The following is a 72,089-nucleotide window of genomic DNA, read 5'->3' as shown; positions in this document are numbered from 1 at the left end:
ATGATAAACATCACATGCAATCAAATAGTGACATGATATGGCCAATATCATATATCTCCTTTGATCTCCATCTTCGGGGCTCCATGATCATCTTCGTCACCGGCATGACACCATGATCTCCATCATCATGATCTCCATCATCGTGTCTCCATGAAGTTGCTCGCCAACTATTACTTCTACTACTATGGCTAACGGTTTAGCAATAAAGTAAAGCAATTACATGCCGTTAAATCATTGGCACACATGTCATACAATAATTAAGACAACTCCTATGGCTCCTACTGGTTGTCATACTCATCGACATGCAAGTCCTGATTCCTATTACAATAACATGATCTCATACATCACATATATATCATTCATCATTCATCACAACTTTTGGCCATATCACATCACAAATCATATGCTGCAAAAACAAGTTAGATGTCCTCTAATTGTTGTTGCATGTTTTACGTGGCTGCAATAGGGTTCTAGAAAAAAACATTTTCTTACCTACGTAAAAGCCACAACGTGATTTGCCAACTTCTATTTACCCTTCATAAGGACCCTTTTCATCGAATCCGCTCCAACTAAAGTGGGAGAGACAGACACCCGCTAGCCACCTTATGAAACTAGTGCATGTCAGTCGGTGGAACCTGTCTCACGTAAGCGTACGTGTAAGGTCGGTCCGGGCCGCTTCATCCCACGATACCGCTGAAGCAAAATAAGACTAGTAGTGGCAAGAAAGTTGATAACATCTACGCCCACAACAAATTTGTGTTCTACTCGTGCAAAGAGAACTACGCATAGACCTAGCTCATGATGCCACTGTTGGGTAACGTTGCAGAAAATAAAAATATTCTATGCTTCACCAAGTTCAATCTATGAGTTCATCTAGCAACGAGAGAGAGGAGTGCATCTACATACCCTTGTAGATCACGCGCGGAAGCGTTCAAGAGAACGGGGTTGAGGGAGTCGTACTCGTCGTGATCCAAATCACCGATGATCCTAGTGCTGAACGGACAGCACCTCCGCGTTCAACACACGTATGGTTGAGGAAGACCTATCCTCCTTCTTGATACAGCAAGGGGGAAGGAGAGGTTCATGAAGATCCAGCAGCACAACAGTGTGGTGGTGGATGCAGCAGCGATCTCGGCAGGGCTTCGCCAAGCTTCTACGAGAGGGAGAGGTGTAGCAGGGGAAGAGGGAGGCGCCAAGAGCATGGGTGCGGCTGCCCTCCATCCCCCCCTCTTTATATAGGGCCCCTAGGGGGGCGCCGGCCCTAGGAGATCCAATCTCCAAGGGAGGCGGCGGCCAAGGGGGGTGGCTTGCCCCCCAAGCCAAGTGGAGGCGCCCCCACCCCTAGGGTTTCCAACCCTAGGCGCAGGGGGGCAAGGGGGGGTGCACCAGCCCACCAGTCGTTGGTTCCCCCTCCCACTTCAGCCCATGGGGCCCTCCGGGATAGGTGGCCCCACCCGATGGACCCCCGGGACCCTTCCGGTGGTCCCGGTACAATACCGGTGACCCTCGAAATTTTCCCGATGGCCAAAACTTGACTTCCTATATGTAATTCTTTACCTCCAGACCATTCTGGAACTCCTCGTGACGTCCGGGATCTCATCCGGGACTCCGAACAACTTTCGGGTTACAACATACTCATATCTCTACAACCCTAGCGTCACCGAACCTTAAGTGTGTAGACCCTACGGGTTCGGGAGACATGCAGACATGACCGAGACGCCTCTCCGGTCAATAACCAATAGAGGGATCTAGATACCCATGTTGGCTCCCACATGCTCCTCGATGATCTCATCGGATGAACCATGATATCGAGGATTCAATCAATCCCGTATACAATTCCCTTTTTCAATCGGTATGTTACTTGCGTGAGATTTGATCATCGGTATCCCAATACCTCGTTTAATCTCGTTACCAGCAAGTCACTTTACTCGTACCGTAATGCATGATCCCGTGACCAGACACTTGGTCACATTGAGCTCATTATGATGATGCATTACCGAGTGGGTCCCGAGATACCTCTCCGTCATACGGAGTGACAAATCCCAGTCTCGATTCGTGCCAACCCAACAGACACTTTCGGAGATACCCATAGTGCACCTTTATAGTCACCCAGTTACGTTGTGACGTTTGGCACACCCAAAGCACTCCTACGGTATCCAGGAGTTGCACAATATCATGGTCTAAGGAAATGATACTTGACATTTGGAAAAGCTCTAGCTAAACGAACTACACGATCTTTGAGCTATGCTTAGGATTGGGTCGTGTCCATTACATCATTCTCCTAATGATGTGATCCCGTTATCAACGGCATCCAATGTCCATGGTCAGGAAACTGTAACCATCTATTGATCAACGAGCTAGTCGACTAGAGGCTTACTAGGGACATGGTGTTGTCTATGTACCCACACATGTATCTAAGTTTCCTATCAATACAATTATAGCATGGATAATAAACGATTATCATGAAGAAGAAAATATAATAATAATAATAACTAATTTATCATCGCCTCTAGGGCATATTTCCAACAAGTTCTTTCTTCTAGTGTTTACCCTACACATGTTAGGATCTACCTCATATATGCATCTTGATATACTGTCTGCTCGAGAGATGATCAGTTCTAGCTCATATATGCAGATATTATTTACCTTCACTTTGTCAAATCACATGACTTGTTTTATCACTGCTATACTAGTCATGTTTTATCTACTATTTCTGTTAATAAAATCATTCGGTAAATTGCTCATATTTCTAACAATCCAAAAACCTTATTATAGGCAATTTACCTCGAATGGTTTTGCTGCTTCCATGAGACCTCCTATGTTTGAGGGTATCCACTATAAGAGATGGCGCGTGAGAGCAGTCTTATGGTTTCAAACCATGAGTTGCTATGACGCCACTCCTGGTAGACCCGAAGGAGAACTTGATGCTCAACAAGCACAAGCTTTTCACAAAATAGATACTTTGTTTAAGGCTACTCTCTTGAGTGTTCTCGGTGAGAACATAGCTGATGCTTATGCGTCAATTGATAATGGAAAAGATATGTGGGATGCACTCGAGGCCAAGTTTGGGGTCTCGGATGCTGGCACTGAGCTGTACATCATGGAGCAATTCTATGACTACAGGATGACTGAAGGGTGCTCCGTGGTTGAGCAAGCTCATGAGATACAGTCATTTGCTAGAGAACTTGAGCACTTCAATTGTATCCTACCGGACAAGTTTGTTGCCGGGGGTATCATCACTAAGCTTCCTCCTTCGTGGAGGAACTTTGCTACCTTACTGAAGCATAAAAGACAGGAGTTTTCTGTCCCGGATCTCATTGGTACTCTTGATGTGGAAGAAAAGGCGAGAGCCAAGGACACACGTGCTCGAGGTATTGAGGGAGGATCTAGTGCCAATCTGGTACAGACGAAAAACTTCCAGTCCCAAAAGTTCAAGAACAAGGGCAAGCTTGATCGTAAAGCAAAGTTTGATGGGAAGAACAAGGCTGTACAACACACGAATTTCAAGAAGAAGAGTGACAAGAAGAAAGGTGCTTGTCATGTGTGTGGATATCCTGATCATTGGGCTCCTAGTTATCCTAATCGCTATGACAAGCATCATCCTGGGAAAGGCGGCAAGACCGCTAATGTTGTCATCGGAGACATTGACATGAAGGATGCTGGGTATGGTATATTTCCCACTATTCTTTAGTATGTCATTCTCCTGATTGGTTGATTGACACGGGTGCTAATATGCATCTATTCGGTGATATTTCCATGTTTTCGTCTTATCAGACCGCAGGGACTTCAACCGTGCTAACGGGCAACGGTTCAAGTGCTTCTGTTTGTGGTGTTGGCACGGTTGATCTGAAGTTTACTTCGGGGAAGATCGTGCGGCTGAAGAACGTGCATTATGTCCCCTCCGTCAATAAAAATCTTGTTAGCGGATCTCTTCTGTGTAGAGATGGCTACAAGCTTGTCTTTGAGTCAAATAAATTTGTAATATCCAAGTATGGAACCTTTGTTGGTAAAGGCTATGAGTCAGGAGGCCTGTTTCGTTTATCCTTATCAGACGTTTGCAATAAATTTGTTAATCATATTTGCAACAATAGTGAATCAAATGTGTGGCATTCACGTCTTTGTCATGTTAACTTTGGTTGCATGTCGTGACTAGCAAAGTTGAACTTAATCCCTAGTTTCACCACTGTCAAGGGATCTAAGTGTCAAGTGTGTGTGCAAGCTAAGCAACCTCGTAAGTCTCACGTGACTGCGGAGACAAGAAATCTTGCACCAATAGAACTTATACATTCAGATCTATGTGAAATGAATGGTGTTTTGACAAAAGGTGGAAAGAAATATTTCATGACGTTAATTGACGACTCCACTAGATACTGCCATGTGTATCTTCTGAAATCTAAGGATGAGGCTTTGAACTTTTTCAAGATCTATAAAGCTGAAGTGGAAAACCAACTTGATCGAAAAATCAAGAGGCTTAGTTCCAACCGTGGTGGAGAGTATTTTTCCAATGAATTTGATGCTTTTTGTGCGGAACATGGTATAATCCATGAGAGGACGCCTCCCTACTCACCTCAGTCAAATGGGGTGGCCGAAAGAAAGAACCGTACTCTAACTGATTTGGTTAACGCCATGTTAGACACATCGGGTCTCTCCAAGGCATGGTGCGGGGAGGCGATATTGACAGCATGTCATGTCCTAAACTGAGTTCCCACAAAGAACAAAGAGATAACTCCATTAGAGGAATGGGAGAAGAAAAGGTTAAAGCTCTCTTATCTACGAACATGGGGTTGTTTGGCTAAAGTCAATGTGCCAATTCCAAAGAAGCAGAAGCTGGGACCAAAAACTGTGGATTGTGTTTTCCTGGGATATGCTTTTCATAGCATTGGCTATAGATTCTTGGTTGTAAAATCTGAGGTACCTGACATGCATGTCGGTATGATCATGGAGTCGAATGATGCGACTTTCTTTGAAGATATCTTTCCCATGAAGGATATGGCTACCTCATCTAATCAGGAGATGCCTAGTTCATCGAATCAGGAACCAGTTACAATTACCGAACCGGCCATTTCGATGGAACACTTTGAAAGTCATGTGGAGGAAAACAGTGAAGTTTCTACTAGGAGCAAGAGACAGAGGACTGCAAAGTCATTTGGTGATGATTTTCTTGTGTATCTCATAGATGACACTCCCAGTTCTATTTCGGAGGCCTATGCATCGGAAGATGCTGACTACTGGAAGGAAGCGGTTCGTACCGAGATGGATTCCATCTTGGCGAATGAAACTTGGGAGATAACTGACCATCCTTATGGGTGCAAACCTATAGGATGCAAATTGTTATTCATGAAGAAGCTTAGGCCTGATGGTACTATTGAAAAGTACAAGACTCGGCTCGTGGCAAAGGGTTATACCCAAAAGGAAGGTGAAGACTTCTTTGATACTTACTCACCAGTGGCTCGACTGACCACTATTCGAGTTCTACTTTCACTAGCTGCCTCACATGGTCTTCTCGTTCATCAAATGGATGTTAAGACTACTTTCCTAAATTGATACTTGGATGAGGAAATTTATATGGAACAACCATATGGGTTTGTAATAGATGGTCAGGAAGGGAAAGTGTGCAAGTTGTTGAAGTCTTTGTATGGACTCAAGCAAGCACCCAAACAGTGGCATGAGAAGTTCGAAAGAACTTTAACAGCTGCAGGCTTTGTTGTGAACGAAGCTGACAAATGTGTGTACTATCACCATGGTGGGGGCAAGGGAGTTATGCTTTGATTGTATGTTGATGACATACTGATTTTTGGAACAAATCTGAATGTTATTAAGGAGGTCAAGGAATTCTTATCTCGTTGTTTTGAGATGAAGGATTTAGGAGTGGCTGATGTCATTCTGAACATCAAGTTGTTGAGAGATGATGATGGTGGGATTACATTGCTTCAATCTCACTATGTGGAAAAGATCTTGAGTCGCTTTGGCTATAGTGACTGCAAGCCCTCTCCAACACCATATGATGCTAGCGTCCTGCTTCGAAAGAACCGAAGAATTGCTAGAGATCAATTGAAGTATTCTCAGATTATTGGCTCGCTTATATACTTAGCCAGTGCTACAAGACCTGACATCTCTTTTGCTGTTAGCAAACTCATTCGGTTTGTTTCAAAACTAGGAGATGTGCATTGGAAAGCTCTAGAGAGAGTTTTGCATTATTTCAAAGGCACTGCGAATTATGGAATTCACTACGCTGCACACCCAAAGGTGCTTGAAGGGTATAGTGACTCAAACTGGATCTCAGATGCTGATGAGATAAAGGCCACGAGCGGATATGTATTCACTCATGGAGGTGGCGCTATTTCTTGGAAATCTTGCAAGCAGACCATCTTAACGAGGTCAACAATGGAAGCAGAACTCGCAGCACTAGATACAGCCACGGTCGAAGTAGATTGGCTTCGCCGGCTCTTGAATGACTTGCCCGTTGTTGAGAAACCTGTACCGGGTATCCTTATGAACTGCGACAATCAAACCGTGATCACGAAAGTGAATAGTTCAAAGGATAACATGAAGTCATCAAGACACGTTTAGAGAAGGTTAAAGTCTGTCAGAAAAATGAGAAACTCCGGAGTTATTGCATTGGATTATATCCAAACGTCTAAAAATCTGGCAGATCCTTTTACTGAGGGTCTATCACGTAATGTGATAGATAATGCATCGAGGGAGATGGGTATGAGACCCACAATATGAGTTGTTCACAGTGGTAACCTATTCTTTGTGATCGGTGATCCCGTGAATTAGATGTGGAAGACAAGTTGTTGGTCAACTGGGAGGAGAGTATCCTTACTGTTAAAAATACCACTCCATGAAGATGCAATACTCTCCTAATCTTCATGGCAGGTTGATGTATATCTTAATGTGTTCTAAGTGGCTCTTTGAAGCAGAGATGTTGTCCTGCAGAACATCTTTTGAAGAACGCACCTATATGAGTCTGATTGTTAAACGTCGCAATCTATGAGAGTAGAGTTCTCTCTAGTAAACTCATGAAAGGTCTCGGAGTATGACGCATAAGCTCCACATAGCCACGTATCAGTCAAGGCTTTATGTGAAGCTAGATTCGTAGAAAACTTGCAGTTCAAGGCATAGTCCACTGTTCAAGTTGCTTACTAGTGTAATATAGAGTTCTTGGTGGAAGTTCAACTTAACAGTCTCCACCTCAGTACCGGTATATAAACAGTGTTTTGGAACCAAAGGCAAATTTTGTGTGCCTCTGGGATCTGGTGGGGCATTGCTGGAATTTTGTCTATTTTGGGCCTAGCCCAATAGTAGTTTCAGAAATTCTTATAAGAGGTGGAACTAAAGTTTAGTCCCACATTGCTAGTTTAGAGGGAGTTGGATTTATAAGTGAGGTTTTTTCCCCACATGTATGAGCATGAGAACAAGAGGGACATCCACGCGTGCTCCTCCTCCGCCGCCCGCCTCGCCACGCCACGCCTCGTCACGACGCGCCGCGGGTTGTGGGAACGAGCCGATGTCTAAATTTTTGCCATGCATGACGGGTATACGAATGGTCACACGGGAGCTGAAACGTTTTGCTGTAGTGGAGCCTGAATACGAACGGTGCACCTCTTCGCGTGCTGCCTGTTCGTTTCGTCTCCCTCCATTGCTTCACCTCTCGCCGCAGCCTGTTCGCATCCTTCTCCTGTGCCTATATAAGAGAGGTCGCTCCTCTCCATAGAGACACACCAGAACTACTTCCTCTTCTCGCCACCGGTTCCTGAGCATTGCGTTGCTGCTACGATCTGCCCCATCACTAATGCAGAACCGGGCTTTAGTGCTGGTTCGTGACGGCCTTTAGTGCCGGTTGGCGAACCGGCACTAAAGAGTGGGGACTAAAGCCCCCCCCCCCTTTAGTACCGGTTCGTCAGGAACCAGCGCTAAAGTGCAAACACGTGGCACGATCCAGGCCCGTGTGCGTGTAGGACATTAGTACCGGTTGGTAACACCAACCGGTACTAAACGTTTGGGTGTCTTTTTTAATTTTTGCTTTAATTTTGTGTTTTCAATTTGGCTTTATTTTCCATTTAATTCTTTTTTGTTTGCTGGTATTTCACGATACTACAAATTGTACACGTTATGCATATATATTAAATAGATTTTCTCGTACGTAGAACCGCATATATATATATATATATATATATATATATATATATATATATATATATATAATATCATCGAATGTCTCACAGCCAACACCATTAACTATTCACACATACACATGTATATACATATACAATTTCTCCTACATGTTGCCTTGGTGCCTTCGGAGCACGATGACAAGTGGTTCATGGGGGCGGTAGCGGGTAATAGTATTCTCCTTGCGGATCTATGACCTGGTCGAGCAAAAATCCGGCTATTTCCTCTTGAAGTGCTTGTATGCGGTCCGATGGTAGGAGCTTATCCCGCACCGATCTGAACTGTTAAGAAGGAGATCAATATGCATGTGTGTTAGTTGTGTGACTAGATATCGATAATGGTGTGAATAGTGTTCTGACAAAAACGTACCCAGTACTGTCTATCAGATCTGCTCCTTTCGCACGTCATCATGCGAATGTTCTTGCAAACGTAGTATGCACACAGATTATTCCCTTTCGCCTGCCTCAGGGCCTTTACGAGAATGGAATTGAATCAGATAATGATTAATCAAGCATAATAATTAATTAATGATATTGAAACAAGAATTAAAGAGATGGTAGCTAGCTAGTACTACTTAATTACTTACCTTGGGTCGACGCCAAAACAACTTTTTTGGCCACGTGCCTGGAGTCACCTTGATGAACTTTGCCCATGCCCTGCCCGCCGGCAAAGAAAATTAATAAAGGGGTTATTAAATAGTTCATATCAGGAACTAATAGTTAACTATGATTGAAATTACCTATTGACTATCCCCTTCACGATGGTGTAGTCTTTATCTTCTTTAGTTAGTGAGTCCAGTAATTCAACTTTTCCTTCCTCAACTTTAATGTCTATCAAGACCCAGTGCCAACTGCATACGCACACGTTTGCATGTCTTAATTAAGCGGGCATGTGCATAAAATTAATCAACTACCGTAAACCGTATACACTTAATTATTAACATCTAGCTAGCTAGTAAGCAAAAACAGAATTTGTAGTACAAGACAGTGTGACTCGCAGGAAGTTGTAAAGAAGTAGTATATCTTCATTGGTATTGAGGCGCTTCAAGAACTCTATCATGCTTTCCTCTACAGCAGCTTGACAATGTTCAATCTCCCATATGTCCTGATTAATGGTATTTGGGTCAATGAACCCAACGCCATAGCGTCCAGCTTTTTTCATTTCATACATCTTCATCCTGCATATAATACCATAGAAAAAGAATATAGTGAGGATAATTACATGTAATGATTGATCAAAATTATCACTACATAACTAGCTTGGGACTTAAATTACAGAAAGAAATCACTTACAGACAATAGCAACTGACGATAGACTTGTCGAGTGCGTCTTGATTAAATAACTGAAATAGTTCTGGATACTCAATGGTCAGAGCTTTCTCATGGTAATAATGCTCATGCTTGACATTCACCATGAGGGACTCTCGATTGGAAATCTTGGTAATGTTCATGTACCATTGACGCAATAGATACATTCTCGTTGGGAGGTCCTTAACCTTGTCTGGATGGACCAAAGGTTTGCCCCGGACATATTGCCATGCTATTTCCCATTCTTTAAGCGTAGGCATGGGCTCGATTTCGAGGAGTTGTCCAACAGGGATATTGAGCATTTGAGCCTGCATTATATGATCCTCTGTTATTACCACATCGCCATGCTGGGGAACGCTAACGGTTTGCCCACAATAATATTTGGCGCGCGTACTACTCCTCTCATGTGTTGTTGGCACAACAAGCGGGGGGATCGCTTGCGCCGCCTGTTCTCCCAGCTGGGGAACGATTTTCCCGCATTTTTTGCCAGCTGCTTGTTGGCTCGAGCTTGAGCTCGCTTCCTTCTATAGTCGTGCTCGATGTGCCTTCCTGATTTGGCGCTCATAGTCTGAGTCAACAGGCTTGGGAGCTGGTTCTCTAGCCATACGAATGAAGTGGTCAATTACTTTCTTAGGCACTTTCTCCTTTGGCGGCGGTGCCGGTTTCGGTCCAAAATGGGCGTCCACTTGGGCTTGCACTATGGCTGTGTTTTGCTCCTTAGTCATGTCGTAAGGCCTCTGAGGAAGAGGAGCGAGGCTTGGACCATATTTATATCGCTTGCCTTCGCCTGTACTTCCTGAACTACCTTGACTCGTACCGCTACACACCAAAGCTGCGGGATGTCTCTTCTGCAATTGCTGAGACGGCGAAGACGGCTGACGTGGAGTTGGACCAGGAGAAGTGGCCTGACGATGTGCCAGACTTGAAGCAGGAGGTGTGGCCTGACACGGTGCCGGACTTGCAACCGGAGAAGTGGCATGACGTTGTGCCGGGCTTGAAACCGGAGGAGTCAGCTCACGCGTTCGGGGACTTGGAGGAGGTGGCGGACTTCGAGGAGGAGTCGTCTCACGCGTTCGTGGACTTGGAGGAGCGGGAGTCTGCTGACTCGGTGGCAGACTTTGAGGAGTCGGCAGATGACGCGGTGTCGGTGGACTTCGAAAGATTATGCAATCCTTTCTCCATAGGATGATACGATGTATGGCCTCTCCGAGTGTGCGCTCGTCTTCACCTCCAGGAATGTCAAGCGTTAGCCCCGAATATGGGTCCACCACTTCATCAACCATGACACGAGCATAGCCCTCTGGAATCGGGATGCAATGGTAGGTTGCTTCGGGGGTAACTGGAAAAGCAACGCCGTCCGCCACCTTCATGGATATGTTCTTCATTTTGGAGTGTAGCTCGCAGTTAGTGTTCTCTATGATGTCATCCACAGGGTATTTATCCAGCAGTGTGTCGCTCGGGGCAGAACCAACGCTGCTTCTCGGCATGGATGGGACGGTGCTATCCAATGCTGGACGATCATCTGCTTGCTGCTGCCGCTGCTGAGACCCCCTTTCCTGGCTAAGTGAGTCGATCTGCTGTTGCTGCTGCTGGAATTTGAGTGCCAGGTCCGCGTGCCTTGCTTCTAGGCCTTGAAGGCGTTCCGCGTCCTGCTTCCTCTGCTCCTCCTCCAGCTTCCTTTTCTTCTCCTCCTCCATCTTCCTTCTTGCACGGCTCCTGTAGTCCTCGTTCCATTCTGAAAAGCCCTCATACCAGGGAATAACGCCCATGCCTCGTGTTCTTTCCGGGTGTTCAGGATTTCCCAGGGCGCGCGTAAGCTCGTCGTTCTCTCTATTGAGCGTGAACACCCCCCTTCGAGCTTCATCTATTGCGTCAATTATCTTTTGTTCGGCTCCTTTTAGACTTGCCTTCCGCGAAACTCCACCTGTCTTCGGGTCCAACGCTCCCCCATGCGCATAGAACCAAGTTCTGCACCTGGGGGGCCAGAGCCGGGTAACCGGAGTGACCCCTGCATCCTCCATCTCTTGCTCAGACTTATCCCACTTAGGCAATGCCACCGCGTAGCCACCTGGACCCAGCCTATGGAACTGCATCTTTCTTGCGGCATTTGCCTTGTTTTTCGTCGACCGTTCCTTAGATAATTCTGAATCCTTGAAGGTGCCCTTGAAATCTGGAGTCTTCCTTTCATTAGCGAGGTAGTTGGCCCATACAGTTTTCTTGTGGGTGTTGAATGCAATTGCCATCTTCTTAAGAGCAGCGGCCTTGACTTTGTCCACATCTGCTTTAGTGAAATGATCTGGTAGGGTGAAATGTTCCATCAGAGATTTCACCAGGTCTTCTTTGGCTCTGCCATCGACCCAAGTAACACCTGGACGTTTAGTCTTTAGCTCTTTCCATTCTTGAATGGAGATCGGGAGTTTGTCCTTCACAAGAACTCTGCACTGACGAGTCCACTTGTTCGCAATGTTCTTAGGCGTGAGGGGTTCGCCACTAGGTTTGATGGATTCGATGTGGTACTTTACACCATCCTTCAACAATCTGCCCGGGCCTCGCTTTGTCTTGCTGTCTGTAGAAGCAGATTTGCTCGATCCGGAGGGCTGAAAGAAGAAAGATCGATTCGTTAATATATCTTCAATAAAAAAACATGTGATGATCACCATGATGCATGCTTATATAAATATACCTCGCCGGTAGTGTTCGTTATTTGAAGATCAGCATTGTCTGTGTCATCACAAACATTGTTTGTGTCATAATCATAATCATAGTTCATGACTTCATCAGCCCGGTCGTCGAGATCGAATATCTTTTCATCACCCTCTCTGGTATTGTTAAGATATTGGGAGCCGTCATCTGCTTCATTCAGATCATCTAGCCTGTGAGGGTTGTGTATGATGTCGAACAATTCCTCTTCTCTCTCTCTGCCGGTATTGTCCGCCATAGCTTTTACTTTACTAATAATACAGAAGAAATATAAAACAATTTAGTATTCAAATTACAATGCATGGATGCAATTAATCAATAAGGAAAATCTGAATCTCGAATACATCCTCTCGAATATATAATCTCGAATACATCATCATCTTAATATATATAATCTCGAATACATCGTCTCGAATACTATGTACCGAATACATCACTGGCTGGGTACCTAATAAAGATCGAGTACGACAGAAGAATCTAGGGCGCCACTCGCGGTTCCTGCGGCGCGGGCGGTGCACACCCAAAGAGAAGGAACCATCACAGGATCATATCTCCGGTCATCTGCCCAAAGAACCCGCCAAGTAGTGGAGAACCTGACATCGTCCATAGCAGCCATGTAGCGATGGACGTGCTCATCTTCCTCCCTGACACGACGACGCACCACCTCCGGCGGGGCCGGCTGCCTCTGCACCGAATGTGGCCCACGCGAACGCCACCAAAGAAGATCAGGGTCGACGACGGGACCCGAGGTCGGGTTCCTCACCAAGCGGCGCGCCCCTCCAGGTAGATCCTCCCAGTGCCAGCCCGGCGGAGCCCAGTCCCGGACATGGGTCCCCTGAAGCATGACGTCGTCGCGAACGGGTCGACGGAGAGGATGTGGGCCGGGCATATCGTCGAGAACAAATACTATATGCCCGCAAAAAGTAACATTTTTTAAATGATTGGATTATGATAACTAAAATTCTATATATATGCAAATTCTAACAATTTGACATTAATCTAATTCATCTAACTAAAACTAATTCTAAAATTTCCTGATTATATAACTAACATTTCCATAACAATTCTAATATTTATATAACTAAAAAACAGAAAAATTGGTAACATTTCTATAAATATTTCTATAACTAAAAAACAGAAAACATTTATAACATTTCTATAAAACTAACATTTCTAATGTTTATATAACTAAAAAACAGAATAATTTCTAACATTTCTATAACTAAAAAATAGAAAAATTTATAACAAACAAACTAATGTGTGTAGTATGTGTGTGTGTAGTGTGTGTGTGTGTGTGTGTGTGTGTGTGTGTGTAGTACTGTGTGTGTGTTTGTGGACATTGGCGGCCGGGGCAAGCTCACCGGCGAGGCGACGACGGGGCGGCGACGAAGGGGCGACGGGACGGGGCGGCGACGACAGGGCGATGGGACGGGGCGGCGACAACGGGGCGGGGCGGCCGGGGCGACGGGACGGGGCGGCGATCACGGGGCGGGGCGGGGCGCGGTGACGGGGACGACGGGGACGATGGGGACGGGGACGGCCGGGGCGGCGACGTCGATGGGGGCGGCGACGAGGGGCGGGGACGGCCGGGGTCGGCGACGAGGGGCGGGGGCGGCGAGGATCGGGGCAGGGCGGCGCGACGGAGGGAGGAAACAGAGAGAAGAACAGAGGGAAACTGAATTTTTTTCAAGTGTTGTATATATAGGATGGACCTTTAGTACCGGTTGGAGCCACCAATCGGTACTAAAGGTCTGTTTTGGCCAGGCCAAGCGGCGGGAAGCGCACCCCCTTTAGTACCGGGTGGTGGCTCCAACCGGTACTAAAGGGGAGGGTCTTTAGTACCGGTTGGAGCCACGACCCGGTACTAAAGGTGTGCGCTGGCTCAAGGCGGTGCGCAAGTTTAGTCCCACCTCGCTAGTCGAAGGGCTACCGAACTGGTTTATAAGCCCCAGTGCGGTAGCTCTCTCGAGCTTCTCTCCTAAGCAGGCCTACTGGGCCTACGAATTCATTGCTGCCATGTGGGCCTACTGGGCCTTTGCGGGCCTGCATCCTGGCCCAACAAAAGGTTGAGTTTCTAGTCGTATGCAGGCCGCTTTGGCCCAGTAGGCGGGCTTTTTTATTTTCCTAATTTTTTTTCTTTTTTATTTGTTTTATTTATTTTTGATTTGTTTTTTGCTGTATTTAGAGTTTCGTTGTGAATATTTTTGCTTTAGGTACAAAAATTTACAAACTTTGATCTGTTAGTGCCGGTAGTTTTCAAATTTGAATAGTTTAAATTTTGAATTATTTAAAATTTGTGTGAATCACTAGTTTGTGAATAACTTAACTTTGAAAAAAGATTTTTCAGTGATTCTTTTTTCTTATGTTTAATATTAGTGTGTTTTATCATTATATTCAATTTGGTAATGCTTAGGTTATTTAAAAAATGAAATGCCTTTGTAACATTTCAGTTTTCATTGGAAACCCTGATACTTCGAAAAAGATTGTCCATTTTGTACACGAAGTGTATCCAGTTTTTGCCGTAACCCTCTCTACTTTTTTGCACATGCTATTTGTATGAAATTATGATACCATGCCAACTTTCAACCTTTTCTGAGTTTATTTCAAATGCTTTTCAATTTCAGGGTCATTTAGCTGGAAAAAAATCAGTAAATGCATGAAAAAGAATTTGTTTGCACATAAAATTTCTTCGCGTTTCAAATGCCAAAACACATAATTAACTACCCTAACTATTACAGACATTCCCTCCTGGGTGTGAAACACAGAAGAAAGTGATGATAGTGAAGCCGATCACATCCCAGATCTTTGGGTGTGAAACTTTTTCTTCTCGTGTGTCCCTTTGCGTCGTAGCCAGGGAAAATCTTCATCATTTAACTGGATGCTCGGGTCAATATTCACTGTGAATGGAGCAATTTCATCAAACTTTTCATAATCTTCTAACATGTCTGTCTTGTCATCCACTCCCATGATGATTCTTTTTCCTGAAAAAACTATGTGGCGCTTTGGCTCGTTGTATGATCCATTCGCTTCCTTATCTTTTCTTTTTCTCGGCCTGGTAGACATGTCTTTCACATAAAAAACCTGCGCCACATCATTGGCTAGGACGAATGGTTCATCTGCATACGCAAGATTGTTGAGATCCACTATTGTCATTCCGTACTGCGGGTCTTCCGTTACCCCGCCTCGTGTCATATTGACCCATTTGCACCGAAACAAAGGGACCTTCAAATCACCTGATCCATAGTTAAGTTCCTATATGTCCTCTATGTAACCATAATATGTTTCCTTTCCCGTGTTGGTTGTTGCATCAAAGCGAACACCACTGTTTTGGTTGGTGCTCTTCTTATCTTGGGCGATCGTGTAAAATGTATTCCCATTTGTCTGGTACCCTTTGAAAGTCATTATATTCGAAGATGGTAACTGGGACAGCGAGTACATGTCATTTTGAATATCGCCATCATTCAGGGCACGTTTCTGCAACCAACCGGCGAAAGTCCTTGTTTGTTCGCGTGTAATCCAGTCCTCAGACTTCTCCGAATGTTTGGACTGTAGAAAATTCTTGTGTTCCTCCATATACGGAGCCACCAAGGCGGAATTCTGTAGAACTGTGTAGTGTGCTTCAGTGAGAGAATGCCCGTCCATAGATATTATTTGATGCCCTCCTAGCATGCCTTTTCCTTCCAGTCTGCCCTTATGTCGCGATTCAGGAACACCAATCGGCTTAAGGTCAGGAATAAAGTCAATACAAAACTCAATGACCTCCTCATTTTCATGGCCCTTCGAGATGCTTCCTTCTGGCCTAGCACGGTTATGAACATATTTCTTCAAGACTCCCATGAACCTTTCAAAGGGGAACATATTGTGTAGAAATACAGGACCCAAAACGTTAATCTCTTCGCAAAGGTGAACTAGGACGTGTGTCATGATGTTGAAGAAGGATGGTGGGAACACCAACTCAAAACTGACAAGACATTGCACCAAATCATTCTGTAACCTTGGTATGATTTCTGGATCGATTACCTTCTGAGAGATTGCATTGAGGAATGCACATAGCTTCACAATGGCCAATCGAACATTTTCTGGTAGAAGCCCCCTCAATGCAACCGGAAGGAGTTGCGTCATAATCACGTGACAGTCATGAGACTTTAGGTTCTGGAACTTTTTCTCTGCCATATTTATTATTCCCTCTATATTCGACGAGAAGCCAGATGGGACCTTCATACTAAGCAGGCATTCGAAGAAGATTTCCTTCTCTTCTTTGGTAAGACCGTAGCTGGCCTGACCCTGATGTATGTCGTCTTTTCCGTGCATATGTTGCTGGTCCTCCCGTGCCTCTGGTGTATCTTTTGTCTTCCCATACACGCCCAAAAAGCCAAGCAGGGTCACGCAAAGATTCTTCGTCACGTGCATCACGTCGATTGCGGAGCGGACCTCTAGGTCTTTCCAATATGGCAGGTCCCAAAATATAGATTTCTTCTTCCACATGGGTGCGCGTCCGTCAGCGTCCTTCGGAACAGGTTGTCCGCCAGGGTCCTTTCCAAAGATTACCTTCAAATCCTTGACCATATCATGTACAACAGCACCAGTAAGGTGGCGAGGCTTCGTCCGTTGATCCGCATCACCTTTGAAATGCTTGCCTTTCTTTCTTACGGGATGCCTGCTCGGAAGAAATCGACGATGTCCCAGGTACACATTCTTCTTACAACTATTCAAATATATACTGTCGGTATCATCCAAACAGTGCGTGCATCCGTGGTATCCCTTGTTTGTCTGTCCTGAAAGGTTACTAAGAGCAGGCCAATCATTGATGGTCACGAACAGCAATGCCTTTAGGTCAAATTCTTCCCCCATGTGATCATCCCACGCACGTACACCTGTTCCATTCCACAGTTGTAAGATTTCTTCAACTAATGGCCTTAGGTACACATCAATGTCGTTGCCGGGTTGCTTAGGTCCTTGGATGAGCACTGGCATCATAATGAACTTCCGCTTCATGCACAACCAAGGAGGAACGTTATACAAACATAGAGTCACAGGCCACGTGCTATGGTTGTTGCTCTGCTCCCCAAAGGGATTAATGCCATCTGTGCTTAGACCAAACCATACGTTCCTTGGGTCACCTGCAAACTCCTCCCAGTACTTTCTCTCGATTTTTCTCCACTGCGAACCGTCAGCGGGTACTCTCAACTTTCCGTCTTTCTTACGGTCTTCTGCGTGCCACCGCATCGCCTTCGCATGCTCTTTGTTTTTGAACAAACGTTTCAACCGTGGTATTATAGGAGCATACCACATCACCTTGGCAGGAATCTTCTTCCTGGGGCGCTCACCCCCGACATCACCAGGGTCATCGCGACTAATCTTATAACGCAATGCGCCGCATACCGGGCAAGCATTCAAATCCTCGTACTCACCGCGGAAGAGGATGCAGTCATTAGAGCATGCATGTATCTTTTGCACCTCTAACCCTAGAGGGCAGATAGCCTTCTTTGCTTCATACGTACTCTTGGGCAATTCGTTGTCCTTTGGAAGCATATTCTTTATCATTACCAGCAACTTTCCAAATCCCTTGTCAGATACACCATTCCCTGCCTTCCATTGCAGCAATTCAAGTGTGGTGCCCAACTTTTGTTTGTCGGCTTCGCAATTCGGGTACAACAATTTCTTGTGATCCTCTAACATGCGCTGCAACTTCGTCCTCTCCAGATCACTTGCGCAGTTTCTCTTTGCATCGGCAATGGCCCGACCTAGATCATCAGCGGGCTCATCTGATGCCTCTTCTTCAGCTTCTTTCTGCATTGCCGGCTCAGCTTCTTCCCCCATCGTTGTATCATCGTATTCAGGGAACCCATGGCCAGGATAGCCGTCGTCGTCCTCTTCTTCTTCATTGTCTTCCATCATAACCCCTATTTCTCCGTGCTTGGTCCAAACATTATAGTGGGGCATGAAACCGGACTCAAATAGGTGGACGTGAATGGTTCTTGATGTAGAGTAATTGTGACCATTCTTACAGCCAACACATGGACAAGGCATAAAACCATCCGCCCGCTTGTTTGCCTCAGCGGAAAGCAGAAAAGTATGCACGCCATTAATGAACTCGGGAGAGCATCTGTCATCATACATCCATTGTCGGCTCATCTTCATTACACAACACCGAATAGACCAAATTAATACAAGTTCATACATAAAGTTCATACATAAAGTTCATACATAAAGTTCATATACAACACTTAATTAAATGCAACATACAAATAACTCTCTAGCTAAAGAATTTAAATGCAACAACAAATGCGATGAAGATCGCAATTAAGGTAACAATTGATCCAACAGCATAATGATACCAAGCCACACTATCAATGGCATATTTTCTAATCTTTCTAATCTTCAACCTCATTTTCTCCATCTTGATCTTGTGATCATCGACGACATCGGCAACATGCAACTCCAATTCCATCTTCTCCCCCTCAATTCTTTTCAATTTTTCTTTCAAATACTCATTTTCTCTTTCAACTAAATTTAACCTCTCGACAATAGGGTCGGTTGGAATTTCCAGTTCACATACCTCCTAGATAAAAATATCTATGTCAACTTGATGGGCATAATTTGTCATAAACACGAAATGCAACAACTAGTTTTAAAAGAGAATATACCACATCCGAATCATAACAAGGACGAGGGCCGACGGGGACGGATATCAAAACCATGGCACTATGTATAACAAACAACATACGGGTAAGATAATTATACGAGTAACTATATATCCAAATCACAGAAACATCAATTTGGTAATGTAAAACATTCATGAACAAGAGTCTCACCAGAAGGTGGTGCCGGCGACGGGATGGTGCGGGCGATCGACGGTGGTTACGACGGAGATTTAGAAGGCACTAAGTAAACCACACCTACATATGCAAACTAAGTGTTATTTTTGTGCTCAAATTGCATATAAATCAAATAGTAGCAAATATAAGTATTCCTCCCAAATTAATGACTATACAAAGCATTGCAAGAGCTAATCTAGCAATGAGAGTTGAAAGGACAAAGTTGCTAACCTTTGTGATCATTTGAATGGATGGGGGCCTTCAAATCTTGACAAATTTTGGGCAAAATTTGTGAGGAGCTCGAGGAGAGAGGGGGAAGAACAGGGGAAGTGAGGGGAAAGGGGAAGAACAGAGTGGCTCGGGGGGACGAAGGGTTTATGTACGTCGACCTTTAGTACCGGTTCGTGCCACATACCGGTACTAAAGGTGCTCGACGGGCCCCAAAGTGACAACACCCTGCCACCACCCTCTTTAGTACCGGTTCACTAGTAGAAAAGGGGGCAATGGTCCAGGCTGGTCCAGCCCATTAGTCCCGGTTCAATCCAGAACCGGGACCAATGGGGGCATTGGACCCGGTTCTTGAGCCCCGGGGGCCGGCCGGGCCACGTGGGCCATTGGTCCCGATTCGGCTGGACCTATTGGTCCCGGTTCGTGGGACGAACCGGGACCAATGCGCCTCGCTCCTGTCCCACCACCATTGGTCCCGGTTGGTGGGATGAACCGGGACCAAAGGGTTGGTCCTCGTTGCGGCCAGAGTTTCGTCCCACCTCGCCAACCGAAGGGGAATCGGACCGGCTTATAAGCCCCTCCGTCTCTGCCATATTGAGCTCCTCTGAAAATGAAAATAGATGCCCTTATATAGGGAAATTCGCCTAAATTCATACGGATTTCGTTTGAAATTCGTTATGAATTTAAGTTAATTTTCCTCTATAAGCGCATCTATGCTCATTTCTGAGTAGTTTTTTATATTTTTTTTCTTTTCTGCTATATTTATTTTTTTTCTTTTTATTTCTGAGTTGTAATAAGCCATTAAAAATAAGGATATATGCTCCTTTTTTAGTACAGTTAACCACAACTTTTTTTTGCTTCTATTCATTTCTGAGTAGTTTTCTATATAGTTTCTTTTTTCTTTTCTGTTATATTTATTCTTTTATTTTTATTTCTGAGTTGTAATAAGTCATTAGAAATAAGCATCTATGCTATTTTTTAGTAAAGTTAATCAAAATTATTTTTTCTTCTATTTATTTCTGAGTGGTTTTTAATATAGTTTTTTTCTTTTCTGCTACATTTATTTTTTTTTCTTTTTATTTCTGAGTTGTAATAAGTCATTAAAAATAAAAAAGAGGCGCAATGCTCGTTAAGACGAAGCCGCTCCCCCGGAGCAATACGAGTGGGACAACGGTAGTCACACGACGATGCCTTCATCATGGTAACGACATGGAACGCCGCCATCGCCTGCCGTCAGCTCGGTTTTCACCGGCAACTACGTCTCCCCGACTCGCAGCTGGTGCCAGATGACGGATCCCGAGATCCGAACACCCAGCCTCAGGCCGACCACCTCTGACTGAAGAGATGACCACCATTTATGCTCATTTTTTAGTAAAGTTAATCATAACTATTTTTTCTTCTATTTATTTTTGAATTGTAATAAGTCATTAAAAATAAGCATCTACGCTCATATTTTAGTAAAGTTAATCACAACTACTTTCTTTTCTTTTTATTTTTGAGTTGTAATAAGTCATTACAAATAAGCATCTATGCTCCTTTTTTAGTACAGTTAATCACAACTATTTTTTGCTTCAATTCATTTCTGAGTAACTTTTTATATAGTTTTTTTTCTTTTCTGCTATATTTATTTTTTTCTTTTTATTTCTCAGTTGTAATAAGTCATTAAAAATAAAAAAGAGGCGCAATGCTTATTAATTTGCTTCAAGCCTTTCGGAATAGTGTCAACTGCACTGCACATAGCTCTGTGCAGTCTACCGTATTCCTCAAGGCTTGAAGCTAACCAACGTGCAGGAGCATTGAGCCTCTTCGTCATCGTCTCTGCACTCAGGGCTTATAAACAGCTGCGAGTGCCTCTCGCTTGGCGAGGTGTGACTAAAAAAACAGCTGCAGGAAGAATCAAAATAAAATAAATAAAATAAAAAAAGTGCCACCTAAAGGGCTACCACGGCCTGAATACGACTAGAAACCCAACAATGGGTCAGGATTCAGGCCCGCAATAGGCCCAATAGGCCCACAGGCACATATAGTGCGTTTAGGCCCGTAAGCCTGCATTTGAGAGGAGCTCGAGAGGGCAGCGAGACTGGTGCCTATAAACCACTCTCAAGCTCCCTCAGCTAGCGAGGTGGGACTAAACTTTCGTGCCGCAACGCGGGCAGCACATGGCCTTTAGTCCCGGTTGGTACCACCAACCGGAACTAAAGGGGTGCATTGGTACCGGTTCGTGGTACCAACCGGTACCAATGCCTCCCCTTTAGTCCCGGTTGGTGCCAACAACCGGTACCAAAGGTCTTCGTTTCCCGCCCTTTGGGCTGCTGAAAAGAGGCCTTTGGTCCAGTTGGTGGCTCCAACCAGGACTAAAGGGTGCATTAGTCCCGGTTGAAGCCTCCAACCGGGACCAATGCTCTTGCTATATATACTGGACTTAGCAGTTTTCGCCAAATCCCATCTCTTTCTCGCCCCTGCCCCGAGCCTATGCTCCTCGTCGCCGTCGCCGCCGAGCCCACCCCACGCCGCCCCGAGCCCGCCGTCCCCGTCGCCGCCCCGAGCCCGCCATCGTCGCTGCCCCCATCGCCGCCCGCGTCCCGCGCCGCCCCGTCATCGCCGCCCGCGTCCCGCGCCGCCGCGCCCCGACGTCGCCAGCCGTCGCCCCTGCCCCGAGCCCGCCGTCCCCGTCGCCGCCCCCGAGCCCGCTGTCCTCGTCGCCCCTGCCCTGCGCCGCCTCGACGCCGACGTGAGCGTTTTTTTATTTTTGTTAGATTCTTTTTAGATTCTTTTTGTAGTTCATAGATTTTTTTTGTTCGGTTAGATGTGTAGTAATTTAGATATGTAGTTCATAGATTTTTTTTGTTAGATTAGATTTTTTTTGTTAGATTACATGTGTAGTATAATTAATTTGTTCATATTATGTTAGATTTTTTTTGTTAGATTAATTAGATTTTTTTGTTAGAGTAGATATGTGTAGTAATTAATTTGTTCATATTATGTTAGATTTTTTTTCTGTTAATAGATTTTTTTGGTGATATTATTATTGAATATGCATGTTTGGTGATATTATTGTTAATAGATTTTTTTTGGTGATATTTAGATTGTGTAATTAATTTTGTTCATAGAATTTTAATTATTTTACTATATATAGAAGTAGTTTAGTAGTTGAACTACATAGTTGATTTTATTAATAAAACTACTTTTATTTAACTATATATAGAAGTACTACTAATTTATTTATAGTAAGTGCTTAGTAGTTGAACTACATAGTTGATTTTATTAATAAAACTACTTTTATTTAACTATATATAGAAGTAGTTACCGCGTCGACGTCGGCGATGCATATCCCGCATCCTCATCGTCGTCGACTCGGCGGTGGAGGCCTGCTTGATCAGGGCCATGTTCGGGACTGGGCTCCGCCGGGTTGTTATTGGGAGGTGCTACCTTCCGGGGGACGTAGGTTGGTGACGAGGCAGCCCGTTGTTGACCCGATCCTTGTTTGGTGGCGGTCGCGTGGGCCAGTGACGGTGATGAGGCATCCGAATACCGCGGAGGTGGTACGTCACCGTGTCAGCGAGGAGGACGAGCACGTCCGTCGCTACATGGTTGCATTGAAGGGGAGGTTCGACAATACCTGGCAGGTTCTTCAGGGATCTCACTGGAGCTATGATCCTGTGATGGTTCCTTATCTTTGGGTGTCCACCGCCCGCGTCGATACCCGTCGGGAGCTACGGTTCTAGTTGTATTAGTGATAATATTCGACGATGTACGGACAATAAGAGATGATGTACTTTTGCTTATAATTATTGAATGCATGCTAATTTGAATACTATACTTTATTTTATGATTTGGTTTTGCTTATTTTATGATTTGGTTTTGCTTATTGAATGCTCATATTGGATAATTTCTCCTTCGTTCCCGTGTGCTAGACAATTTGATATAATTAATAATGCATTCGGGAACGAAAAGGAGGAGCTACGTACATCGATCATCATCAATACTCAATCCGTGATTAATAATAATGATCTAGTTTAATATTTGAATTATGAACGTATAGGCCGGAAATGTCGTACTCATCGGACGACGAAAACCGCCCGGGGGAGTGCGACTGGTGCCACGACGACCGAGGTATCTGCGACAGGTTCATTGTGCTGGACGAAGATCGGTGCTTCAGCATTAAGCTCGAGGAGACCTTCGATGTTCATACGGTACGCAACCGACGATAATAGTATTTTATCGTAATTACTCATGACTTCAACTATTTTAATCATGATAATATTTTTCATCTTTTCCAATTCGACTAGCTTATCCCATGCTTTGTAAGACGCTATGTCTTGGAGAGGATGGGTTTTGAAGACCATGAAAGTTTCGAAACCAAAAAAATTATCCTAAGTACCCATCATGGTGTGGATTTTCAAGTAAAGTTGTACAATGTTCAGAGTGTAACCCATTTTGGTTGCAAAAATTGGGAAGCACTTTGCAAGATGTATGGTTTTGATGAGGGTATGCTTGTTACCATGGATCTTGGTGATCCTACAATCGAGCAAGAGAGACCTACGATTTTCGTCCTTGTGGATACACCTCCAATTCTTCCCCCATGTGAGCTTAACATAGTTATTAAGTTATTTATATTGTTTATTTGAAAATAGTTGACAACTTATTCTCCATTGACAGCTTATTTTCATTCTTCAAAGAATGTGCGGAAGATGGTAGACAGAACCTACTACACCGAAGGCTCCGAACTAACTTATCAGGAGAAAAATCATCTGGTCGGATTTCGTACTGATCTTGAGAATTACAATGTCTACAATCGAACTCCTCAACATTATGGTCAATACGTGCCACTAGTGCACGTGTTGAACTACGGTAACTACCATGGAGATACCCTGGTATGATTTTTTACTATTACAACATTCGTGCATCTTTTTGCACACTTCTAAAACTAGTACATCATATCATTGCTAACTACGAAGTTATTACTATGTTTTTCAACAAATAATCCCAAATGATTGTGTGCCTCATCTGATGTATACACGGGGTAGCCTTCATGTTTTGAACATACACCCACGTCGTCCTACGAATCTCAACTGTCCATACCGGGTTTCTAAAAAAAGTGGAGACATGATAATCAAAGAATGGAAAAAATGTATGGACAGTTGTAAGGAGCTTCTTGGAAGCAACATTCAGCGAAGGGCAAACATTGAAGACAGGATGATCGCCATTCTTCATAATGGAGAGTCAGGGTCTATATTGTTTTATGCTATTTTACCTTAAGGGTGTTGAGGTCCTACCTGATACTGATGATCATGTGCTAAGAACAATTATGTAGGGTTGGGTTCGATGACTATGAGGATGATGATCGTATGACTTATTATTAATAACGAGTAGAAGTTGTATATGATGATGCATGATTAGTACGACTTGTTATTGTATATATATATATATATATATATATATATATATGATGTATGATGCAAGCATGCATGAGCATTTTATATCTGCGGGGGTGCAATGAACACAGCAGCAGCGTTGATAAATCAAGGACGAAGATATAAGAGAGGACACTTCTCTCTATTAGCTAGCTATAATAACAACCTAAAAATAACCCCTAAAGGAGCCACTTTTTTTAAAAAAAATTGACTTTTGGTCCCGGTTGGAGCCACCAACCGGGACCAAAGGCCCCCTGACTGGGGTGGGCGCACAGGGCCACGTGGAGGCACATTGGTCCCGGTTCTGGTTTGAACCGGGACTAATGGGTGGAGGTATTAGTAACGACCCATTAGTCCCGGTTCATGAACCGGGACTAAAGGCCCTTACGAACCGGGACTAATGGATGGTTTTCTACTAGTGGTTCGTGGCACGAACCGGTACTATAGGTTCGCCACGAACCGGTACTAATGAAAACGGCCGGCTAGCCGTTGGAACCAGCACTATTGGACACATTAGTGCCGGCTCAAAATCAAACCGGCACTAATGTGTCTCATATTAGGTTCTTTTTCTACTAGTGCATCCTGGCTTGCGGCGTGCACCGCAGGTTACGACAGTAGGCCTCCGAAACCGCACCTCTTTGAGTCCTGTACGGGAGAAGGGTGATAAGGTTTTTGGGGACCGCTCTGCGCGACTACTGACTTCTTCGTCACGGACGCCCCGGACTCCGACGACCACTTCCCCGACGACGACTACTTCCCCGACGTCGACAACCTCCTCGACGACATGGAGGACACCGACCCCAAGTCCAGTGCCTCTACTCCAGCTGCTGTCCAGTACGTGTTCTTGTTTTTCCTGTTAGAGGTCCTGCCACAGTTCTTTCTTCTAGTGTTTACCCTACACATGTTAGGATCTACCTCATATATGCATCTTGATGTACTGTCTGCTCGAGAGATGATCGGTTCTAGCTCATATATGCAGATATTATTTACCTTCACTTTGTCAAATCACATGACTTGTTTTATCACTGCTATACTAGTCATGTTTTATCTACTATTTCTGTTAATAAAATCATTCGGTAAATTGCTCATATTTCCAACAAAAGTTCGCGTCAGGTTTCTGGTCAAACATCGTCATAGTCAAAATTTAAAAAATATCTTGAATGATTAGTTAATAGGAATCACGAACATATGATCACGAAACATTAATATCTTAGCATCAATATTTTCTGACATGGCTTTCTATCTTACAATATACTACTAGTTTCTTACGTCGAAAACACCAGACCTGTAGACGCAGAGAGTGCAAAAAGCGAAGAATCTAATTATGATGGTTACTGATTCATCCATATTGCAGCACGACAGGAATAAAATCCTATGACGATCCTATAGGGCTATAGGCCATCTTCTTTGTGTTAAGTTATTTTACATGCAAACACTTGCTCGCTATAACAAGCCGAGAAATGAAGTACGTGGGCCAGTCCATCTCTAGCAGAACAACACTTCGACGATTGAGCCAACCGAATACATCCATCTTGTCCATAGCTCCAGTTTCAAGGTCACCGACGTACACGTTCCCCTTGTTATCCTTGAGTAGGGTCATATCACCCTTCACTCCCAGGATGCTCAAGTGCAATGGCCTTCTCTGAATCTGCTCGGGTGGTTTCAGCTCTACTACATGAGTGCATATCCAGCCGTCACTGGCAGTATCCTCAATAATTTTACTGTCATGGCGTGTGTAGATCTGCAGCTGGAGGCCTGGCCTATGTAGAACTAGCAACGAGAGCGTCCCGTCGGTAGCAACCTTGAGTTGTGGCTCATCATAGCTTAGGGAAGAAAAGTAATTCAATGTGTCCGGGGCCTTCGTCCAAGAGAGGCGGCACGTCTCCAAGTCCACGCCAAGAGTATATAAATTTGTCGAGCCGGCGTTTGACCAGTCCCCAACAAGCCAGTGCACCGTGCCACGACACACGACACCATCGTGATGCCTGGGCAATCCACTGAGGACGATCTGTGATGAGTCAAAAAGTAATGTTTGAGGGGTGCTCCACCTGGCCTCGCTGGATGAGAACGTGTGCAGGTTTTCCGGCCGGCCGGACCACTTGTTGACACCGAGGACCACCACTTTGTAGAAGGATGAGTATCCCGATGATGACTGAAGTTGCCGCTCTGTGCTCGAGCAACAGTCAGCATCCGTTAAGATTGCGTAGCCGCTTTTGGGGACTTCCGAACTGTGGATTAACGGAGGAAGCACGTGGCAGGCGCCAGCGATCAGATCGCACACGGCTAGATGAACGACGGCCAATCGCGGCAGGGCGAGGCGTACGAGGAGGAGGCCGCGGCGTGAAGCGAGGGGCACCGCGTGGTCGAGGAGGAACGCGGCGTTGTGGAATAAGGAGCCCAGGCGGCGGCGCCCAGTGCCGAAGGACCGCGACGTCGGGATGAAAGACATCGCAAGGTCCGTCCGGTGCTCGACCTGTCTCCGGGTGACGAACCCGGCGAGGAAAGTCGAGGACGTGCGGCCGCAGGGCCCGTGATCCGGCCAGCGACGGCGGATGAAGGAGGAGTCGGCCACGAGGCGGATCCACCGCTTGGAGGTGACGGCGCAGCGGAAGAGAGTGGCCGGGTCCTCCACGCGAACGAAGATCTCGTGGACGACGTCCTCTGGGAGAGACGCTACGGTGGCCGCCGCCTCCGCCGCGAACGTTTCGTCCATCCTCGATCTGTAGCGTGATCGCGTGCGCGGCTGGTGATATGGATCGGCTATCGAGCATCCGTAAGGGCTACGTACGCAAATTAAAGCTGTAGACTTGAGGACCAAGAGACATCAGAGATTGCAGTCGTTGGTTAATTATACGTTCCTGTTGGATTACAAAACCATCTTAAGGTCGCGAAAATAGAGAAATCCACGACTGGACGAAGCCAACCTTAACGTGGAAAGTGCTAATTGGACCCAAGTTGACGGCTTGGAGTGACTCACTCAAGGTTTCTTTTTCAACAAATGTTCAGAATCTTATTTTTATTGTATTTTTCAAAATCATTTCGTGTTTTTCTCAATAAAAGAATCCTTTTTTGGAGAAAAAAAATAATCCTTTTTTTTTCCAATTATGTCCAGAAATTCGAAAATAGTTTAGTATTCCAAAAAAATCACTTATTTTCAAAAAATAATTGAAAAGTCAAATGTTTAAATTTTCGCTGCAATTTTAAGACCAAAAATCGAACAACTACAGTGGCTAGGGACGCTGTTAACTCACGGGAGTTCATGTGATTGGTCTCACTCACGCACAACTTTTTGCTAGCCGCTATTATGTTTTGCCATTCGTTTTGCCATTGCCGTTCGTTTCTTGAACCACCGCACTACAAACATTGCACTAAAGCTAGGTTGCCGTACTGTCTAGGAGTGTGGGTGTAGCCGCTGGTCGCCGGTCCGATTCTCACCTGCGCACTTTTTTTGTTGATTTTCCACCAGACGAAAAGCAAACTCGTGTGAGAGGATTTGTGACGCACATAAAACATTAGTCCCATGACGGACGAAAAACATCAGGGTCCCACCACAAACCAAAAAAAGTGGAGAAACTATTCTCCCTTCAATATTAGGTAACGATAAAGATAAAGATAAAGAAAAGAAGAGAGCCACATTGTCCACGCGATTCGAGTATGTTGAGGAGAACATCCTCCATTAGTAGCATGGCGAATTGGCAGTGATTGTCTGCCACCTCCGTTGACATTTCTTCATATCCGTAGTACAATGGTCTGTTCGACTTGAGATAGATCTGATGAAGGATGGAATGCCCATAGGGCTTGCGTTATGTACATAAAATCGTGAAGCTATCTGACAGGTTATAATTTTGAAAAACTCTGAGACCCTTGCAATCCAAATTGGCCACTCTGTCAGTGTTAGAGAATGAGCAGCAAGAGCATGAAGTAAGGAAAATGATAGCTCGAGTCTAAAACCAGCTGCGTCGCAACGCTTGCTTACCCTCACTGGCCCCACTGGCGAAAAACAAATGCTACCTAGCGGAAATCTAATTTGGCTCACGGGAACACGTGCTCCTGTGTGAAAAATGATTTTTAAAATATCAACAAAATCCTAACAATTTTATTTTGTTTTCATAGTCACATCCAAATGCTACCTGCAAAGTTTTAGGAAAAAGGGTTAAACATTTTGGCATGTGCAGAAATAGAAACAAATTGAATACCAAATGCTACCCCAGATCTGCTTTTTCACCAACGAAACACTACTACTCCGTTTCACATGAAAATTTTCATGGTCACCAAGGACCAAGGGACGAACAAACGCCTGACTCATCCACACAATTGTAACTCTTTTTACTAGTGCTAGTGCCAGGGGCAAACGGCCGACATGATATACAATGAAATTGTTCCTCGTCACATGTGCATGTGGACCAAATTAAGCACCGGCCCATGATGATCGAACACGGGTCGTCTATCATTCGCCCGGTCGACTAAGTGACATGAGACAATGTGAGTCTCGTGCAATGGTTCATGGCAATCGCTTCATCGATTGCTGTCGTTACAGATTGGTTTGTGGTATGAACCGGTAGAAATTGGTTCTGGATATGAATCGACGGAAACTGATTTTGTATATAAAGTTTAATTTGTTGGTTAACAGAACACTCTGCACCGACATATATTTTCCTCTATAAAGAAATATCTGGACAAGATTTCAAGAGTATCACTGTACCATGTGATGTCAGCCCGCCAGGTCTGATCGTATTTCTCCACACGTTAGGTCATGATGAGATCATGGTGACCTGGATGTTGGTCGGACCTCATGCTATAGCACGTCGATAAATCTTTGCTTTGAAACATCAACATTTGTTAATTTTGATTTCTTCAACAGTTTTGGAAGTTCATATTGTACAACATTGTCACCCAGAGACACATGAGGCAGATTCGTCACATGATCAAAGAGAATGCAAATCAAAACTAAATGCATAAATTTATCAAAATTACTACCATTAATACAATCCTAAGGACCGGAAATTGGAGTTCATGTTGGTCAGAACAAGTAACAAGCGTGGCTTGACCTAATGACGACGATCATGATCCATCCAAGGATGCAACATGGCAAGAATGGGAAAGCCAACAATCCCCGTGCTATTTTTTTTTCATATCATCTGGACATACATTCATGCACCTACCACCTATAAAGTCGTGAAATGAATAACGCAGACCAGTCCATCTCCAACAATATGATCTTCCGACGGTTAAGCCCATCCAAACAGTCAGTCAACTCCTCCATCACTCCTGTCTCAAGGTCAGCCATATAAATTTGCTTCTGGTTATCCTTGAGTAGCATCGTGCCACTTTTCTCTCCTAACAAGCTCAAGAATATTGGCCTTGATCTTCTTTCCATACGCCCAGGTGGTTTCAATGTGATAGTGCCGGCACTAAGCCACTTGGAACTACCACCATGGTCACTCTTTTTCTTTTCTTGTCGTGTGTAGATGTCAAGACTGAGACCCGGCCTCGATAGCGATAACACTGAGAGCGTCCCATCAGCGGTGGCCGTGAGCTGTGGCTCGTCGTGCATTTCGGAATACGAGTGCATGATCATTATACCAGAGATGTGATTCGTCTCAGTGTCCACGTTGACTGACCAGGGCCCGACCCTCCAATGCACCTTGCCGCGAGACACCACAGCATCAGGATGTCTACAATCACCAATCTGCCCATAGGTTCCAAAAGCTATTTTTGTAGGCTTTCTCCATCTGGCCTCTCTGGATGAGAACGTGTACAGGTTGGGATCGAGCCCATCATACACCATACCGAGGATTAGCACTTGGAAAAAGGTCGAGTAGCCTGCTGACGAGAACAAAGGTTGCTGCTCTGTGGTGCAGTCTGCACTGGTTAGGATTGCGTAGCCGCTTTTGCCAAAATTCAAACCACCACTTAGTAGGGGAAGCACGTCGCATGTGCCCCCAAGCAGATTGCACATGGCAAGACGATATTGATAGCCGAAATCGCAATGGACACCGATCCGCACGAGAAGGAGGCCACGGCGTGTGGCACCGCGTCATAGAAAAGGCATGGATCGGTGTCCGGGAAGAAGGAGGAGAGGGAGCGGGGGCTGGGGCCGAACACCGACCACGGCGTCGGGACAAAGAACGGCGTGAAGGTTACCTCTCCCGGCACGAAGCTGGGGTCCGTTCGGTCCAGCCGTTTCAGGGTGAAGAACCCGGCCAGGATGGTCGACCACGTGCGGCGGCACGTCGCCTGATCATCCGGCCAGCAACGACGGAGGAAGGAGGCGTCTGATACAAGGCGGCTCCACTGCCTGCACGTGACGGCGCAGCGGAAGAGAGCGGCGGTGTCCTCCAAGCGGACGAGGACCTCGCGGATCGCGTCCTCCGGGAGCGACACCCCGGTGGCCGCCGCCGTTTCATCCATCTTCGATCTGTAGTGGGATCGCTTGGGTAACCTGCTAGGTTATACGTGATGTCAATCAAAATATGACTAGAAAGTTTCTCGAGCTGGGCCATGGCTGATTTTTCTTCTCGGGCCAAACCAATTGCATCTGGCCCATGGATACGCAAAGCCTGCTAACTGAAGAATATCTCCTGCTCAATATAATTAAGTTTCTCTTAATCTTCAGTCATTAATCAATTATTATCCTTTTATGTCCAACAATTCAATTTTGTAGTTTATTATTGTGGCTTTGCTTTTTAATTAATATTTTTCTTTCAAAAAACTTTCAATCTATTCATCTTCAATCAGTATAGATAACAATAGAGGTAATATAAATTACAACCATGTTCGTGAACCACCTAGCGACGACTATAAGGCCGTCACCGCCGCTCCCACACCGGAGTGGGGCAAACCTTGTTATAGTAGACAGTTGGCAAGTCGTCGTACTAAGTCCTCATAGGATCAGCGCACCAGAGTAGCAACCATCGCCGATGAAGAAAGTCATAGATCAGAAGGGTCAAACCCGTAAACACTAAAACAAAGACGAATGAAGACCGCATCCAAATAGATCCATCGAAGACCAACACTTACCGAATCCCGCGAGATCCGACGGAGCACCACACGCCCTCCGGCGACGCTAGACGCACCATCGGGACGGGGATAAAACGTGGGAGGCATTATTTGTATTAAGGGACATCACCGACGCCACACACCCCCAACTGAGACGCTGAATCTAATAAGAACAAAAACGGCCCCCCTCCCACCGGCGGGGGCCGAGATCCTCCGCACTTCCATGGCCTAGAGGTCATCGGAGATGGAGCGGACCGGTGACGATGCCGACAGGAGGAGTAGAGCTTTTCTTGTAGACGAGGAAAGATATATTTGTTCTGCGTGCTTTGGTAGTTGCCCGCCCTTGATTGTACGTAATCAATGTCATTGAAGCATAGCAATTGCAAGAAAGGTTGCACGCAGACCCAGCTGATTGTATGGTTCCAAGATGGTGCAGGCGGAGACAAAGACTCTTGAAGGTCCCTAATTATTTCTACGCGGACAATGTTGTTTTTTTCCGAGAACAGTAGTAGTTTATTCCAATACGTTAGGCGTTGTTTGGATAGTGAAGATTAGCGATAAGATTATTGAAAATGAGTTTTTAGCCGATTTCTAGAAAAACCCATTTTATGTCAGTTTTTACGAATAACCGGTTTATAAATAACTACGTTTGGTATGAAAATTTAGAAAACTGGTCGGCCCAGTTCCTTGTTTGGATGCCCACGACCACTAGCTGCTCCTATTCTATTCTCCTCCCGTGAGTGACTCATTTTCCCCAAATCGCACACCATGGCCTCATCCATCCAAGCTCGTTGAGCTGCTGCTGCCCTCCGATTCCTCCTCCGCTCGCTCACACCGCTGCTCCCTCGTCTCGCCCGTGGAACAATCCGCGCGCGGACGCCCGGTACGGCGCTCCTCCGCCGTCCTGGACACCGGTTGCTGCTGGACTCCCAGGTCGCCAGGTACACGCCGCCGCGCGCGGACGCGTACTACTGCGCGCCTCCGCCCCCTGGATGTTGGTTGCTGCTCGCCTCCCCTCCCCTGGACGGCTAGGTCCCCAGGCGTACTCCGTTTCGTCGGCCGTCGACCCCGCACAAGCTCTGCCTAGCGAGCGGTCCTGCTTCAGGTCAACGCACATGCCTGCCTCCCCTCAACGCCGGCCGTGCAGGCTGCACCGACATCAGCCTGTATTGGCAGCGCCGGGGGCAGCAGGCAGCTGTAGCGGATGGGGATTCCAAGCTAGCGGATGGGGATTCAGAGGAGCAGGTATGTTTGAGTGTTATTTTCAAGTTTTGTACTAGTAAATTAACATGAACTACATCATGCACTTGACGAGAGAAGCTACAGTTATCTCCCTTTTTGGTTTCTTAGCATGTTTTCATGGTCTACATCACGCACTTGCGGAGAGTATACTACTTCATAACTCACAGGACTTAGCAATTAGCTACATATCTACTTGGTCCATTGAAGAATCTGGTGCGTAGGTACAAGGGGAACACTTGAATGTCACATAAAATGCATCAATTTGAAGTAGTTTATTGGTTGCTTTACTTGCTGAAAAGATTAATAGACAATAACATTTCATCTTTTAGGTCCAGATAGAGAGAGGGAGAGGCAGAGGGTGAGAGAGAGAGATAGAGCATATAAGCCTATAAAAGAATGGGAAGTTCATGTCCATATAAAGAATTAAAAGTTGCAACAATAATTATGCAGATATATCTACAATTGAAGATGGAAAACAAATATTACAGTATTTAATCATCTTCTGGTTGAGCACTACGTTGTTGATGTTTAGTCCACAACTCTCGGGCGATGGCAGCACGAACTCTCTCACCAGCAACTCTATCATCTTCTCTTGCTTGCCCATGAACTTGTTGATCACCATGGTCAGTATTTTGTTGTGTTTCCCCATGCTCATAAAGCTCGAATAACTCATCAGGATGATTAACCTTCCTTATGAAGTTGTGGATAATGCAACAAGCCATAACAATTTTCACTTGAGTTCTGTATGGATAAGGAATTCCTCCTTTCCTACTTAGAATTGAAAAACGAGCTTTTAGAACACCAAAAGTTCGTTCAACAACATTCCGCAATTGTGCATGTAGATGGTTGAACAAGTCCTTCTCACCAGTATATCGCCGATTACTTCCACGAATAGAAGCAATATGATAGCGATCTCCACGATACGGGGCAATAAATCTGGGAGTATTTGCGTAGCCTGAATCAACAAGGTAAAATTTACCTGCACATTAATTTCATATCAAACTCAGCATCTTTATATATATTGTAGATACACAAATAATTGTACTTCACCTTCAGGAACAACTAAACCCCCACTAGTCACAGCCCATCTTAGAACAGCTTGATCCGATGCAGAACCCTCCCATCCAGCAGCGACATAAGAGAATGTCATGTCAAATGACACTACTGCCATTACATTTTGAGACGGATAACCATGTCTGTTTCTATAAGGAGTTTGCTTATCAAGCCTGACTTTTGCCTCAATATATGTCCCATCAATTGCTCGTAGGCAGTTCTGTTGGGATTTTTTGTTAGTCAGAAAATAAAGTTAAAATGGTGTTGTCCTTCTATATATGAAAATCATATGTAAAAGAGTATCTGCTTCTAATAGCAAACATACCTTGAAATATGGGTAGAATCTTGCGTCACCCAATATTTTTGATGGGACTTGATTACTTGAATCTGTTATGCAAACATCACGCAAACCATTTATGGCATCTAAAACTTTGTTGAAGTGTCGGCTGACTGGTTCGCCAGAATGCTGATATCTATCTTGGATGACACGGTTTCTAACATTGTGACCAATTGTATGTAGAAACATGAGTAGTTGTTCGTCCACTGTCATTCGATTTGTATCCTTGAGTAACTTCCTCTCGCACAAAGCATCCCGCAACAAGTAGAATGTGTGCTTCTCAAGACAAAATTGTTCATAAAATCTAACTGGATGTCCCTCTAAAAACTCTATCGTTTTCTGAGCACCAGTTAATATAGAAGTGTTGCGGGGCGTTCTGAATAACCTTGTGAACAACACATCGCGAAACAAGGACACTGCAGAAATGTTATTAATAAGCACTTGCTCGGAATCAGAAAGTTCATCATCTGGCACATCCGAAATGTTCATAGATCCCTGCACGATTTGCACAGTTGACCATATCATCTCTGGATAATTGTTTTAAAAAGTAATAGTGCTGAACCGGACAATGAACAATACCAAACTGAAAACAATATTTATTACTTCACACAAACTGACAAAATATAAGTGAAATTGTTTTCTGAATCTTGTAAAGTGCGACAACAACTGAAATAAAATACTATGCTCAAAGGTTTATTACAAAAATTCTAAGGATCAAGAATCCAGAGCTTCTGCGTCTCTTCATCCATCTCAATGAAAATGGCTCGTTTATCACCATCTGTAAATGCCTTTACGGCTTTTAGTTTCTCTTTGGGATCTAGATTAGTCATACTATTTAGTATTGCCATACAAGATTTAACCGACTAAGCTTCCGTTTTTGTCCTCTTGCAGTTTCCTTGGATCCACTTCCAAGGGACTTCTTTTTTTCTGGCTCAATGGTAGTTGACTTCTTGGTGAAGACACCAGGGGAAGCATTGATTTCATCAGAATCGATGTCATGTACTTCAACTTCCGTATTGAGATCTATTTGTGAAGATTTGGTCGTACATGTACCATCTTTTCCTTTGCTAGATACAGCACCAGCTCCGGATGCTGTTGAACTAGCACATATGGCTTGAAGATCTATCCAACTAGGCCACACCTTATCTCGATATTCTTGGATAGCCTTATCCTTCTGCAAGTTGTTTAATGTTTTTGTTAATAATAGGATTTGGAAACTTTATATGAATTCTACTCGAACAAACTTACCTTAATTAGTTCTTCCCAAATATCTTCTGGAGCTTTTATCATTTTGTCATCGTCATCCCAACCAAATCCCGTGAGTTTTAGAAGTCTGTCCATGGTGCTGTAGCAACTCCTGTAGTACTTATGACGATTTTTCAGTTGTTGTAATTCAAGTTTTTCTACCCTTGAATCATTGAATTGTTCTAAGATATCACGCCATGCTTTCTTTGTGTAACATGTTCCTTCTTTTCCTCCATGTAGGCTTTGATCTTTTAATATATTCGGCAGTATTTTGTCCTCTGAAGATTTCCATACATGGCGCTTAGCTTTATCTATGTTTTCCTTCTTAATTTTTTTCCTTCTCATCATCCATATTTTTCTACAGAGATGATACAAGAAGCAATAATGGAAGATGAGTCATTTGGTTCAAACGGAATAAATCTACGAAGTGGAAGAAATGAGCATGCCACTAATCTTTTGTTCATGCTATGACTGGACACTTGAATTTTTGTCGCTTGTTTGTCTAACGGGATGTTCACATCCCTTATCAGTTATTTTCCTAGATTGCTGCCCAGATCTTTAATTTGCTATTAAATCTGGTCTCGCTTGCCCCACGTACTGCTATCAACATCAGATGACATCACAAGGTATTCTAATCTTCATCTGCTTACTGCTTAGCTCTTACTGCACACTATATTTTCTGGATAAATATGATTGATACTTATGGAAAATTATCCTTACAGTGTGATTTAAACTGCATCCTTGTCATGAAAAATTAACTACTGCACTTGATATATATAGTCATCGATAATCTAATTGTGGTTCGGTGTTTGATCATTTTAGTATGTATATAGGCATTCATAGTGCAATCTGATTCTCTTATGTGCCACATGTTCATATTTACGGTACTCCCTAATCAGAGTTGCCTCTAATTTTTCCTTCAACAGTACGTGTTATCATTTAGATTAACAGATTACCAGGTTGTTGGATCTACTATGTCCTAGGAATTGCCCATATGAAATTATCAGAGGTTTTATGCAAAATAGGGTTCACTACAAAATAGATTAATTCAATCAACAGTACCATGAAAATATTTACAAATACAAATTCGTACTGCTGTGTAGGATGGTGAAGCCATTGAACCTGATTGAAGATGGGAAGACTGATTGAAGGTGGGAAGACGATGCATGGAAAGCCTGAAGGAGATGTGGAGCCTTATTGAAGATGACCAACTTCAGATCCAAGGTCAACGTCTCCCATTCAGTGCCTATCACGGGGATCACAGCCAGCCCTTTGCGATCTGGGTGTATAACATGCGGGAAACAAAGTCTGTCTTTTATAGGCAGTGAAAAGGGCGCGAGTTGAGATGCAAAAAGCAGAATTGGCGCCATCTGAGGTGGTTGAGGAATAGGCGGGGGTGGAGAAAGGCAGTTGCATCTGTATATGCTAATCGCGTTTGTGGAAAAACAAGTAATACTAGTTTTCCCACAAACCCGGAATTATGGGTTTTTAGGAAACGAGTTTCCCCTATCCACGGGGTTGTTGGACGAGCCAAACAAGATTTTTTACGGTTAGGCAGTTTCCTTGGCTTACGTAGATTGCGTTCTCTATATTCCTCCTATCCAAACAACGCCTTAGAGTTACAAGCAATATATCCTCAATACATGGGGGTCCTTTTTTTGCCGGGAACTTTAGGGAGCTTTTATTCAACAAAAGTGTTCGCTGAGCAGTCAGCCAGAAGGTTGCTGATCAGGAAACTAGGAGTGGTATCGAGCCAACTTTCAGTCACATTAAGCGTACATGCACGCTTAGCACACAGGTGTGCAGGACCATTGGTTGCTCTCATTACATGTTGAATACGAAAGGAAGTAAAACTAAGGGCTAGCTCTCCAATTTCAAACAAGATAGGTGCTATTACCAACCGGTCGGTATAGCGAGAGTTCCAGAGCTGTACTGCCTCTAGACAGTCAGTCTCCATGATCACATGCGTAAAGCCTCAAAGTGTAGCAAGAAGGACTCCTTCCTTCAGCGCTAGAGCCTCCGCGGTGAGAGGATCCGTAACACCCAATATCGGCTTGCACCATGCACCCTTGAAGCCTAAGGACGAACGGGCAACGCCTCCCACTTCTGCATTGCCATCATCAAGGTGGACCGCAGCATCAGTATTGATCTTGATATGAGGATCATCAGGAGGCTCCCAGCCTAAGCCTGGTAGTGGGATTTCCTGCTGCCAAGGAAACTCCAAGATGGCTAGATCCTCTCTAACCCGTCTGACTGAATATGTTGGGTTCCATCCCTCCTTGTCATCAGTCAAACGGTTTCGCGAAGTCCAAATTGCCCACATCACCGTGATGAAGATCGCCCCGTTCCTTGTCAGATAAACGGAGATCGCATAGGATGTCTCTCGTCCAAGTAAGAGGATGTAGTCAGGGTAGATCAACATGAAATAACAGTCTTGTTTCTTCCCAAAACCTCCGAGCATGCGAGCAGTGTATCAGTGCATGTTCCATATCCTCCTCCATGGCTAGACAAATCTTACAGGTGCTAATCTGTCTTATGTGGCGATATTTTAGAGTCCATTCGTCTGGTAAGATGCCCCTCATTACCCGCCACCAGAAAACCCTCACTTTCGGAGCCACTTTTAGCTTCCAGATTGCATTCCACATCGGTTGTTGATTCACTGAGGTGTCGGTAACCTGCCCTTCATCCAAAGCTAAACACTCTTTTTGATTCACTAGAGCCCGGTACGCTGATTTAACCGAGTAAATACCTGATCTCTCATGAGCCCACGCAAGGAAGTCTTCACCTCCTCCACGCCGTATCGGGATGTTAAGAATTGCTGTCACATCCGGTGCAATGAAATTTCCCTCACTACATCCCTTCGCCAGCTCCAACTAGCAATGTCAATCAACTCGTCAACAGTTTGTATTGTCGCACCTGCGGGGCATAGCATCGGGGACATTGTCACCATAGAAGGGATCCACTTGTCCTCCCAAACTGAAATAGAGGACCCATTACCAAGTCGTTTCACCATTCCCGTCAGCAAAGCTGTCCGACCTGCCACGATGGCTCTCCACGTCGCCGAGGAGGTGTTCGGTACCGAGGCGTGCATGAAGTCGGTGTCCGGGAAATATCTCCCTTTGATAACCCTGGCACATAAGGAGTCTGGATTTGTCATGAAATGCCATCCATGCTTTCCTAACAGTGCTAGGTTGAAGATCCGAAGATCGCGAAAGCCCATTCCGCCATTACACTTTGGTGTTGCAAGCTTGTCCCATGCAATCCAATGGAGTGACCTCCTGACAATGGAACTCCCCCACCAGAATTTTGCCATGTTCGAGGTCAGACCCTTGCACACCTTCTTAGTCAGGAGAAAGCAGCTCATGCTAAACATCCGTATTGCTTGGACAATGGATTTGAGGAGTGCTTCTCTCCCAGCGCAAGCAAATAGCCTCTCCGACCAACCTTGCATATACCCGCGGGCTCTGTCCCCTAGGTAATCAAAAGTACCACTGTTGATTTTGCCAACAGCTGTAGATACGGGTGCCGCTCCGAGAAAGCCTCGACTGGAACCCCAAGTGTTAGCTTCAAATCTCGTCTAAGAGATGCAGGTGTGTTGGGACTAAAGAAGATCGAGCTTTTGCTCCTGTTGACACTCTGTCCCGACGCCTCACCGTAAATCTCTAGAATAAGACTGTCGTCGGCGAACAAGAGATGACTCGCCCATGGTGCTCTGAAGTTCACCCTGATTCCTCGATCAACAAAGTTTTCGTAGTGTTTCAGCTGCGATGAGAAGCCTTCGGCGCAGAGAAGAAAAAGATATGGGGACACTGGACATCCCTGCCGAAGCCCTCTCGATGGGTTGAAGAAGGGTTGAAGTTCGCCATTGACACAAACTGAAAACCTTACTGAAGTGACATATTTCATAATCAGCCTGACCAAATCCGCGTGAAAGCCCAACTTCAGCAGCATTGCTTCCAAAAAGTGCCACTCCACTCTATCGTAAGCCTTCATCATATCCAGCTTAACTGCGCAAGTGTAATTTTCCCCTTTCTTCCGTCGCTTCATAGTGTGCACACTTTCAAAAGCAACGAGAACATTGTCCGTTATCAAACGACCCGGAACAAATGCACTCCGTTCTTCACTGACAATATCATTCATGCATAGTCGTAACCTGTTAGCGATCACCTTGACTGCCAGCTTATAAAGAACAGGGCAAAGAGCAATAGGACGATACTGCGTTATGCTCTGGGGGTGACATACCTTGGGGATCAATGTGATCGACGTGTCATTTAGGCCCACCGGTAATTCACCACCGCTGAGAAAAGCAAGAACCGCCTGGGTCACCTCCTCCCGCAGTAACTTCCAATGGCGCTGGAAGAAGCCGGCAGTGAAGCCGTCCACTCCAGGCGCTTTGGACGGGGCCATCTAGAACAATGCACGATGTACCTCCTCGGCCTCGTATGGTTTACATAGCATTTCATTCATCTCTGGAGTTACCCGGTATGGAACATGGGATAACAACGCACTAGTGTCATTAGCACCTTGCGTTGTATATAAGGCCTGGTAGAAAGCTTGGATTTCAACTCCACCTCCGAGACACAAACAGAGCCGTCTGCTCGCTTGAGTCCCACGATCCTGTTAGCCCGCTTCCGTTTCCTGGCTTGAGCTTGAAAATATGCCGTGCTACGATCACCTTCTCGCAGCCATGGAACTCGGGAGCGCTGTCTTAGCCATATCTCTTCGAGGCGCATCGCCTCTCGGAGTTTCTGCATGCCATTCTTCTCCTCATCCGTAGGGCCTCGCCCTACCGATCGTTGGCGAAGCTTGTCCAGTCGTTTTTGCAAGTTTCTGACTGTCCTTGTCAAGCTACCAAACTCACGCGACCCCCAGGGCTCGAGATGCACATGGGGGTCCTTTACCGAGCCACATAGCCAGAGCTCGCTCAGAGCGAGTATACCTTGGCAGACAATCTGCAAGACTATTTTGGGGCCTATGCACTTTCTGGGGAATAAACACTATATAGATCATTGGAGACTTAACCTCTACTAGAAAATGACCATAAGCCGAATGATCTATGGTACAACTGGATAAAGAAGATAGGGCAGTAGAAGCATCACACTGAACCATAATTGGTAGTTTTGTATGTTGACCGCCAAGCGCCATACCGATCATTAGCGCGTGGATTTTAGTGTCCACAGTGTCATTGCAATTAAACAAAAAAGGTATGCCGAGAAAATGACCGAGCTGTCATGTCTTCGCAGAATCATTCGAGCTGCTGCCGCACCATCCTCCTCCAAAAAAGAACCATCAATATATAACGCCGTCATATTGTGTGGAGGGGCAGGCTATGTCAACTCCTGGATTGTATTGTTTGGTATTGGTCGTTCCCACGGATCCTCCACATTTTTCTTTCCTTTTATAATTCCTCCGTGGTATACCTTTGAGCATCTAAGATTGATCTCATGTAGAGGGTTAGATAATCCAGACACATGGGTAGGGCCGCACTCCTTCCCATGAGTGATTCCCTGTCGAAGCTGCCATGCACGCCATATTAGCATGATAATCATGCAACGAACGACGCCGCAGCAGCGAGCAAGTAGCAGCAATAACCAATCACAGTCAAAATTTGTAATCTCCTCCTTGCGTGGTATGGGCCAGACTGCACCCATCGCATCCAACCGGACATGTAGCGTGCGTGGAGATGTGCCCGTTCATTCCGTTCTCTGCCGTTGCCAGCGCTCCGGACACAATTTTCCACACCATAATCTTCATCTTCTGTGGTACTGCAGACTGCCCGATGACCTCCCATACTGTCCGCTCCCCATCCGGCTACGCGCTACACGCACCACCCGCAAAAACTTCATCATGATGGGATGTTGCCAATAGATATGCACTACGTACCGTGAACACACCAGTACGCTCCGGGTGCCAAGCCAGAAAGTCCTCCCGGAGCCTTGCTGAAGTTTTGATTTTGAGAAACAAATAATGATGTGGCTCCTGACCTAGTGACCTTTTGTTATTGCAAAATACAGATGAGTGGTTGGCTCAGTGAACCCCCTGGTTTCTCTTTGGGTGAAATTCCAACCTACGTAATTATCAATTAAATTTAACAAAACTTGTCATCACTACTGGAATCGGCCTCATTGCCGAGTTTCAAGCTGTTAGCCTAGTGCATCCTGTTGGGCACTGAGCAAAGGCAACAGAATACTGAGTGCGGCTATAAAGAACTCAGTAAAGGATGTGCAGGATGCAAAGCCAGCACTTTGCCAAGTACATGCATGACGGCTTTAACTTTAAAAACTAGTACAGTATCTACATCAAACACACCCAAAAAATACTTTGTATTAGCTACTAGTAGCTCAATTATCAGGACTCATCCAAGCACAAACATAGGAGTTTTCCCAACAATTTATATGGAAGTAAAATAATTAAAAATCTTGGAGGATTGTCTCTTCGATTCAAGTTCACGGCCAATATATCTCAAAGGGTATGAACATCCGTCTACTAACGCAGCCATGATACATCAACTTCTCCATCACTCCTGTCTCAAGATCAGCAGCGTAGAAGTCCATGTAGTTGTCCCTGACAACCACCGTGCCACCCTTCTCTCCCAGAAAGGTCAAGTGCAGCCCTTCTGCTCGAATCTGGTTTGGTAGTTTTAGCTCAACGACTCGACTATAAAGCCATCCTACAGGACCATCGTCCTCGCTTTTTTCGTCGTCTTTCCGTGTGCATATTTTTAGCCGGAATCCTTGAACATTATTGCCTGGCCTTTCCATGTAAATCAATGATAGTGCCCCATTAGCAGCAACACTAAGTTGTGGTTCATCGTATATGTGTAAATTGGATCTGATCGGGCTCACAATCTTCGTTAGGGAGACTTTGCAGGTCTCAGCATCCACATCAATAGTATGCAAGCTAGAGTCATAAGGAGGCAAGAAATTCCACCCAACGAGCCAGTGTGCCGTGCTGTGGCACACAACGGCGTTGTGATGCATGAGCGGCCCGCAGATGCCATCACTGGTAGGGTCGGAGACTATTTCTGTAGGCGCGTTCCACATCGCCTTGCTGTATGAGAACGTGTGGAGGGTGCACGGCTGGTGATCGCTATTGCTGCAGATGACCAGAGCTTTGAACAAAACTGAGTAGCCCCGCGGCGGCGGCGAAGATTGCTGCTCGCTACTTGAGGAGCAGTCTGCGCTGGTAAAGATGGCATAGCCACTGTCATGGTACCTCCAATCGCTCTCTAGCGGGGGTAGAATATCGCTTGTGCCAGCAAGTAGATTGCACACGGCGAGGTGAAGCAGGGCACAGGAGGAAGGGAGGCGCACGAGGAGGAGGCCGTGGCACGCGGCAAGGGGCGTTGCGCGCTTGAGGAGGCCTCTAGCGGCGTTGGGGAAGAAGGAACGGAGGAGTCGGGGATCACGCCCAAACACGGATGCCGGTGTTGGGAAGAGGGACCTCGCAGAACTTTTTGCAATGAAGAACCCAGAGAGGAATGACGACCTGTGGTCCGGCCAGCGGCGGCGCCGGACGTCGGCCGCGAGGCAGCTCCACCGCCTGCACGTCCTGGCACAGGTAAAGAGGTCGCCCTCGTCCTTCACGCGCGTGAGGACCTCGCGGACCATGTCCTCCGGGAGCGACATCGCCGTCGTCTATTGCTCGGGGGGCTGGGAGATCGATCTTGTGAAACACACGCCGTGCGGGGCTGGAAACCTAGGGCCGGCCCGGGCTGGTTGGTTTGGTTGGACTCTCCGTGAAGTTAAAAGAGCCTCTCACCACTTCGGCCCGTGTTCTGTACGTGTTTTCCTGTTTGACAACCTCGGATTAAGGTTACTCTTTCTGTATCAGAGAAACAGAAAACAAATGCTGAGTATACAAGATATGCCTGGCTAAACTCAGTTAGCTGAAACATGTTTCGTGGCAGAAAAGGGTAATACTTCAGAGAAAAAACATGGCTTCGCATCAACTCGCTTTACATTGTAATCTTTCATTTGTAAGAGCATCTCCAACAGCCACGCTAAACTAGCACCGCGCCGTAAATTGGTCCGTTTTAGTGCGCGCGCAACGCAGCGGGTCGCTCCAGCGGGCGCGCAAAAACCGCGCGCGCGCTATAACGAGTTGAGCGCGCTGTCGGAAACACTATTCTGCACGGTGTATTTCGGGCGCCCGCTACAGCGCGCGGCACACTCGAGCGCCCGCTCTCGCACTTCCTCTCCCACTTCCACCCCCATCCGGCCGCGCCGCCGCCGCCGCCCGCGCCCCCGGGCGTTCATTCAGGCACTTCCCCGGCCTATCCCCGCGCCGCCGTGCTTCCGCCCATCCCCTCCTAGTCCCGCCGGCGCTCGCGCGCCTCCATCGTCCGAGGAACAGCGCCCGAGCGCTCGCTGCCGCGCCGCGCCCGCAAGGTGTTCGACAAAACGCCTACAAGGTATGTATTGCTCAAACTTCATGAATTTGGTGCATGTTTTGAATTGTAGTTTTTATAGTATAGTATTGAACATTGTAGATGAGTTCGTCGTATGATTCTTCCGAAGAAGAATTTGATATGGAAGAGGAGGAGGATCTTGCAATGATCCTAGCTATGCATATCAATAGAAAACCGAAGCACGGTGGTTCGGTTATGGGTCGGGAGAAAATTTGGAGAGATAGGATTGATGCCCATAACAGATTGATGAAGAACTATTTCGTGGAGAATCCCACATACCCGGAGTCGTATTTTCGTCGCCGGTTTAGGATGAGCACCGACTTGTTCAGGCGCATTGCAGAGAAACTAGCGAGCCATGACCGGTTTTTCCAGTAAAGGAGGAATGCCGCCGGACAGCTCGGGCATAGCACCTTTCTGAAGGTGACAGCCGCTTTGCATATGTTGGCATACGGTATGCCGGCTGATCTAGTTGATGATCACTTGGCTATGGGTGAGAGCCAAGCCATCATGTGTGTCAAGCGCTTTGCAGTGGGAATTGTGCAAGTGTTTGGTGAGGAGTATTTGAGATCTCCCACTGCTGAAGATGCCGCAAGGCTATTGGCGATGAACAAAGCGCGCGGCTTTCCTGGCATGCTTGGCTCAATAGATTGCATGCATTGGAGTTGGAAGAATTGTCCAAAGGCATGGCATGGACAATTCCACGGCCAAAAAAAGGGTTCCACTATAATGCTTGAAGCGGTGGCCGATCAGGAGACTTGGATTTGGCATGCATTCTTTGAAATGCCTGGATCTTTGAATGACATCAATGTTATCAACTGGTCATCACTGATGAATAAGATTGCAAACGATGAGTTGCCACCGGTGCAGTTTGTAGCAAATGGCCGTACGTACAACTATGGCTATTATCTAGCGGATGGCATCTATCCAAAGTGGCAAACCTTCGTGAAGCCGTTGAAAAAGCCAGAAGGTAAGAAAAATCTTGATTTCCACAATACTCAGGCGGCGGCTAGAAAAGATGTGGAGAGAGCATTAGGGATTTTGCAAGCCCAATTTGCTATTGTGAGAGGACCGGCTAGATTTTGGGATCAAAAAATGTTTTGGTACATCATGCACGCTTGTGTGATGATGCACAACATGGTCATCAAGAATGAGCGTGGCCAAGATTTAGACTACTCACAGTATGAGCCCTTGGGACATCCCGTGCGAGTGCGACGGAGGGCTGAAAGGGTAGTCCGTTTTATTTCCTCCTATCATGCCATTCGACGTCCCGCAACGCACAATGAACTTCAGAATGATCTGATTGAAGAGTGATGGGCATGGCATGAACGACAAAGAGCATGATGATTTCTGCATTCAATATTGTATTGTTCATGAACTATTTGTTGTGTTTATTGCATTGTTTGTTGTACTGAACGATAAAATATTTGTTTGAGTTGTAAAGATAACGAAATTGAACTATGTATTGTTGATTTATTTTGTTTGTTTGATCATTTTTGCTTCTCTTCTTTGAAATGTATATGTGGTTTGTGCGGCGCGCGCACTGTATTTTTACGCGCTGCTGGAGCGGCGCGCGCGCTGCATTATAGCGCGACTGCTGGAGCCAGCGCTGGCGGCCGCGCTAAACCAGCCGAAGCGCGCGTGGCAAACAGGTTTTTTGCGCGCGGCGCTTAGCGCGGCTGTTGGAGATGCTCTAAGAACCAAAAGTACGTGCACCTATATCACATTGACTGAGAAAAAAAGGAAGCATAGTACTCCCTCCGTCCCATAATATAAGAACGTTTTTGACGGGACAAAAAGGTTTTTATGTTATGAAACGGAGGGTGTACTTGTGTACTTAATTGCGTATACAAGGTTCACATGGTTATCATGACAGTGGTCATTTGAAAGGGCATCTCCGAATCAACTGAAAAATGGATTAAAGGCGTAGAGGAAAAGGTACCAAAGTCCCCTCGATTTGGTTATAATTTTCACCAGCGTAGAATTAGTTTATAACTTATTCATGTTCTTCTTGTTGATGTGGCTACGAGAATAAGAAAACATGATGGGGCGATCTACAAACACCAACCTCGTAGAGCACCCGGATCCATAGCTCGGCCATTTATGCCGCGGGCTATCATCGCCTGCACTGTCGTCATGCACCACCTCCACCACTACAACATGACCCCACCTACAGCAACGCTCTTATCCGTATCTAAAAGATCATATATGCATTGCTAGTGTCTTTACCAACGGTTTGGGATGCGTAGCCTTATCCAGTGTTGCTAGCGAAAAATGCAACGCTTATGTTGCCGTTGGTAAAAGTTTGGTAAAAGTGACCATTGCAAGAGTACAACGCATAAAATCAACTTTTACAACACTTCTATATGTTGGTGCACAATGTACAGGAATCCAAATCTCATTGCTTGACAACAGAGAATTTGCAACATTTCACATGTTCGTACATATATAATTTGCATATTATTGTTATTATTATTATATATGTATTGCCAAGAATTAAATTAATGCTCGACATAATGGTATGTATATCAAGTGAGGAAAAGGAAGAGAATATACTCATGACAGAAAGAAATCGTATATCATATATTGGATGAAACAGTTAGATTACAACAGTGGATATTACATGAGGGACATCATCCAAATCTATTCTTGACATCAAAACTTATATTAAAAGCATCCATCAACATCCCTACAACTTAATTAAACTTAACCGAGGAACATCATCCAACAGGAACAACATCCCTACAACTTAACTAAAACTGAAAGCATCCATCACCATCATCATGAACCCAAACATCAGCATCATCATTGCAGTATACTTGTCATGCTCCCATATAAATCCATATATCTTTTGAATCTACAAAGAAATTAACAAAATAAACTGTTAACACACAATGCATTAACATGATGCAAGTAGTGCTGGAGGCAAAGATATTAGACACGTACAAGGTTGAAGCCCATGTAATATTTGTTTTTCCTGCATTACTAAGAGTACTAATGTTCCTGATGCTACATGTTATCCATCGAGATTCCAATATTATCAAGAATGATGAGAGAAAACATAGATAAAAATCTAGGAGAAAACTTCAGGCAAAATGAACAATTTATCCTGGCACAATAAAGGGCTCACCTAAGATAAACTGATTTGGTTGATTGGTACCACAAAACTTGTTTACACGAAGAAAACCTAGAAGAAGTCAGGCCTTCTCTCTTTCAAAGGAAGGAATATGCCAACAAGTGTATTCTATCAAAATAGTCAATCTAATACTTACTCTCAATATGTAGTATCGTCGCAATATGGAAATGGACTGATGTATCTTAACGAGGATGCCAATAAGAATTCTTGTACCCAGGAAATTGTCACCTCAGGGGTAGCACAATATAGCTTGAAATGGCAAAACACAGATAAAAGGGTGCAGCTAAAAAGATCCAAAAGGCATAACGGATACGAGAAACAAACACTAAAATAGTAATAAGTCATGTTCTCTCTATGTAGCTACAAAGTGTCTACAGACTGCACACTTTGATGTCTTGTTGTTTAGCCTGTTAACTTGAACATGACAGTGTAAATTTGAAAATTATGGCACTTCCGCTGATATATTGGAAGTTACACGACATTCATCATAATTTGCAAAATAAAGATGTATCTAGAAAACAATCATAGTTGAAACCTTCAAGTGGCTATTTTCTAAAGGTGTGGATTACATTAGTATTCTCTTGAACCATCAATTGCAACTGTAACAATATTTTATTCAGGTTTCTACATTGAGATTTCATGGAAAGGTTTTATCATCTGAATGAAATTCAAAATGGAGGATTGTCCTGATGTATATATCCATTGTGTTAGCAAAACATAATAATCAGGAAAGTTGTACTATTTGAACAACACATGGCAGTCTTAACAAATAACGTACATTGAATATAAAATAAACACACGGAGCATCGACTTGACGATATATAATGGTGTGGATTTTGACAGTTATATATTTACCTAAGATATGTGCAAGAAAATTTATTATAAATCTCCAAGCAATCTCCAAGCATGTGTTATGGCCATAATATCTTAATTAGTTAATTAGTGAGCTAATCAAAGCAATGAATAGTTAGATAACTAAATTATAGAAAATAGGAATAAACAGTAAAATACCTACCGTCTCTTTGAAAGGCATCAAATTCTCTTAGTAATTATGCTGATCTGTCCACCTTCACATTATACACTACATGTAGCAATACAGAAATGATTAGCAACAACAGTAGTATTAGTTTACTCAACAAAAGTTCTTCTCCATTATATTGTCACAACAAATGATCAGAAACAAAGGAAGGGAGCCTAGCAGGATGATGCTCAGGTTCGCGAACCATGTTCCAGCAATACACAAAAAAAGACGACATATGCATCTCCTCAAGCTATGGTACACCATGGCGCTTCTCTATTTTGAGCTCATTGGGAACCGATCAACAGATCTAAGTGCAAGCTGAGGCATGTATTAAATTTCAGCAGTACAATTACTTACGTATGTGAGAAAACAAATTAGTCACAAAGCTCATGCAATTATTTGCAATCAAATCAGGGATATCCATCAAACAAATTAACATAGAACTGGTCAGCATATTACGTGGCAGCATTAGTTAGATCCATCTACACCTTTCTGCCACCACGCTTGTGAACATCATGTGCATTTTATGCCTCCAGGACCGCATCCAAGCCTCATAGCGCTGCATCAACCTGCACTTCTCAAAGATTAATTCATACAATTGTTTGTAAGAAGTGGAGACCAGAGAACGTGCATCAAGGTATCATCAGGATAGAGACAGCAAAAGCATCAGGCAATCAAAATCCACCAAAAAGAATCTGTAGGCTGCACTTTCTCGTCAGAGCCTATGTCTCAAATTGCAGGAGCAGAACATAATTTTTTTTATCAAAAACGAAAACCTACTGCCTTCTTGCTCATTACCTCATTGGATACCTCCAATCATTCTGCCCTACGTCCTCGAATATATAACTGGTAGCATGAGGGGTTAACCATGCAGTTCAATCGAAGCATCAATTAACAGTTTAGCAGCACAGCAAAATCAAATTGACCTCAGGCAGAAGGAACTTGGGCCCAAACTGTGGCAAATCCTTAGATCACCAGAACAACAATGGCTCCTGATGTGCCACGAACCAAAGCAGAGACGAGTGGATAAACTCATCTGAAACCAGAGGAAGAGGAGGAGGAGGAAGCTACATGGTTGCATCGTCCCGAGCAGCAGCAAGACTGTCCGCTGGTCGTTTCTCCCTGCACGTCTACAGGAGAAGAGAAGAGTAGAGGTTAGAGAATTGGGGGGGGGGACGAAGCCAGGGGAGGGGTGCACTCACCGGACAAGAGGATCACGACGTGGCCACCGGCGCCGATGCCCAAAACCCTAGCCATGGGGGAGGGTCGCGGGTGGGCTTTGGTGGCCTCGAGCGCCAGATGTGAGGGCACCACCGGCGAGGGGCCCTCGAGCTGTCCTTCACGGTCGCGGGATTCGCCGGACGTCGCCTGAATCAGCCGCCGTAGGTGGCGTAGCGAGGAGCCGCCTGAAGAGATAGATGGGACGCGCGAGTCCAGATGGCAATGGGGACGAAACCCATCGAGTTTTGCCTTCCCAAACCCATCCCCACGAGAAAATCACAAACCCGTCCCCGTCCCCATCACTGTGCGCGGGGATAGTTTTCCGCCCGTCCGCTAAACCCATCGGGTTTCGGGGAACCCACGGGGATCCCACGAGAAAATCAAAATATTTAAACAAACATAGTGGCGACAAAGAATAACATTTGAACAGCAAAACAAGCACATTTTAGCAGCATAACTAGAGCAAATTTCAACAAAAAAAAACAATAGTAGATGGGGTCCTAGGTCAAGCGAGGGGGAAAGAGGGAGAGAGAGAGATGAGGCTCGAGCGAGGGGGAAAGGACCGAGCGATACTGGCCACCCCAGCGAGCGGTTGGTTTGGCCTGTGACGCTGGGGATGGGGGGGGGCCTCGGTCGCTCAGGCAGGCTCGGTAGTTTTGGGTTGGGCCGCACCGGAGCATTGCTTGGTAAAAAAATGTATTTTGCCAGGTTTGCCGGGTTTCGGGTTCGGGGACTACCTAAACGGGTGCAAACCCACGAAACGTGTCGGGTTGTATAATGTGCCCAACAACAGCCCCGCGGGGATGAAAAGATGCCCATCCCCGTCCCCTAATAGTGTAAAAACCCACGGGGACACGGGTTTCGGGTCCCTGTTGCCATCTTGACGCGCGAGAGGTATGTGTGGGTGGTGGATGATGTGGATCGCCAGCCACCGGAGCTGCAAGGTGCGAGAAGGGGAGGGGGAGGGGGAGGGCCGGCGGTGAGGTGGGTCAAAGGAGGAAGGGGAGGCGGTGGTGGTGGGTCGAAGGAGGAAGGGGAGGCGGTGGGTGGCGGCGAGGTGGGGGAGATAAGGGGAATTGGCGGCAGTTTCTCGCGCGTCCATCTCTGCGTCCATCTCTCCTTTCCTCTGTTTTTTTTCTTATATTAACCACCATAGGTCAATTATGCGCAACGTATATGTTGCACCGCTTATATCCGTATCTATCGTGAATTTTGCAACGTATAGTCAAAATGTTGTAGAATTTGTGTTGCTTTATACTAGGTATCCTTGTAGTGCGCAATGCCTCACCGCCACATTGGATCGCCGCTACCTACCGCCATGATAGCCTGCAACGGGCACCGAGAATAGTAGCGCTATGAAACTCGGGGCAGCCACCCTTGGCACCCTCTCGAGCCCTAGCCGGCTCATCTGCATTAGAATCCAACTTCAAGAAGATTCTTTCTAGAAGGGAAACAAAACGAGCAGTGCCACCATTGTCCAATCCATTAAGGCCTAGATCTAGGGATTACCCTAGAGCCTGGACCTCAGGGACATGTATACCTGGTCATCTGCTGGGCCGGGCCGGGCCTACCAAAGCCCGAGGCAGAAAACCTAGGCCCGAGCCCGGCCCGGCCCAGCCATCGGGCCTGGTTTTTGGGCCCAAGACCGGCCCAAAAGTGATAAAGCCCGCCGAGCCTCTGGCCGCGGGCCCGGGCCCGGCTCGGCCTTTGGGCTCAAAATCTTGGCCCGGGTGCAGCGTCCAGTCGGGCTTTTCGGGCCGGGCTGGGTCGGGCCGTTCGGTCGGGCTGCCCATGGCCAGGACTAGAGACAAGAGAGCAGGCGGCATACAACAACGCCCCCAAGGAGTTCGCAAAAACTCAAGATGATATGCCGTCTCAGTCTCTCGGAAATGCTCATAGGGTAGGATATGCATGTGTGCGTTAATAAAGTTGAGTGTATGCGCGTATATATGAGCGATTGTGTCTATACTGATGTTCAAAAAAGAAGGTAACATCGTCGTGGACATCACTGTTGTCGGTTCCGGCCAAAGAGCCAAAACTAGACTTCCGCCCAAGCTTCATAAATCTCAACCACCCCAAAAGGATCGTGAGACTAGCAACACAGAGACTCACATCTATCCACAACCAAACAAACCAGATATGCTATAGCGTGCTAATATCGTAGGGCCAGGCTATTTTGTCAAAGCACGCTATTTTTTCACTGTGAAGACCACTCTCACACACACAGGCATGCGCGCATCAATCTTCCGCCCATGCTCAAAACTAATGAAAATGGAAAATAAATCCATAATCTCACATGTACCTTATCAAAGGCAGTCTTGTTAATGCAAAATTTAGCACTGGACATTTTGAACTTGATATTCGTCAAAACCAATAGAGAGCATGAATTGACCCAACGATGATATTCAGGATTCATTCAGTGTTGCGGCATAAAGAGAATAAAAAAGCTGACGATCCCTGGGGTATCTTCTTCGTGTCAACTCAAAGTACATTACAAGCACGTATCCACCACATACCAAGCTGGGAAATAAAGAATGCAATTCAGTCCATATCCAACAAGACGGCCTTCTGATGGTTAACCCGATCGAAACTGTTATGTCACCTCCTCCATCACTCCAGTCTCAAGGTCGCCGATGTACATGTGCCCTGGCTATCCTTGAGTAGCATGGTGCATTGGTGCTCCTAATAAGCTTAAGTATATTTGCATTGCTTTTCTTTCAATCTGCCTAGGTGGTTCCAACCTGATAGTACGAGTGTAGAGCCATCCGTAAGTAGCACCATCCTCACTCTTTTTTTCCTCTTGCCGCATGAAGCTCTTTAGCCCAAGGCCTGGCCTCGATATAAATAACATCGAGAGTGCCCCGTCGATTGTGACGCTCAATTGTGGTTCATCATAGTGTTGGGAACTTCACACATATCCACATCCGAGAGGCTTTGATACGTCTCCATGCCAACCTCAAGAGTATATAAATCTGAGGGGTGGTGTGACCATTGTTGGAGAACGTTGCAGAAAATATGAAAAATTCTACGGTTTCACCAAGATCCATCTATAAGTTCATCTAAGCAAGGAGTGATAGGAATGCATCTACATACCTTTGTAGATCGCGAGCGAAAGCGTTCAAGAGAACGGGATTGAGGTAGTCGTTCTCGTCGTGATCCTATCACCGGAGATCCTAGCGCCGAACGGACGGCACCTCCGTGTTCAACACACGTACGGTCAGCGTGGCGTCTCCTCCGTCTTGATCCAGCAAGGGGGATGGAGAGGTTGATGAAGATCCAGCAGCACGACGGCGTGGTGGTGGATGCACCAGGACTCCGGCAGGGCTTCGCCAAGCAACTGCGGGAGGAGGAAGAGGTGTAGCAAGGGGAGGGAGGCACCAAGACTCAGGGTGCGGCTGCCCTCCCTCCCCCCTCCTTTATATAGGCCCCCAGGGGGGCGCCGGCCCTGGAGATTGAATCTCCCAAGGGGGGGGGGGCCAGGGGGGTTGGAGTGCCCCCCAAGGCAAGTGGTGCGCCCCCCCACCCTAGGGTTTCCAACCCTAAGCGCAGGGGGGGCCCAAGGAGGGGGGCGCACCAGCCCACTAGGGGCTGGTTCCCCTCCCACTTCAGCCCACGGGGCCCTCCGGGATAGGTGGCCCCACCCGGTGGACCCCCGGGACCCTTCCAGTGGTCCCGGTACAATACCGGGTGACCCCGAAACTTTCTCGATGGCCGAAACAGCACTTCCTATATATAATTCTTTACCTCCGTACCATTCCGGAACTCCTCCTGACGTCCGGGATCTCATCCGGGACTCCGAACAACATTCGGTTTGCTGCATACTCATATTCATACAACCCTAGCTAGCGTCACCGAACCTTAAGTGTGTAGACCCTACGGGTTCGGGAGACACGCAGACATGACCGAGATGGCTCTCCGGTCAATAACCAACAACGGGATCTGGATACCCATGTTGGCTCCCATATGCTCCTCGATGATCTCATCGAATGAACCACGATGTCGAGGATTCAATCAACCCCGTATACAATTCCCTTTGTCAAATGGTACATTACTTGCCCGAGACTCGATCGTCGGTATCCCAATACCTCGTTCAGTCTCGTTACCGGCAATTCACTTTACTCGTACCGTAATGCATGATCCCGTGACCAAACACTTGGTCACTTTGAGCTCATCATGATGATGCATTACCGAGTGGGCCCAGAGATACCTATCCGTAATACGGAGTGACAAATCCCAGTCTCGATCCGTGTCAACCCAACAGACACTTTCGGAGATACCTGTAGTGTACCTTTATAGTCACCCAGTTACGTTGTGACGTTTGGTACACCAGAGCACTCTTACGGTATCCAGGAGTTACACGATCTCATGGTCTAAGGAAAAGATACTTGACATTGGAAAAGCTCTAGCAAAACGAACTACACGATCTTGTCCTATGCTTAGGATTGGGTCTTGTCCATGACATCATTCTCCTAATGATGTGATCCCGTTATCAACGACATCTAATGTCCATAGTCAGGAAACCATGATTATCTGTTGATCAACGAGCTAGTCAACTAGAGGCTCACTAGGGACGTATTGTGGTCTATGTATTCACACATGTATTACGATTTCTGGATAATACAATTATAGCATGAATAAAAGACAATTATCATGAACAAGGAAATATAATGATAATCCTTTTATTATTGCCTCTAGGGCATATTTCCAACAGTCTCCCACTTGCACTAGAGTCAATAATCTTGTTACATTGTGATGAATCGAACACCCATAGAGTTCTGGTGTTGATCATATTTTGCTCGCGAAAGAGGTTTAGTCAATGGATCTGCGACATTTAGATCCGTATGTACTTTGCAAATATCTATGTCTCCATCTTGAACATTTTCACGGATGGAGTTGAAACGACGCTTGATGTGCCTGGTCTTCTTGTGAAACCTTGGCTCCTTTGCAAGGGCAATACCTCCAGTGTTGTCACAGAAGAGTTTGACCGGCCCCGATGCATTGGGTATGACTCCTAGGTCGGTGATGAACTCCTTCACCCAAATTTCTTCATGCGCTGCCTCCGAGGCTGCCATGTACTCCGCTTCACATGTAGATCCCGCCACGACGCTCTGCTTGCAGCTGCACCAGCTTACTGCTCCACCATTCAACATATACATGTATCCGGTTTGTGACTTAGAGTCATCCAGATCTGTGTCGAAGCTAGCGTCGACGTAACCCTTTACGGCGAGCTCTTCGTCACCTCCATAAACGAGAAACATGTCCTTTGTCCTTTTCAGGTACTTCAGGATATTCTTAACCGCTGTCCAGTGTTCCTTGCCGGGATTACTTTGGTACCTTCCTACCAAACTTACGGCAAGGTTTACATCAGGTTTGGTACACAGCATGGCATACATAATAGATCCTATGGCTGAAGCATAGGGGATGACGCTCATCTCTTCTTTATCTTTTGCCGTGGTCGGGCATTGAGCCGAGCTCAATCTCACACCTTGCAATACAGGCAAGAACCCTTTCTTGGACTGATCCATTTTGAATTTCTTCAAAATCTTATCAAGGTATGTGCTTTGTGAAAGACCTATGAGGCGTCTCGATCTATCCCTATAGATCTTGATGCCTAATATGTAAGCAGCTTCTCCAAGGTCCTTCATTGAAAAACACTTATTCAAGTAGGCCTTAATGCTGTCCAAAAGTTCTATATCATTTCCCATCAAGAGTATGTCATCTACATATAATATGAGAAATGCTACAGAGCTCCCACTCACTTTCTTGTAAACGCAGGCTTCTCCATAAGTCTGCATAAACCCAAACGCTTTGATCATCTCATCAAAGCAAATGTTCCAACTCCGAGATACTTGCACCAGCCCATAAATGGATTGCTGGAGCTTGCATACTTTGTTAGCATTCTTAGGATCGACAAAACCTTCCGGCTGCATCATATACAGTTCTTCCTTAAGATGTCCGTTACGGAATGCCGTTTTGACGTCCATCTGCCATATCTCATAATCATAGTATGCGGCAATTGCTAACATGATTCGGACGGACTTCAGCTTCGCTACGGGAGAGAAAGTCTCATCGTAGTCAACCCCTTGAACTTGCCGATAACACTTAGCGACAAGTCAAGCTTTATAGATGGTAATATTACCATCCGCGTCCGTCTTCTTCTTAAAGATCCATTTGTTTTCTATCGCTCGCTGATCATCGGGCAAGTCTGTCAAAGTCCATACTTTGTTTTCATACATGGATTCTATCTCGGATTGCAAGGCTTCAAGCCATTTGTTGGAATCTGGGCCCGCCATCGCTTCTTCATAGTTCGAAGGTTCACCGTTGTCTAACAACATGATTTCCAGGACAGGGTTGCCATACCACTCTGGTGTGGAACGTGTCCTTGTGGACCTATGAGGTTCAGTAGAAACTTGATCCGAAGTACCTTGATCATCATCATTAATTTCCTCTCCAGTGTGTGTAGGGACCACAGGAACATTTTCCTGTGCTGCACTACTTTCCGGTTCAAGAGGTAGTACTTCATCGAGTTCTACTTTCCTCCCACTCACTTCTTTCGAGAGAAACACTTTTTCCAGAAAGGATCTGTTCTTGGCAACAAAGATCTTGCCCTCGGATCTTAAGTAGAAGGTATACCCAATGGTTTCCTTAGGGTATCCTATGAAGACGCATTTTTCCAACTTGGGTTCGAGCTTTTCAGGTTGAAGTTTCTTGACATAAGCATCGCATCCCCAAACTTTTAGAAACGACAGCTTAGGTTTCTTCCAAAACCATAATTCATATGGTGTCGTCTCAACGGATTTGGACAGTGCCCTATTTAAAGTGAATGTAGCTGTCTCTAGAGCGTATCCCCAAAATGATAGTGGTAAATCGGTAAGAGACATCATAGATCGCACCATATCCAATAGAGTGCGATTACGACGTTCGGACACACGGTTACGCTGAGGTGTTCCAGGTGGCGTGAGTTGTGAAACGATTCCACATTTCCTTAAGTGCGTACCAAATTCGTGACTTAAATATTCTCCTCCACGATCTGATCGTAGGAACTTTATCTTTCGGTCACGTTGATTCTCTACCTCATTCTGAAATTCCTTGAACTTTTCAAAGGTCCCAGACTTGTGTTTCATCAAGTAGACATACCCATATCTACTCAAGTCATCAGTGAGAGTGAGAACATAACGATATCCTCCGCGAGCCCCAACGCTCATTGGACCGCACACATCGGTATGTATGATTTCCAATAAGTTGGTTGCTCGCTCCATTGTTCCGGAGAATGGAGTCTTGATCATTTTGCCCATGAGGCATGGTTCGCATGTGTCAGATTCATAATCGAGAGACTCTAAAAGTCCATCCATGGAGCTTCTTCATGCGCTTGACACCAATGTGACCAAGGCGGCAGTGCCACAAGTATGTGGGACTATCGTTATCAACTTTACATCTTTTGGTATTCACACTATGAATATGTGTAACATTATGTTCGAGATTCATTAAGAATAAACCATTGACCATCGGGGCATGACCATAGAATATATCTCTCATATAAATAGAACAACCATTATTCTCGGATTTAAATGAGTAGCCATCTCGTATTAACCGAGATCCAGATACAATGTTCATGCTCAAACTTGGCACTAAATAACAATTATTGAGGTTCATAACTAATCCCGTGGGTAAATGTATAGGTAGCGTGCCGACGGCGATCACATCGACCTTGGAACCATTCCCGATGCGCATCGTCACCTCGTCCTTTGCCAGTCTCCACTTATTCCGCAGCTCCTGCTGTGAGTTACAAATATGAGCAACAGCACCGGTATCAAATACCCAGGAGGTACTACGATTATTGGTAAGGTACACATCAATTACATGTATATCACATATACCTCTAGTGTTGCCGGCCTTCTTGTCCGCTAAGTATTTGGGGCAGTTCCGCTTCCAGTGACCCTTCCCTTTGCAATAAAAGCACTTAGTCTCAGGCTTGGGTCCATTCTTTAACTTCTTCCCGGCAACTGGCTTACCGGGCGCGGCAACATCTTTGCCGTCCTTCTTGAAGTTCTTCTTACCCTTGCCCTTCTTGAACTTAGTGGTCTTATTGACCATCAACACTTGATGTTCTTTCTTGATTTCAACCTCTGCCGACTTCAGCATTGAAAATACTTCAGGAATGGTCTTCACCATGCCCTGCATATTATAGTTCATCACAAAGCTCTTGTAGCTCGGTGGGAGCGACTGAAGGATTCTGCCAATAACCGCCTCGTCCGGGAGGTTGATCTCCAGCTGGGACAGGCGGTTGTGCAACCCAGACATTTTGAGTTTGTGCTCACTGACAGAACTGTTTTCCTCCATCTTACAACTATAGAACTTGTCGGAGACTTCATATCTCTCGACCCGGGCATGAGCTTGAAAAACCATTTTCAGCTCCTCAAACATCTCATATGCTCCGTGTTGCTCAAAACGCTTTTGGAGCCCCGGTTCTAAGATGTAAAGCATGCCGCACTGAACGAGGGAGTAATCATTAGCACGTGACTGCCAAGCGTTCATAACGTCTTGGTTCTCTGGGATGGGTGCTTCACCTAGCGGTCCTTTTAGGACATATGCTTTCTTGGCTGCTATGAGGATGATCCTCAAGTTCCGCACCCAGTCCGTATAGTTGCTGCCATCATCTTTCAGCTTGGTTTTTTCTAGGAACGCGTTAAAGTTCATGTTGACATGAGCGTTGGCCATTTGATCTACAAGACATATTTGCAAAAGTTTTAGACTAAGTTCATGATAATTAAGTTCATCTAATCAAATTATTTAATGAACTCCCACTCAGATTAGACATCCCTCTAGTCATCTAAGTGTTACACGATCCGAGTCGACTAGGCCGTGTCCGATCATCACATGAGACGGACTAGTCATCATCGGTGAACATCTCCATGTTGATCGTATCTTCCATACGGCTCATGTTCGGCCTTTCGGCCTCTGTGTTCCGAGGCCATGACTGTACATGCTAGGCTCATCAAGTTAACCTTAAGTATTTTGCATGTGTAAAACTGTCTTACACCCGTTGTATGTGAACGTAAGAATCTATCACACCCGATCATCACGTGGTGCTTCGAAACGACGAACTTTAGCAACGGCGCAGAGTTAGGGGAGAACACTTTCTTAAAATTGTTATAAGGGATCATCTTATTTACTACCGTCGTTCTAAGTAAACAAGATGCATAAACATAATAAATATCACATGCAATTATATAAAGTAGTGACATGATATGACCAATATCATATAGCTCCTTCGATCTCCATCTTCGGGGCTCCATGATCATCTTCGTCACCGGCATGACACCATGATCTCCATCATTATGTCTTCATGAAGTTGTCATGCCAACGACTACTTCTACTTCTATGGATAACGTGTTTAGCAATAAAGTAAAGTAATTTACATGGCGTTCTTCAATGACACGCAGGTCATACAAAAAATAAAGACAACTCCTATGGCTCCTGCCGGTTGTCATACTCATCGACATGCAAGTCGTGATTCCTATTACAAGAACATGATCTCATACATCACAATATATCATTCATCATTCATCACAACTTCTGGCCATATCACATCACTTGACAATTTCTGCAAAAACAAGTTAGACGTCCTCTAATTGTTGTTGCATCTTTTACGTGGCTGCAATTGGGTTCTAGCAAGAACGTTTTCTTACCTACGAATAACCACAACGTGATTTTGTCAACTTCTATTTACCCTTCATAAGGACCCTTTTCATCGAATCCGCTCCAACTAAAGTGGGAGATACAGACACCCGCTAGCCACCTTATGCAACTAGTGCATGTCAGTCGGTGGAACCTGTCTCACGTAAGCGTACGTGTAAGGTCGGTCCGAGCCGCTTCATCCCACAATAATGCTGAAGCAAGAAAAGACTAGTAGCGGCAAGCAAGTTGACAAGATCTACGCCCACAACAAATTTGTGTTCTATTCGTGCAATAGAGAACTACGCATACACCTAGCTCATGATGCCACTGTTGGAGAACGTTGCAGAAAATAAAAAAAATTCTACAGTTTCACCAAGATCCATCTATGAGTTCATCTAAGCAACGAGTGATAGGAGTGCATCTACATACCTTTGTAGATCGCGAGCGGAAGCGTTCAAGAGAACGGGGTTGAGGTAGTCGTTCTCGTCGTGATCCTATCACCGGAGATCCTAGCGCCGAACGGACGGCACCTCCGTGTTCAACACACGTACGGTCAGCGTGACGTCTCCTCCGTCTTGATCCAGCAAGGGGGAAGGAGAGGTTGATGAAGATCCAGCAGCACGACGGCGTGGTGGTGGATGCAGCAGGACTCCGGCAGGGCTTCGCCAAGAAACTGCGGGAGGAGGAAGAGGTGTAGCAGGGGGAGGAAGGCGCCAAGACTCAGGGTGCAGCTGCCCTCCCTCCCCCCTCCTTTATATAGGCCCCTAGGAGGGGGGGCCTGGAGATTGAATCTCCCAAGGGGGGGCGTCGGCCAGGGGGTTGGAGTGCCCCCCAAGGCAAGTGGTGCGCCCCCCCCACCCTAGGGTTTCCAACCCTAGGCGCAGGGGGGCCAAGGGGGGGGGGGCGCACCAGCCCACTAGGGGCTGGTTCCCCTCCCACTTAAGCCCATGGGGCCCTCCGGGATAGGTGGCCCCACTCGGTGGACCCCCGGGACCCTTCCGGTGGTCCCGGTACAATACCGGGTGACCCCGAAACTTTTCCAATGGCTGAAACAACACTTCCTATATATAATTCTTTACCTCCGGACCATTCCGGAACTCCTCGTGACGTCCGGGATCTCATCCGTGACTCTGAACAACATTCGGTTTGCTGCATACTCATATTCATACAACCCTAGCTAGGGTCACCGAACCTTAAGTGTGTAGACCCTACGGGTTCGGGAGACACGCAGACATGACCGAGATGGCTCTTCGGTCAATAACCAACAGCGGGATCTGGATACCCATGTTGGCTCCCACAAGCTCCTCGATGATCTCATCGGATGAACCACGATGTCGAGGATTCAATCAACCCCGTATACAATTCCCTTTGTCAAATGGTACGTTACTTGCCCGAGACTCGATCATCGGTATCCCAATACCTCGTTCAGTCTCATTATCGGCAAGTCACTTTACTCGTACCGTAATGCATGATTCCGTGACCAAACACTTGGTCACTTTGAGCTCATCATGATGATGCATTATCGAGTGGGCCCAGAGATACCTCTCCGTAATACGGAGTGACAAATCCCAGTCTCGATCTGTGTCAACCCAACAGACACTTTCGGAGATACGTGTAGTGTACCTTTATAGTCACCCAGTTACGTTGTGACGTTTGGTACACCCAAAGCACTCTTACGGTATCCAGGAGTTACACGATCTCATGGTCTAAGGAAAAGATACTTGACATTGGAAAAGCTCTAGCAAAACGAACTACACAATCTTGTGCTATGCTTAGGATTGGGTCTTGTCCATCACATCATTCTCCTAATGATGTGATCCCGTTATCAACGACATCTAATGTCCATAGTCAGGAAACCATGACTACCTGTTGATCAACGAGCTAGTCAACTAGAGGCTCACTAGGGACGTATTGTGGTCTATGTATTCACACGTGTATTACGATTTTCGAATAATACAATTATAGCATGAATAAAAGACAATTATCATGAACAAGGAAATACAGTAATAATCCTTTTATTATTGCCTCTAGGGCATATTTCCAACAACCATTCCCCAATGCCTCAATGCACCTTACCAGGAAAGGTGACTCTGTCTGGATTCCTAACAGGCCTACACTAGTGGATCCCCTTGCAGTGCCAAAAGTTTGTTTTGCTGGCGTGCTCCACCTGGCCTTGCTAGATAAGAACATATCGAGGTTGGGTGGACATCTGTGATACATCATGCTCAATAAATCATGCCAATTTTGGTTACAATTTGTGATTTATTGAGCGGACAGCAGTGGTCGTCATCTCGGTTCGAGTCAGTTTCCTTGATACCGTGGTTGGTGTCAGTGAGGTTCTGAGCAAAGCTCCCCTTTTTAGCGCTGATCAACGATACATGTGGGTGTCTCCTCCCTCGTGGAGGCATCATTATGGTTACCTCCACTAGGCCAGGGCTCCAGGTGAAAATATAGTCCGGCTTTTGGGGCTCAAAGGCGGCGCCCTCGTGGTGTCCTTGCCCTCTTGGGGTGTCTTTGTGGAGTCTCGGTTCCTCTCAGTTGTAGCTTGCTAGCAGTATCTTGGCGTGTCGCATCCTCGGCTTTTTTTTAATATAGTACAATGTAGATGCCCACATATAAGCACATACACTCACCCCTATAAACGCACGCACACCCTTCAACTATGAGTACCTTCAAGATACCGAACCGGCTCAATGTCTTCGGCTTTGGCGTGGAGTGTTTTGGGTTGTTGTCTGCATTTAGTTTTGGGTCGTGGGTTCTTCGTGTTAGGTGTGGTGTCTCCTTTAATATTGCTCGGCTTTGGCTTTTTTTTTTATGTGTGGCTTGTTTGAGGGTCTTTTCACCACTTCGTGTCGGTTCGGCCGTTTGGGTTTTATGTATACAAATCTGGACAAAATACTTTATCGAGAGAAATCAATTGGCCCCGGCCGGGAAGCCCGCTAAATATGGATGGCAAACTTATGATGAATTTTAAGTTCCATTGGACCTCAGAAGCAATCCACTAAAAGAAGAGAAGAGAAAGTTCCACATCAATAGTATGAGAGGATGGGATTCACTACTGTAAAATACTTTGCACTAACTACTAAGCTCACCGGTCCGGATCCATCCACACAAAACCATTACCTCGGATCCAAAATAAGTGTCGTGGTTTTAGTTCAAACAATAACCACGACACTTATTTTTTGTATCGGAGGAAGTAAACAATTTACCCAACAGTTTCTAAAACAAAAATAAATAATTATGAGAGGAAGGTTTCTTCATGTCAAATTCATAATTCATGTGCATCTATCCAGTGCAAAGAATAATAATGATTACAACGTTGGCCAATATAACTCAAAGGGAACGATCTTCCGGCTAATCCGGCCACACGCCAGGCTCTTCATGACCCCTGTTTTAAGATCGACGGCATACACGTTCATCCAGTTAACTTTGTCCTTAATGAGCATTGTTCCGCCCTTCTCTCCTAAAAAGGTCAAATGCATCTCTTGCGATCGACTAATCGTGGGTAGTTTTAGCTCGACCACTCGACTACAAAGCCATCTACCCCCATTCTGGCCCCGTATGTTGTCTTGCTGCACACATATTTTTAGCTGGAGGCCTGGCTTTTGTAGGTAAAGCAATAATAAGGTCCCATCATGAGCCACACTAAGTTGTGGTTCATAAGTTACGGATAAGGTGTGTTGGATCGGTTTCACAATCTCCCTTAAGGAAGCATGACATGTCTCGGCATCCACATCAATAATATGCCACCTATAAATGTCGGTTGACTTGCACCAAACAAGCCAGTGCGCCGTGCCATGGCACACAACGGCGATGGGATGCTTTAGTGACCCGCAGATGCTGAGCTTTGTAGACTCACAAACTATCTCCGTGGGCGTATTCCACCTCACCTCGCTGTATGAAAACGAGTGAAGAATGCATGGTTTGTGGTAACCATGGCAGCATATGACTAGAACTTTGAACAACGCCGAGTAGCCCGGCGGCCATGATGGTTGTTCCTCGCAGCTTGAGGGACGGTCTGCGGTGGTAAAGATGGCATAGCCACTATCACCATACTCCCAATTGCATTTTAGTGGGGGGAGCTCAACGCATGTGCCGGCGAGAAGATTGCACACGGCAAGGTGAAGCAGGGCGTCAGAGAAGGGGAGGCGCACAAGGAGGAGGCCATGGTGTGCGGCGAGCGGTGTTGCATGACTGAGGCCTTGCGGGGCGTCTCGAAAGAAGGAGCCGAGGAAGAGGGTAGCAGGCCCGAACACTGATCCCGGCGTCGGGACGAGGCACGTCAGTTTGCCGTTCCGACTGAAGAACCCAGAGAGCAACGTCGACATGTGGCCCGGCCAACGGCTGCGGATGTCGGCCACGAGGCGGCTCCATCGCTTGCAAGTCCTGGCACAATGGAAGAGGTCGGCGGCGTCCTTCACGCGCGCAAGGACCTCAATGACCATGTCCTCCGGGAGCGACATCGTCGTTGTCTCTTCAGGGACCTTGTCTCACGTAGGTGAGCTGCGCCTGCGATCAGAGGAGACTAGAGGTAGATTTGGCGTACCTGTCTTGGTCCATCGGCCCTCGTATATGAAAACCTTGGGACTGGCCGGTTTGGACTCTTGGTCGAACTCGCGTCCGTATGTGTCACGTGTTCCCGATTTCAAATTGAAAAGGCCCTTTTGCCACTTCGGCCCGCGTATTTTGTCATTCCAGATATATAGTGGTTTGGCCTGTTGTCCAACCAATAAATAGGTTTCTACAAGGTCTCTTTTCTCAACAAACAAAAAACGTAATAATTATGTTTATACAGATACTATACGAGTACACATTGGACGCAGTCTAGTAGATTCAGAACTCGTGGTTTTAGTCGGTTTTTCCCATAACTCTTAATTTCTTTTTCTTTTTTAACACAATACAGACGCAAGCGCTCATATACACGTGCATACACTCACCCCTATGAATGCACACACGCACACCCTATCCCTATGAGCATCTCTGAAAGACTGAGCCGGCATATCATCTATCAATTTACGAAGTCACCGTAGTCACCTCGTCGTCGACGGGAACGTCTCCTCCCACTGAATGCGCATCGCTGAAAATCTTGAAATAAATTCAAGAATAAATGCGAGCACCAGGACTTGAACCCTGGTGGGCTGGGGATACATCTTAATTTCTGATTTATAAGGAAACTCAACAAAAAATGATGGTTCTAGGGATCACGACATGAAGCAGGTAGGTACAGTTTGGCGAAGAAGAAGACAAAGTAGAGACGGGGAAATATTTCAGTTCTTTTTAATTCGCTGCCATTTCAATGTTCTACTCCAGCTTATGACTTGCTGGTACATGGATTCTACAATGTCGATGCTATGATAGCAAGGGTTGGTGCAACAATAGCGGGTGGTGTTGCTACGGCATCGATGGTTACTTCTTACTGCCCTAGCGATTCATTTCCCATTTGTGGGAGGTGGGTAAGGGAGGGGATTTTTTCGATGGGAGAGACAAGGGATGTTTGGGCTATGATTCAATGGTGCAGAGCAGGCAGATGGCATGGCTTGGAGGTAGCCGATCGCATGTTGTGATTGGTGACGACACAAAGCGCTCGCCATCTCCATTGTTAATAGGTCAAGGGATCCATCATAGAGATCATCCATGTAGCTATCACAATAACCTATCTGATCAAGAAAAGTGGTCACCCATTTCATTGAATTTGGCCCAGGACGACCTTCACAAGGTTTAAGACAATCACCAAGCCTGATGACACTAGAACAATGGGCACATCTAATTGGCGGGTAGCGACACCAATGCCCTCGTGCGGTCACTTGTGAACATTTTTTCTTTGTTGAATTTTCATTTTCTCACTCTTTATTTTTAGCAACATTCAATTTTTTAACTTAAAAATCCTAGAACCGACTTCTGAAAATTCTAGGCTTTCAGAATTTGAAAGTTGAGATATTTGATGTTTTCAAATTTTCTACTTAGGAAATTTAATTATTGAAACTTCACTTTCGGAATTTCAACTTTTGCAAATTTTGAAGTCCAGAATTTAAAATTTAAATCTTCAAAAAATTTAGGGTTTCCACAGAAGAAACCATTTAGTGGGGGAAGCATGTCGCACACGCCGGAAAGTGGGTTGCACACGGCTAAACGAATGGCGGACTCATCAAATTGATAGGCGGGAGCAATGTCCAAGGCTATGCGGACGAGGAGGTGGTTGCGCGCGTGGTGAGCGACACCATGCTGCCCAGAAGGCGAGTCTCGGTGTTGTCAGGGAAGAGGGGGCCAAAGGATCCGAGACTAGGGTCGAACAATTACAACAACGTCGGGACGAAGAATGTCGCGGGGGTGGGCTCGATATGGGGCTTGATCCGTTCCTGAGTGAAGAACCTTGCGAGGGAGATCATCCAGCAAGCGACGGCGGGAGAAGGAGGCGCATCTGTTGTTGCAGTGGCCTTCTCCTTCCCTCCCTGCAGCTCTACCCCTCTCTCTCTCTGCGCTTGAGGAAGAAGAGGATACAAGGAAGAAGAAGGACACAAAGACACAACAGGATTTTGCCCGGCGCATGTCCTCGCCGGCCGCACGAACGGCCCCTTGTTCCTTTTCCTGAGTATGAACTCAGCTACTGCAGCGATACACGGAGACCTTCGTGGTTTTATACATGCGCTCGTACGCACTCGCCCACGTCCCCCCGCGCCCATGCCGTCGCGCCCGTACGCGGACGATGCGGCCACCAACGGCCTGGACGCGGTCATTCCTCCGGCTCCATCGCCAGCAGTTCAACGCACGCACGCACACTCCCTCTGTCACACACACGACCCGGCTGCTACACCGGCCGATACCTAGTCCAAGTACACACACGCACTAACTACCTGCTAACTACGTGCATGCACTAGCTAATCTGACCGTTGCACTCGGCTTATTTGTCTAACATTCACCCCCTAAGCCGTGGCCTAGAGAAGTCCGCCGTCTTCGACTCCGACGACGCCCGCAGCAGCGTGCGCTCCGCCGCCGACTCCCTCTGCAGCTTGGCGCAGTCCCTCTTGAAGTGGCCGCCTCGCCGCACTTGTAGCAGCGCCCGCGCCTAATCCTGCCGCTGCTCAACGCCACGCTCTTGCCGTCGTCGTCGTCCCGAGCACCGCCGTGTCGACGGTCCCACGCTGCCCACTGCGCCGCCGTCATGAGCAGCTGCTCATCTTCGCGCTCGCCGCCGTCTTGTCCACGGCACCGAACCCGCTTGTCGAACGCGCGCAGCCGCCCGAGCGCTTCATCGAATGCCATCGTCGTCACGTCGTGGAACTGCTCGATGCCGGCGACGACGGGGAAGAGCCGATCCAGCACCGTATCCAGCAGCTTCTTGACGAGCGCCGCATCACCCAGCGTCTCCCCGAGGTTGGCGTACCTCGCCGCCATCGCCGCGAGCCTCCCGCCGTACACGTCAAGCTCCTCACCGTCCGCCATCTTCAGGCGGTCAAACTCGCCGCGCAGCGTCGCCAGCTTCGCCGCGCGGACCCGATCGGCGCCGACGAACCTCACCTTCAGGGAGTCCCATACCTCCCTGGCGGTGAGCTTCGTCGACACCTGCAGCAACACGTCCTCCGGTAGTGCTCTGAGCAGCAACGCGCGCGCCACCTTGTCCTTCCACGCGTTCACCACCGTATCGCCTGGCGCCACCGCCTCCCACACGGTGTGCACGTCGAGGATGGCCTGCGCCTTGATCGCCCAGACGGTGTAGTTGTCCACCGTGAGCATCGGCATCGCCATCGATGCTGATCCGCCCGCGCCGCTGGCGTGTGGGATAAGCGCCATCGTCGCCGGTGATCGCCCGAAACCGAAGCTCTGTATACCAATTGTTGTTGCAGCGGCCTTCTCCTTCCCTCCACTAGTAGAAAAAGAGGCTTCCGTCCAGCCTCATTAGTCGCGAAACTGTAGGAACCGCGACTAATGAAGTCTTCAGTCGCGGTTCGGCAGATGAACCGCGACCAAATGCCTGGGCCCAGGGCGCTCGCGGGCTTTAGTCGCGGTTGGCCAGGCCAACCGCGACTAAAGGTGCGCAAAGGCCTTTAGTCGCGGTTGGCCAGGCCAACCGCGACTAAAGCTCCTCCCCTATATATACCAGTTCAGCACGCTCACTTAGCCATTTGGTGCCACTTCTCTTCACAAGCTTCACAAGGGGGTGTAGGTTTGCTTTTGGTTCCTCTTATGCACACAAGGTGTTTGATGAAATGCCCTAAGAGGGTGAAACAAACATGATATGAAGTGTTGGAGCCACACTTGAGGTTCCTCATTTATTTTTTCCTCCTCGATCGCGGTTAGCAACTTGAACCTTTCATGCATGTGTGTCATTGATAAAATATGCATGTGTGCAGTTCATTGTTTAATTTATATTATTTGTAGCTAGTTAGTTTAACAAATGCATGATGGTTAATTATATATTTTATATTATAATAATGCAGATGAATCGGCAATGGATGTACGGTAACCGACTCTCCGGCGAGTTCACTACGGGTTTGAAAGATTTCCTCGTAGTGGCTAATGCGAACAAGCAGGGGGGTTTTGTTATCTGTCCATGTGTTATCTGTAAGAATCAGAAGGGTTACTCTTCCTCAAGAGATGTTCACATGCATCTGCTTCGGCACGGTTTCATGCCAAGCTATAATTGTTGGACCAAGCATGGAGAAAGAGGGGTTATAATGGAAGAAGATGAAGAAGGGGATGATTTCATCGATGAAAGCTATCTTGCTCATTTCGGTGATACTTTCATGGAGGATGCTGAAGGTGAAGGGGAAGGTGAAGAAGAGGCACGTGATGATCCCGTTGATGATCTTGGTCGGACCATTGCTGATGCACGGAGACGCTGCGAAACTGAAAAGGAGAGGGAGAATTTGGATCGCATGTTAGAGGATCACAGAAAGGCGCTGTACCCCGGATGCGATGATGGTCTGAAAAAGCTGGGCTGCACACTGGATTTGCTGAAATGGAAGGCAGAGGCAGGTGTAGCTGACTCGGCATTTGAAAACTTGCTGAAAATGTTGAAGAATATGTTTCCAAAGGATAACGAGTTGCCCGCCAGTACGTACGAAGCAAAGAAGGTTGTCTGCCCTCTAGGTTTAGAGGTTCTGAAGATACATGCATGCATCAACGACTGCATCCTCTACCGCGGTGAATACGAGAATTTGAATGAATGCCCGGTATGCACTGCATTGCGTTATAAGATCAGAGGCGATGACCCTGGTGACGATGTTGAGGGCCAGAAACCCAGGAAGAGGGTTCCCGCCAAGGTGATGTGGTATGCTCCTATAATACCACGGTTGAAACGTCTGTTCAGGAACAAAGAGCATGCCAAGTTGTTGCGATGGCACAAAGAGGACCGTAAGTCGGACGGGGAGTTGAGACACACCGCAGATGGAACGCAATGGAGAAAGATCGACAGATGGTTCAAAGATTTTGCAGCTGACGCAAGGAACATAAGATTTGCTCTAAGTACGGATGGCATGAATCCTTTTGGCGAGCAGAGCTCCAGCCATAGCACCTGGCCCGTGACTCTATGCATCTACAACCTTCCTCCTTGGTTGTGCATGAAGCGGAAGTTCATTATGATGCCAGTGCTCATCGAAGGTCCGAAGCAACCCGGCAACGACATCGATGTGTACCTAAGGCCATTAGTTGATGAACTTTTACAGCTGTGGGGTGGTGTCCGTGTGTGGGATGAGCACAAACAAGAGGAATTTGACCTACGAGCGTTGCTTTTCGTAACCATCAACGATTGGCCTGCTCTTAGTAACCTTTCGGGACTGTCAAATAAGGGATACAATGCATGCACGCACTGCTTACATGAGACTGAAAGTGTACATTTGCCAAATTGTAAGAAGAACGTGTACCTTGGGCATCGTCGATTTCTTCCGAAAATTCATCCAGTAAGAAAGAAAGGCAAGCATTACAACGGCAAGGCAGATCACCGGCCGAAGCCTGCGGAACGCACTGGTGCTGAGGTATTTGGTATGGTCAAGGATTTGAAAGTCATCTTTGGAAAGGGTCCTGGCGGACAATCAGTTCCGAAGGGAGCTGACGGGCACGCAGCCATGTGGAAGAAGAAATCTATATTCTGGGAGCTAGAATATTGGAAAGTCCTAGATGTCCGCTCTGCAATCGACGTGATGCACGTTACGAAGAATATTTGCGTGAACCTCCTAAGCTTCTTGGGCGTGTATGGGAAGACAAATGATACAAAGGAAGCACGGCAGGACCAGCAACGTTTGAAAGACCCTGATGACCGGCATCCGGAATGGTTTCAAGGTCGTGCCAGCTACGCTCTGACCAAAGAAGAGAAGGTCATCTTTTTTGAATGCCTGAGCAGTATGAAGGTCCCGTCTGGACTCTCGCACAATCGTAAGCAAGCAGGGACACAAGGGAAGAAATGATGTGTAATAATTTATTGTATCAAACCTTTTGTCAAACCTTCAAGGGGTTTTAAAATGAATTAGTTTTATTTTTCTGATTTTTTTGATATATAATTGTATTTTTAAGATTTGAAAATGAAGAAAAAAACAGAAGAAAAAAACAGAAGAAAAAAGCAAACAGAAGAAAAACATAAGAAAAAAGGAAAAACAGAAGAAAAAAACAGAAGAAAAAAGGAAAAAGGAAAAAGGAAGAAAAAAACAGAAGAAAAAAACAGAAGAAAAAGGAAGAAAAAAACAGAAGAAAAAAACAGAAGAAAAAAGCAAACAGAAGAAAAACATAAGAAAAAAGGAAAAACAGAAGAAAAAAACAGAAGAAAAAACAGAAGAAAAAAGGAAAAAGGAAAAAGGAAGAAAAAAACAGAAGAAAAAACAGAAGAAAAAGGAAGAAAAAAACAGAAGAAAAAACAGAAGAAAAGGAAGAAAAAAACAGAAGAAAAAAATAGAAGAAAAAGGAAAAACAGAAGAAAAAAACAAACAGAAGAAAAACATAAGAAAAAAACAGAAGAAAAAAGGAAAAAAGGAAGAAAAAAAAATATGCCACCTACTGGGCCACCACGGCCTGAATACGACTAGAAACCCATTAAAGGGCCAGGATTCAGGCCCGCAGAAGGCCCAGTAGGCCCACAGGCACACAGTGACAGAATAGGCCCGTAAGCCTGCATTTGAGAGGAGCTCGAAGTGGTAAGCGCAGCCGCGCTTATAAACCACTGTCGAAGCCTCTCGGCTAGCGAGGTGGGACTAAACATCCCGCCGCACCGCGCCAGTTCTAGCACAGCCCTTTAGTCGCGGTTGGGGTGGCGGGCCGCGACTAAAGGGTAACCTTTAGTCGCGGTCCGCCTCTCCAGCCGCGACTAAAGGGTCTTTCTGCGCGGGAACGGAGGCGGCGCCAAAACCCTTTAGTCGCGGTTGGAGAGGCGGACCGCGACTAAAGGTTACCCTTTAGTCGCGGCTGGGGTGCGGGCCGCGACTAAAGGGTACCTTTAGTCGCGGTCCGCCTCGCCAACCGCGACTAAAGGTGCGTCCATAAATACTGCACTTAGCAGTTTTGCCACTTCCCATTCTGCTCTCTCTCGACGCCGAAGCGCTGCCCCGACGCCGACGCCGACGCCGAAGCCCTGCCCCGACGCCGACGCTGACGCCGAAGCCCTGCCCGCCGCCTCCGCCGGTGCCCTGCCCGCCTCCGCCGCCTCCGCCCGTGCCCTGCCTGCCGCCCGCCCGCCGCCCTGCCGCCCGCCGTCGCCCTCGCCCCCGTCGCGCCGGACTGCCCGTCCCCGCCTCTCCTTCGTCGGTCCTCCCCGCGCATCGCCGCCCTCTCCTTGGTGAGCTCCCCATCGGGCCCCGTCCGGCCGTCTCCCCGGCCCCCTCCGAACGCTGCGCCCGCCGGCCCGTCCCTGTTCCGGCCGGCGCCATCGCGGCCCTTGGCCGCCGGAGCTCGTGCCCGGCTCGTACCCGCTGCCCGCTAGCGCCGGCGCCCGTTAAGGCCCCCTGGCCCAATGACAATTGGGGCCCACGCCCCAGAAACGATTTAAAAAAAGGAGAGAAGAGAATTTAGAAAATAAATAAATAAATATATTAATTAATTAATCAGTTAATTAAATTAATTAACTTAATTAATTGTGTTTAGTAAACCTAATTAAATAACTAATATAACTAATCTGTTAATTAATCTAATTAACTTGGTTAATTAGTTAACAGACAATTTAATTAATTCTGTTAATTCTAAAAATGATATAAAACTTTAAAAATTAATATAAAATAATCCGTAACTCGGATGAAAATACTTTGTACATGAAAGTTGCTCAGAACGATGAGGCGGATCCGGATACGCAGCCCGTTCGTCCGCCACACATCCCTAGCATAGCAAACACGTAACTTTCCCCTCCGGTTCATCTGTCCGAAAACGCGAATCACCGGGGATACTTTCCCGGATGTTTCCCTGTTTCGCCGGTACGACCTACTGCCGCGTTAGGGCACACCTAGCACCGCGTATTGCCAGGTTACGCTTTGTGATGCTTTGATTGCTCTGTTATTTATTGTGTTCCCCCTCCGTTACTTCTTTCCGGTAGACCCCGAGACTGCCGGCGACCCCAAGTTCGACTACGGAGCACCCGTCTCGCGCTCTACCGCGACACCCTCTCCCACCCCTTCCTCGCCCCCTCCTTTTGCCACCGCCCTTTCGCCACCGCCACCGCCACCGCCCCCCTTCTTCACTTAATTAATTTGTTTTTACTACATGTTTTCAGGACTGACATAATGGCGGACGATAGAGCTGACCCGATTATGGACAACTATGATCCGGACGGTGAAGCACATATGTTCGGCATCATAAACGGCGATATTCAATATGTGCCGACCGGAGAAGAAGAAGATGATATCTCTTCTTATCTGAACCTTGACGGTGAAGATGAAGGGCGCCGTCAGCAAGATGATGCCGAACAAACGTCGATAAACGACGATCTTCAAATGGAAGTAGCAACCACCTCCGGCGCCGAGGTATATATATACATTGAGCCTCTGGTGATACAAACTAACTGATTTGAATAAATATGTGTGTACTAACGCGCGCGACTCTTTCTTATTTTAGCCCTCGGCCGGATCGTCGAAACAATCGAGTACGTCGTCAAAGCGTGGCGCAACCAAGACGATGAAACAAGGAGAAACATGCACCA

This window comes from Triticum aestivum, chromosome 7B (genome assembly GCF_018294505.1).
Source record: "Triticum aestivum cultivar Chinese Spring chromosome 7B, IWGSC CS RefSeq v2.1, whole genome shotgun sequence".
NCBI classification, from domain to species: domain Eukaryota; kingdom Viridiplantae; phylum Streptophyta; class Magnoliopsida; order Poales; family Poaceae; genus Triticum; species Triticum aestivum.
This window is presented reverse-complemented; position numbering follows the sequence as displayed.